Raw genomic sequence first — 72,089 nt, 5'->3', positions numbered from 1 at the left:
AAAATGTTCCAATAAACTCAATGGCCCACTGCATGGCTCATGTGCTCTTGTTTATATCTTACAAGCCCCTGCTGTATGATTGTGCATCATTTAAATGTGATGATGAGAAATGTGTGTTTATTTACCGTTTTTCCGTGTGTTACCAATAATCAGACAATTTCCAAGAAGTCTTCGGGTAGAAATACGTCTGTACATGCAGGAACAAAACGTATTTTTCACACAGAGGTAAAAATATAAAAGGACAACTGCTAGTAATTATAATTTCAGGTAGGCTGGAGAGGAAATCTGCTTTTTCCAGACAAAGAAGATGCAGTGAAGAGTTCATTCCCTTCAACAGAGCCAATAAGCTAATGTATGTCGGTGTAGGTGTGGTGGATTGATTTGCAATGAGTTTGCTAGTAAGAACTCTGAGTTCGAGAAGCCTTCCATTATACTTTTGCTAGACCGAGAACAGTAATTGTATACTACATATCAAGTAATTTAAAACCCCCTCATTAAGTTCCGCTCGGTTTATTAGCCCCTCTACCACATTTAGAGAGACTAATATTTTTGTGTAAAATTGCCAACATATAAAATTAGGGGTGCGTACCGAATTTGGTACATTTATGGGTACTGGCCAAAGCCCGTCGGGACTATCTGGTACTGATACACCTAAAATAAATATGACGATTAGGTTGCAGACTCCACAGTCGACAGAAAGCCTTCACTTTATAAAATACCTTATAAAATATTCTAGCTCAATGCTACTTTACAGTGGATTTGTCATAGACATACTTAACATTTACATGGCAATTTCAAAACCTCCAAATTTGGTAACCAAAGCTCAATACATTCAAACAACTGCTGTGTAATATATAAAATACTTACACTTTGTAGGTTTCAACAAAAGGAAAGACTGGCATAATAAACTTAATAGCAAAGACTACTTCCTGGCTATGGCAACACACCGTAGTCTATACACTGCTGCCATCTAATGTCTTGGAATTGAAACTGCATGCAAATTCTACTATATAATACTTGCAAATGAGACTCAGAATTGTTTTTATAAGACAACAAGATATAATACCTGGACAGTACAGCTCATTGTTTAATGTTGAATAAAAACAATTGAGAATATTCTGTAAACAATTCACATACACTAACACATTTGAACATTACCCATGAGCATTTCCACTGAAGAAGCAACTTTGCATGGCCTTCACAGCATCAAACAGGAGTCAGCCAAGATTAGTAATTAGCTGGAACAGCATATTGGATTATTTATAAAACATGCAACAGATGGGTGGGAAACTTACTTCATACATTGTCTTCATATAGCTGTTACAGCAGGTAATTGATCCTGAACAAGACTTAAAAAAATAGGAATTAACACGGACCAGTTGACTCATTAACACATGATTATTGAAATACATTTTGAAACAATACTACCTACTTTTTTATGTATGATCATAATTTCTCTTAAGGTTTAAATGTACATTATACTAAAGGACATAATTTTGTTAAGAGAGTGCACAGAAACAGCAGATGTTACATGTACAGGGGTTTTTTTGCTTTAATGGTGACAAAGGGAAGGGACAGAAGTAGCACTAATGGCTGACAGCTACATCAAGGCTGAGAGGACCAGAAGAAGAAGAAGATTAAGGGCAATTTGGTCAAAGGAGGTGACAAAAAACATTGAGCATTGTTCACAAACGGTTCTTCTGAAGAAAGTTGTTCCTAAGTCTCACTCGCGCACTTTTTAACAGAAAGGTGGCATTCACCAAAGCACGGTCTATGCCGATGCAAATTAGGGCTGTTCGCACAGTTTTGAGTCAGGCACAAGTGTGGAAATATTACGCAGATAAAACATTCATGATTCCTCAAGAGTTTTTCTGAACAACCCTTGTGTGGACCAAATTAAGAAAATTCATAATGACAGTATTTGTCAATTAAACAATTGATCAGTGTTCATTAACAATTTAGTGGCTTTGGCAAAATTATTCTGATGTTACTTGTCAGGTGGCCACTGTGTTGCAGGGTCTGTATTTTGTTTGTAGTTGCCCTTTTTTGGAGTTCCTGGGCAGAGCCACTGCAACACACCTGTGGCCAATTTAGGCCAGCTCTTAAGCTCTGGGCTGAGGCATGCTTTACTCAGATTCAGATTCAGAAGTACTTTATTAATCCCCGAGGGGAAATTGAGTGTTGGTGAGCTTTGGTGTGATTGCAGCCGCCCGTCAGTCCAAAGTCAACAACAGATGTGTGTCCATGAGAAGGGAGTTTGTTGTGTTTTTGCCGCACTGTCCTTCGGTAGAGTCTCGAAGCTAGGGAAACAATCCAAGTTAGAATGTTTTGTATGCGAGTGAAAATAAAATTAGCTTTTCACTCTAAATGTTCTGTTACTGATCCTCATGTTCATCCTGCAGGGCAGACAGTCCGATGTTATCCAAATCACAAAGTGTCCACAGCTTTGGGGTACTTTAACCCTTGTGTAATGTTCCTATTGTTGTTATTCAGCCAGCGTTTGTGGGTCTGATGGACTCGTTGCATTTTGTGGCTTTTAATGCCTTAAAATCAAACACTTTTATGTTAAAATACTGAACAGATGTTTACCTTATCCCAATAAACACCTGTTCAGTGTTTGATTGTGAGGCATTAAAAGCCACAAAATGCAACAGGTCCATCAGACCCACAAACGCTGGCTGAGTAACAACAATATGAACGTTGCACAGAAAATTTCTCTGCCAGTTTCTGCATCCCACAGGGATTCTTCTTTTGTGTTTCTGCACCTGCGGTTCCCACAGAGGGCTGCAACATTGTTTGTCAACACTGTCTGCTCTCATATTCTCGCACATTTGACCCTCTGATGTTCTGTGTACCTACACTCTGTCCTCCTCCTGTCTAGGGCTGCTGTGTGTGTGTGTGTGCGTGTGTGTGGTACACAGAACATCAATTTCCACACTTCTATTAGCCCCGGGTCATCTTATATGTAATAGAAATGTGTAGTGGGGGTGTATGGTGTGTGGTCATTAAAGACTGCCAGCTACTTCCAATTTGTCGACAAACCAGAGCAACGCTTACTCCAATCAGAAGATGTCCTGTTGTCATTATTCCGAATAGGTGGATATCTTCACGTCCTTGACCGAAGGGTCGCCAGGCACGCGGCACTCCTTCCCCTCCCAAGAGTACGTTGTGTGTCCAGCAACAACCGCTCCGTCAAGACAAGCAGGTTCCCCCAAATCCAAGATCTTGTCAATTTCGTTGAGGCCAGTTAAATAGTTCCAATGTTTAAATTTGGAGAGCAGTGCAAAAAGAGGAAACAAGAAAGTTAAGACAAGACAAGACAAAGAAGCAAGCAGGAGAGATAAGGGAGAGGAAAGGGGAGCGTCCGCCCTCGACGAGTGCCAGTGAGAATAAAAGAAGAAAAAAAAAAGCGCCAGATGATTCTCCTTGCCTTCCTTTATGTCGTGCATAGCTCCTTGTCTCTGCTGCCTTTTTGATTGTGAGTATTCTCTCAAGTACTTCTTGTTGAACTTTTTACCAGTAAGTCTGGCCTTTTATTTGCACCTTATTTCCTTTTTTACTTTGTTAGCTTCCCGGTGGCCTTTTGTCACTGGTAACTTTCAGTCATACGTTTTACCACTCCCTGTAGTGCGCTTTTTGTTATTTATGGAATTAATTGTTCATGGCTCATCTCGTCTACTGTGTCTCTGCTTTGGGGTCCAACTTCTGGTTTACCACCTACCACAACAGTTACTGTTGTTAATACTAACAGATAGTAAGCAATGTTTGGACAGGTGACACGCTGAGCAAACAGACTACATAGGTGGCGCTTTGCCAATCGATTTGATATACATTTCGGGCGCGGATCAGTTCTGCCGATGCATCGAACATAACAGACATGGCATGAAAGTTGAATCACAACACACTTTTATACTGTAGTCACAGTGAGTAGAACGAGTGGTTTTCAGACTTTTTCTCATTTCCACCCAGAACTGAACTTGAGACAGTGGTTATGTAAAGTTATTAACAATATATGGCACAGTATGTATTGCAGTCTCTGTGTGACTTCGAGAGGCATCTTCAGTATTTGCTCTATCAAATTGGATTAAAGGGGAACATTATCACCAGACCTATGTAAGCGTCAATATATACCTTGATGTTGCAGAAAAAAGACCATATATTTTTTTAACCGATTTCCGAACTCTAAATGGGTGAATTTTGGCGTTTTAAACGCCTTTCTATTATTCGCTCTCGGAGCGATGACGTCACGTGACGTCACATCGGGAAGCAATCCGCCATTTTCTCACTTTCTTCGGTGTGTTGTCGGAGGGTGTAACAACACGAACAGGGACGGATTCAAGTTGCACCAGTGGCCCAAAGATGCGAAAGTGGCAAGAAATTGGACGAAATTTGTTCAAAATACGAGGCTGTGGGGAAAGCCAACAAAATGGTCAGCCGTTTGTTCCGCACACTTTACCGACGAAAGCTATGCTATGACAGAGATGGCAAGAATGTGTGGATATCCTGCAACATTCAAAGCAGATGCATTTCCAACGATAAAGACCCTAGATTCCCTGGCCTACTGACATCAACTCCAAAACTGGACGGATCAGCTTTCAGGTAAAGAGAGCGGATGAGGGTATGTCTACAGAATATATTAATTGATGAAAACTTTATTCATTACTCGCAGTTTTACGTAAATTATTATACATAAACTGTGTTTAGCAATAATTTAAAAAATATGTATTTTTTTCAATCATTCGAGTAGTCTTGTGTAATGCAGTATTTTGTGTCTATTTAGGTATGGTTAACCTGAGTGCTGAAATCGTGGAAAAATATATGTTCTTAGCGCGCCTGAAATGGGCTGTCTGCACTCTCAAAGAGCATGTTGTTGCCAAATGTATTTCATATGCTGTAAACCTAGTTCATAGTTGTTAGTTTCCTTTAATGCCAAACAAACACATACCAATCGTTGGTTAGAAGGCGATCGCCGAATTCGTCCTCGCTTTCTCCCGTGTCGCTGGCTGTCGTGTCGTGTCGTTTTCGTTGGTTTCGCTTCCATACGGTTCAAACCGATATGGCTCAATAGCTTCAGTTTTTTCTTCAATTTCGTTTTCGCTACCTGCCTCCACACTACAACCATCCGTTTCAATACATGCGTAATCTGTTGAATCACTTAAGCCGCTGAAATCCGAGTCTGAATCCGAGCTAATGTCGCTATATCTTGCTGTTCTATGCGCCATGTTTGTTTGTATTGGCATCACTGTGTGACGTCACAGGAAAATGGACGGGTGTATATAACGATGGTTAAAATCAGGCACTTTGAAGCTTTTTTTAGGGATATTGCGTGATGGGTAAAATTTTGAAAAAAACTTTGAAAAATAAAATAAGCCACTGGGAACTGATTTTTAATGGTTTTAACCCTTCTGAAATTGTGATAATGTTCCCCTTTAAAAAAAAAATCCACCCTATCAGTGACATAAAACAAAGACACTAGTTGTGTATGAGTTTTGGGTCGGTAACCTTAGCAGTTTGTATTTGTTGGCAATGGAAATAATTGCGCTGTGCGAAGGATGTTTAAATCTGACTCCTTAAAATGATTTTAAAACCTTTAACATCGAAACTGTAGCGGCCAATATGATGTGCAGAGCCGTTTTCAGATTACCATAAATCTTGAACTATAGAGAGTATTCCAATGGTTGCAATCTGCGCTTTAGAGTGATACACGGGTGTGGGGGGGCCTTGCGTGTCAGGACCGGCCTCGAGATTAGCGGCAGGTGCGTAGATGACACAGCTGTGAGTGTTTGTCTGATCACCTGTCGCTCTGTTAAAGGCAGCAGTCAGGAAGGAGAAGGGAGTTGTTGTTGATGGTGGAGAGCGAAAGCAAGAGGGAGACAAGACAATGACTGAAGGAAGAACATTATTGAAAAATAAAAACGTGTTCCAAACCATGCACGCAGCTGTCACGTCCGTTCTTGGTGGTCTGAAGGACACGGAGGGAGGAAAATCTCCACTACGGGTTATAACAGTAATGTATGTCACAGCAGCACCAAGGCAGAGTGGGCAGGATCTGTTTACAGAGCAGCCAGCCTGAAATGCGGTAGTCAGGAACAGACGCGGAAGCAGATTTCTACATCAATGATCTGCAGAAAAGTGATATTATATCAGATTGTAGGTGGGGGGGGTTTTTTCACCATTTGCATTCAATTTTTGCCTAATTTGTTGCAATGTTGTTTTTTTGCTTGATTATAAAAGATGTCAGGAGGTGGTCTGAGAAGTAAAAGAGGAGCGTTGTTCATGTGTTTAGTGATATTAATATTAATGATAATAGTATTAATAATAATATTTATAATAATATTTAGTTTTACTGTTTAAAGTTAATATTGTAAATCCTACATACTTCATTTTCATGTGCATTCTGGGTGTCTCATTCAGTAAAAAAAAAATTAAAAAATCAATTTCCATTTTTAGCTGGTCTGTCATAACGTTTTTAGCATTTAATCAGACAGTGTAATTTTTTGTATTAGTGTGCCTAAAAAAGGGACCCAAGCGAATACTGTACAGCAAATGTTTATATGTATTTGTACGTATGTGTATGTGTGTATATTTGCGCATCAATATGTGTGTGTATTTATACATATATGTATGTATGTGTTTATATACATATGTGTATGTACACTATATTGCCAAAAGTATTTGGCCACCTGCCTTGACTCACATATGAAGTGCCATCACATTCCTAACCGGTTTGGTTGATGTCGGTCCACCTTTTGCAGCTATTACAACTTTAAAGGGGAACATTATCACAATTTCAGAAGGGTTGAAACCATTAAAAATCTGTTCCCAGTGGCTAATTTTATTTTTCCAAGTTTTTTCAAATTTTTACCTATCACGCATTATCCCTAAAAAAAGCTTCAAAGTGCCTGATTTTAACCATCGTTATATACACCCGTCCATTTTCCTGTGACGTCACACAGTGATGCCAATCAGGGGCGCCGAAAAGGGGGTGTAAAGGAGACGGATTCTAGGGGCCCATGATGGAGGGAGGCCCAGACAGGCCCCTAATGATGATGAAATTATAATACAGAAAAAATAATGACACTGTGTTGAGGGCCCTGTAAAGATTATTTTCATGGGGCCCAAAATCCCTAGCGGCGCCCCTGATGCCAATACAAACAAACATGGCGGATAGAACAGCAAGGTATAGCGACATTAGCTCGGATTCAGACTCGGATTTCAGCGGTTTAAGCGATTCAACAGAATATGCATGTATTGAAACGGATGGTAGTAGTGTGGAGGCAGTTAGCGAAAACGAAATTGAAGAAGAAACTGAAGCTATTGAGCCTTATCGGTTTGAACCGTATGCAAGCGAAACCGACGAAAACGACACGACAGCCAGCGACACGGGAGGAAGCGGGGACGAATTCGGCGATCGCCTTCTAACCAACGATTGGTATGTGTTTGTTTGGCATTATAGGAAACTAACAACTATGAACTAGGTTTACAGCATATGAAATACATTTGGCAACAACATGCACTTTGAGAGTGCAGACAGCCCATTTCAGGCGCGCTAAGAACATATATTTTTCCATGATTTCAGCACTCAGGTTAACCATACCTAAATAGACACAAAATACTGCATTACACAAGACTACCCGAATGTACTCGAATGACTGAAAAAAAAAAAAAAATTTAAGCTAAATTATTGGTAAACACAGTTTATGTATAATAATTAACGTAAAACCGCGAGTAATGAATACAGTTTTCATCAATTAATATATTCTGTAGACATACCCTGATCCGCTCTCTTTTCCTGAAAGCTGATCTGTCCAGTTTTGGAGTTGATGTCAGTTAATGTTTGAGTGTCGCAGGATATCCACACATTCTTGCCATCTCTGTCGTAGCATAGCTTTCGTCGGTAAAGTGTGCGGAACAAACGACTGACCATTTCGTCGGCTTTCCCCAAAGCCTCGTATTTTGAACAAATTTCGTCCAATTTCTTACCACTTTCGCATCTTTGGGCCACTGGTGCAACTTGAAACCGTCCCTGTTCGTGTTGTTACACCCTCCGACAACACACCGACGAAAGTGAGAAAACGGCGGATTGCTTCCCGATGTGACGTTACAACTCCAAGAGCGAATAATAGAAAAGCGTGTAATTCGCCAAAATTCACCCATTTAGAGTTCGGAAATCGGTTAAAAAAATATATGGTCTTTTTTCTGCAACATCAAGGTATATATTGACGCTTATATAGGTCTGGTGATAATGTTCCCCTTTAACTCTTCTGGGAAGGCTGTCCACAAGGTTGCGGAGTGCGTTTATAGGAATTTTCGACCATTCTTCCGAAAGCGCATTGGTGAGGTCACACACTGATGTTGAAAAGGCCTGGCTCTCAGTCTCAGTTCTAATTCATCCTTAATGTGTTCTATCGGGTTCAGGTCAGGACTCTGTGCAGGCCAGTCAAGTTCATCCACACCAGACTCTGTCATCCATGTCTTTATGGAACTTGCTTTGTGCACTGGTGCAGAGTCATGTTGGAAGAGGAAGGGGCCCGCTCTAAACTGTTCCCACAAGGTCCTGGAATTGTCCAAAAGGTTTTGGTATCCTGGAGCATTCAAAGTTCCTTTCACTGGAACTAAGTGGCCAAGCCCAATTCCTGTAAAACAACCCCACACCATAATTCCTCCTCCACCAAATTTCACACTCAGCACAATGGACCGTTCTCCTGGTAACCTCCAACCCTAGACTCGTCCATCAATTGCCAGATGGAAAAGTGTGATTCGTCACTCCAGAGAACGTGTCTCCACTGCTCTAGAGTCCAGTGGCGACGTGCTTTACACAACTGCATCCGACGCTTTGCATTGGACTTGGTGATGTATGGCTTAGATGCAGCTGTTCGGCCATGGAAACCAATTTCATTAATCTCTCTGCATACTGTACGTGGGCTAATTGGAAGGTCACATGAAGAAGTTTAGAGCTCTGTAGCAACTGACTGTGCAGAAAGTCGGCGACCTCTTTGCACTATGCGCTTCAGCATCTGCTGACCCCTCTCTGTCAGTTTACGTGGCCTACCACTTGGTGGCTGAGTTGCTGTTGTTCCCAAACTCTTCCATGTTCTTATAATAAAGCCAACAGTAGACTTTGGAATATTTCGGAGCGAGGACATTTCACGACTGGATTTATTGCGCAGGTGGTATCCTATGACAGTTCCACGCTGGAAATCACTGAGCTGTTGAGAGCGGCCCATTCTTTCTTTGTAGAAACAGTCTCCATGCCTAAGTGCTTGATTTTATACACCTGTGGCCGGGCCAAGTGATTAGGACACCTGATTCTGATCATTTGGATTGGTGGCCAAATACTTTTGGCAATATAGTGTATATGTATGTGTGTTTATATACATATATATGTATGTGTATACTGTATATACATATATATTAGAGGTGTCAAACGATGAAAATATGTATTTAATATTTATTTTGTTCGTCGTTAAAATGATTCCCGGGCGCTGCCACCACTGCTGCTCACTGCTCCCCTCACCTCCCAGGGGGTGATCAAGGGTGATGGGTCAAATGCAGAGAATCATTTTGCCACACCTAGTGTGTGTGTGACAATCATTGGTACTTTAACTTTAACTTTAACTCAAAATTAATCATGATTAATTGCAGATGGATACGTTTTTCATCATTAGTAAGTGTACCCAAGACAGATACATTTCAAGTTTTAATAACATGGCTGAATAATTAATTTGCTGTTATGAATTTTTTTTAAACACTATTCTGTTTCATCTAGCTTAACAAAAAAAGGACATAACTACATTTTTAATGAAAACAACAACAACAAAATTGCCTGGTGCCTTGCCATATTAAGCATTTTGTAGAAATACAGAATTTGTATTCCTCTTATAGGAGCACTTGAATTCAGAGGAGGAACTACACAATGCTTAGATACCAGTTTCACGCAATAATAACATAAAATGTCTTAATGTGGACTGTTAAAATCCTGCTTTTATTGTCGATGATGTTTGGTGATGTAATCTTTGATATTTCTGTGAAGACCGGGTCGCATCGTGATGCGGGGTTTGTTCTCCCAGGAATGCAGACGGGCTTCGGACACAGCGTGCAGGTAGGAAATGATTTATTTAAGGAATAAATCAGACGGGAACAAAGAAAAACGTGCTCATAGCATTTAAGGCAAAAACTAAATGGGCTAGCGTGGGAGCTAGCAAGCAAAATAGCCTAGCGTGGAAGCTAGCAGGTATAGAGCAGGAAACAAACGTCGTCAACTGTTGCATAAAGCAAATTAGGAAGCCAGACCGATTAGTGCCCGGACAACAGGTGAGCGTCCCAAACACTAACCAGAGGCAGGTGAGTGCAATATGCCGTCATGGCAACTGAACCAAACAAAATCAAGAGGTGCTGAAAACACAAGTGACTAGAAAACGTAAACAGACTATGATCCGGGCAGCGGATCATAACAATTTCTACCTGAATAAATGTTTCTAATATTCTGTACATTACATGTTGCACAAGTTAATGGTATGTTTTAATTTTCTCTATTTATTAATATAATGTAATATTCAGCCTGATAAACATTCTGTTATTAAGGACTCAACTGGAACATGTCGTAAAATAATTCACATAATTGTTATTCCTTAACTGATGTACAAGCATTTTTTGGGGGGGGATATCACAGAATACCACTACAAAACATATTTGACAAAGCATGATCATAATGTAAGACTTTTTTTGTTTTTTGTTAATGTAGTTAAAGAGGATGTACAGTGTTTTGTTTTATTTAAAAGCCAGAAAAGTGATTGGTTGGAGAAGGTGTCTTGACATGTTTTGATGTCAGACCCTATTGTTTGCAATAAAAAAGTCCCTTTTTGACTTTCTGCCTATCGTGTTTTATTTCTGTTGAGCTTTTATCCCATTTTACTAAAGCAGTCACAGTAACAATCTACAGTACATGTTATGTTATTAATGCAGGCTGCACAGTGGAAGAGGGGTTAGTGCTCGTGCCTCACAAGAAGAAGGTCCTGGGTTCGATTCTTTCTATGTTTGCATGTTCTCCCAGTGACAGTGTGGGTTCCCTCCGGGTACCCTGGCTTCTTCCAAAGACATGCACCTGGGGCAGTGACGTGCAGTCACGAGAGGCAGGTGAGGCATCATGGAAAGAAAAAAAATTTAAAAAGAAATTGTTTTTATTAAATTGTTATATGTATCCAGTGATTATACTATAAAGTTATTTTCCATTTAACTTCACCCGTTTTAGATTATTTTTATTTAAAATCGCTGAATTTTCACATTTGCCGTTCAAATACTGAGAAGAGACGGTGCGGTGAACAGCAGCCAGTTGAGGCACGTCACTGCGTTGTGCCTCACCATGGATTGCGGACTCGCTAACTGCTGGCCTGCTGTGCAGTGAGACCGTATTGCTATATGAATTATATTATACATTTCCATAGTTTAGTTAGCTGAGGTATATAATGTACAGTGTATTTTGTCAACAACTGTATGTGTGTAACGTATTTCTTGTGCTGAGCGATCATAAAATGGCTGCAAAAGGTGCACTGGCTGAGGCTCGCCTCCTGCACCCCCGCCGTAGAATGCACGGCAACCCCTGACGGGAGTGTTATATCAACTAAAGCCCACACTTAAACTTTCCACGTGCAAGATTGAATCTATTTAAAAAAGTTATTTCATAAGAAGCCAAAAAGTGCAAAAACAATAATGTTCGTGTTGGAGGAGTTGTGAATGACTGCAGGGCCACAACATTAGGTACACCTGCAGACTGCAGGTGTACCTAATTCATAACTCCTCCAACACGAAAATTATTGTTTTTGTACTTTTTGGCTTCTTATTAAATAACTTTTGTAACCTATTTTTATGGGCTTTCCTCTTTGTGATGTTAAGTTCCTGTTATGCGCTGTTATACAGCATATGCCTTGAGCTCTTATTTTGAAGGCGCTAAGAGCGGAAGTGATGACACGTTGGAGTTGAGCGGAAGTTTTTGAAAGAAGGTAAATAAAGTGGTCCTCGTGTAAACTGGAGCCTCCGTGTTTGTTATTTTGTAGTTTCATACAGTATAGGCGACATTTATAAACCCTTGGTTACACTTTTTTAAATAGATTAAATCTTGCACGTGGAAAGTTTAAGTGAGGGCTTTAGTTGATATAACACTCTCGTCAGGAGGTGCATTAATCCAGCACAACAGCGGCTCATGGACTTATTTTATAAGTAAAGGTAAGACCATAATAACGTTTTTTTTTATTAAATGTGCTTTTTTGTGTACTACAGTTTGTATGTGTAAAGTTAAAGTTAAGTTAAAGTACCAATGATTGTCACACACACACTAGGTGTAATGAAATTTGTCCTCTGCATTTGACCCATCCCCTTGATCACCCCCTGGGAGGTGAGGGGAGCAGTGGGCAGCAGCGGCGCCGCGCCCGGGAATAATTTTTGGTGATTTAATAACCCCCAATTACAACCCTTGATGCTGAGTGCCAAGCAGGGAAGAATGCTGGTATGAGCTTTTAAACATAACCCGTTAACTGCTGCCAATCAAATGGTGAATAAGATACTCTTTAGGGTTCATATGTTTGTAAATCTGACTGTGATGAAGTCAGTGCCTCACCAGCCATGAACCTCACCGCACGTCACTGACCTGGGGATTGGTCGATGGGCAACTCTAAATTGGCCCTAGTGTGTGAATGTCTATCTGTGTTGGCCCTGCGATGAGGTGGCGACTGGTTCATGGTGTTCGCCCGAGTGCAGCTTGGATAAGCTCCAGCACCCCCGCAACCCCGAGAGGGACAAGCGATAGAAAATGGATGGATGTTATCAATGCATCTTACCTGTAATCTAAACATGGAAGTGAAGCATCCACCCACCTCAGAATGACCGTCCCACGGCAAAAAATAATAATTTCTTGTAGAGAGAACCACTTGCCATGACTTTGGACTTGATACTTCAATATTGTATCCTTTTCTTTGTCCTATTTTGTTGTTTTCCCACTTGTGTCTCGTCAGGAACAAGTGAAAGTAACCAAGTTACCTCCGGCCACGGTAATGCCTGAGGGTCAAAAAAGAAGGGGTTGTGCGTTAATCGGCCGTTGTAAAAATGACTGCTGTTATTGAAACTTACAGTAGGTTAGGGTCGTCCCGATACCAATATTTTGGTTCAGGTACCTAAAAGTATTTTGATACTTTTCAAAATAAAGGGGACCACAAAAAAATTCATTTTGGCTTCATTTTAACACAAAATCTTATGATGCATATGTTTCTAATTGCACTCTAAGAACAATTTTAGAAGGTTAGAATTAAAATCAAAATGCATTAAATACACTGGGCTTTTCTCAAGGAACAATGTGTATATATTTCATATAGCCTGCCATAATCTAGGATTAGGTTAGAGTATAACACAAAGCTTTATTTGCATTGTATTAAATGCTTAATGATTTATGGTTCTTCCTATGTGGGGTTTGCATTTTCTCCCCGTGACTGCGTGGGTTCCCTAAGGGTGATCTGGCTTCCTCCCACCTTCAAAGACATGCACCTGGGGATAGGTTGATTGGCAACACTAAATTAGCCCTAGTGTGTGAATGTGAGGGTGAATGTTGTCTGTCTATCTGTGTTGGCCCTGTGATGAGGTGGCGACTTGTCCAGGGTGTACCCCGCCTTCTGCCCGAATGCAGCTGAGATAGGCTCCAGCACCCCCCCCCCCCCCCCCCCACTCTTGGTCTTGCTTTAAGACAAATAAAATCATGAGTAATTACTAAAAACATTACTATAGCTAAAAGTACACAGATAGAACATGTCGCAGGTAAAACCAACATTGTTAAAAATAAATCACAAATTGTAGGAATTTGTTACAAAATTCAGTCATTTCACATGCATTAGTTTATGTTACGTGGCAGTGTCGTGTCTAGGGGCTAACCTGGGTGGCATGTGCTGCCCCTAGAATCTCATAGACCACTGATTTGAAGCAGTGTTTTTCAATCTGTGCTATGCGTACCACTTGGGCTCCACATAATGGTATGCCAAAGAATTGCTTAATTCAGGAGTCCCCAAACTTGTGCCCAAGACCCAACCTCCGAGCTGATGATTTTAGGTTGTCCTGAAGAATTTGGAGGTAATCCTCCTTCTTCATTGTCCTATTTACTCTCTGTAAAACACCAGTTCCATTGGCAGCAAAACAGGCCCAGAGCGTAATACTACCACCACCTTGCTTGACGGTAGGGATGGTGTTCCTGGGATTAAAGGCCTCACCTTTTCTCCTCCAAACATATTGCTGGGTATTGTGGCCAAACAGCTCAATTGTTGTTTCATCTGACATCACGTGGACAAAGATAAGACCTTCTGGAGGAAAGTTATGTGGTCAGATGAAATGTTTGGCCACAACACCCAGCAATATGTTTGGATGAAAAAAGGTGAGGCCTTTAATCCCCGGAACACCATTCCTACCGTCAAGCAAGGTGGTGGTAGTATTAAGCTTCGGGCATCTTTTGCTGCTTTACAGAGAGTATATGGGACAATGAAAAAGGAGGATTACCTCCAAATTTTTCAGGACAACCTAAAATCTTCAGCCCGGAGGTTGGGTCTTGGGCGCAGTTGGGTGTTCCAACAGGACAATGACCCCAAACACATGTCAAAAGTGGTAAAATAATGGCTAAATCAGGCTAGAATTAAGGTTTTAGAATGACCTTCCCAAAATCCTGACTTAAACGTGTGGACAATGCTGAAGACACAAGTCCATGTCAGAAAACCAACAAATTTAGCTGAACTGCACCAATTTTGTCAAGAGGAGTTGTCAAAAATTCAACCAGAAGCTTGCCAGAAGCTTGTGGATGGCTACCAAAAGCGCCTTATTGCAGTGAAACTTGCCAAGGGACATGTAACCAAATATTAACATTGCTTTTGACCCAGCAGATTTTGTCACGTTTTCAGTAGACCCATAATAAATTCATAAAAGAACCAAACTTTATGAATGTTTTTTGTGACCAACAAGTATGTGCTCCAATCACTCTATCACCCCCGTGATAGAGTGATTGTGTGGGTGGACAATAAGCTGGACTGGACTGTTAACACGGACCACTTGTACAGGAAAGGACAGAGCAGGCTATACTTCCTGAGGAGGCTGCGCTCTTTCAACATTTGTAAAAAAAACTCTTGTGGATGTACTACCAGTCTGTGGTTGCCGGTGTTCTGTACTACATCGTAGTGTGCTGGGGGGTAAGTACATCTAAGAAGGACAGCTCCAGACTGGAGAAACTGATCAGGCGGGCCGATTCTACGATCGGAATAAAACTGGACTCATTGGTGACGGTGGCAGAGAAGAGGACTGTGGAAAAACTAGTGAGCATCCTGGATGATGCCAGTCACCCTCTGCATACCGTTGTCAATAGCCAGAGGAGCCTGTTCAGTGCTAGACTGCTTCATCCCAAGTGCAGGACTAATAGACTCAAAAACTCCTTTGTCCCACACGCCATTAGACTGTACAACTCCTCTCTGGGGGGGAGGGAGGGTACTCGGATGACAGGGGATGCAAAACAATAACAGTGCAATACTTTTTCATAACATGGTCACTACTGTCTAGTTTATCTTGTTATATTCTTATTTTACTGTTATATTTGTATTCTCATTGTTGCTTTGTATTTGTATTCTTATTGTAACATTTTTCTATTTTGTTTTCTTTTATACCCCCATTATTTACTTTTTACTTTTTAAATTCGATCTCAACTCTGTACACTGCTGCTGGAATTGTAATTTTCCTGAGGGAACTCTCCTGAAGGAATCAATAAAGTACTATCCATCTATCTATCTATCTATCTATCTATCTATCAATCTATCTATTTATCTATCACAAAAAAATAAGAGTTGTAGAAATTATTGGAAACTCAAAACTGCCATGACATTATGTTCTTTACAAGTGTATGTAAACTATATATATATATATATATATATATATATATATATATATATATATATATATATATATATATATATATATATATATATATACATATGGTCTTTACAAGTGTATGTAAACTATATATATATATATATATATATATATATATATATATATATATATGTTCTTTACAAGTGTATGTAAACTATATATATATATATATATATATATATATATATATATATATGTTCTTTACAAGTGTATGTAAACTATATATATATATATATATATATATATATATATATATATATATATATATATATATATATATATATATATATATATATATATATATATATATACACATATAGTTTACATACACTTGTAAAGAACATAATGTCATGGCGGTTTTGAGTTTCCAATAATTTCTACAACTCTTATTTTTTTGTGATATATATATATATATATATAAATATATATATATATATATATATATATATATATATATATATATATATATATATATATATATATATATATATATATATATATATATATATATATGTGTGCACATATGTATACATATTTGTTTGTGAGTGCCAAATAAATTCCTGGTAACATATGATCACTGGTGGTGTTCTTGTTGTATTGTTGAGGTTTAAAAATGTTTAAACTCTGAGCAAATTGCAAACATATCCTTTAACTTTTGTTCTAATTTTTGACGCGCTCACCTCCTGTCACTGTCGTTATTCGTTACTTGGCTGATTGTGTATTTTTGGTGGAAGCCAACTTATTCCTCGCTTTATGGTTCCAAGCACTATCCTTAAATGAAACGGATGTCAGCTGGTGCAGCTGTGCGTTGGTAAACCTTACTCCCTTACGCCTTAAGAGTCGCACCGGACAACAAGCTGGCAGTTCAGGCTTCTGACTTGCTTTCTTAGGGCTCTCGACTCTCAGTTTTTTGACGCTGGTTTGATCCAGACGTGTTAAACCAACACGTTTGAACATGTTTGCCTAAAATTTTAAGAGCGAGTGAAAAACTGGTCAAAATGCAGTTGAACCAGACTTAATTAAAACCCTTGGTAATAATCATTTGCAAACTGAATAAAAGGATAATGACCAATGGAAATGGATATTTTAAACCTTTACTCAAAGCGTTCTTTTTTTGTTCTGTCACATTATGGTGACAATGTTTTTCATTTAGACTGGCTATACGAGTTCAAAGCTTTTTACGACGCATGTTTCTCAGACCGTGTTATGATCGAGTGAAGAAAGCAGTGAAGGTTGCCATAGGGCTGTGTCAGTCAAACACCGCTTGTGTGGGTCAAGTGAAGGCTAAATTGTGCTGCTTACACTGCACCCTGCTATGGGAAGCAGGTTAAAGTCCAACATGATGTAGTAGCAAAAATGTACGGTATCATAAATTCATAATTTCAAAGTGATAATGAGTGGCATAAAAGCCAATGAGTCAAACCCTGGGTGTGACTGAACAACGAACATCCTTTACGTAATGGAATTATCCCAAATCTAAAGATATTGGAATCTGGGGAGTGGAAACTGTTGGTATAAACCAAGCCCATTCAACTGGCAGCTCGCGGGCCACAAAGCGTTTTATTTGGCCCGCCGAACATCACCCAAATCGTGATGTCTTTTGTATTTGTGGTCATGCTATTTGTCTGAGAGTAATCCTGGCGATCAAAGATGTAGAGCTAAATTTGACCAGTAGAGTGCGATAACGCTACACCTTAGGTTTAGTTGTGATGAGTCACATTCATTGTGTGCAATGTTTGATGTGGATGTTGTATAATTTCTACAAGCGTAAACATCTGTAAACAGAGACCACCAGCTGTCATCATGAGATTCACAAACAGAAAAAAGAAAATCGCACTATTAAGGCAAGGACGCAAACTCAAAGGTACAGATGTTTTCATAAATGAACATTTGACCAAGAAAAATGCTGACATCGCAAGAATCGCACGACAACTTAAAAGGCAAAGCAAGATTCAACAAACCTGGGTAACGAACTGTAAGATCTTCATCAAACTAAATGGGACGCCGGAGGAAGCAAAAGTCTTGGTGATAAGGAAAATAGAAGATCTTGATAAGTATTGACATTGATGCAGTACTTGGTATCAATGTAGCTTTGTGACTTTTACATCATCTCAATGCTACCCACACCAAGAACACAGACCACACCAAGTATTGATATGGACATGTTACAGAAGATCCTACAACGTCAACAAAAAGAACTGGACATGTGTGAGTATCAAAAGCACGCCACAACAGAGACTGATATGGACATAGACCCTGATAAAAATGTTTTCTCTGCGATTGTTAAAAACTGTAATTATTTTATCCGTGAACAATATGAAAACAGTGTAAAAACAGAAGATAGTCTCTCAATAATACATTTCAATAGTTGAAGCATGTACACTAACTTTGAGGCTATCAAGGATTACTTGAAAGAATTTAGTCATCCATTTACCATTATTTCAATTACTGAAACCTGGTTCAACAATGATAAAGGTATTGATTTAAGTCTGAATGACTATGAATTAAGATACATAAACAGAATAAGTAAAATAGGAGGAGGGGTCGCATTGTACATTCATAAATCTGTTACATTTAAAGTTTTAACAAACATGACCATAGGAGTCGATGGATTATTTGAATGTGTAACAGTGGAAATCCTAAATGACAAAAAGACAAATATCTTCATGAGCTGAGTATATCGGGCACCTGGTTCAAGCATAGAAACTTTCAATGAGTGGATGGGTAAACTATTTTCCTCTGTGAACCAAAAAAACTTATCTATCTGTGGTGATTTTAACATTGATTTGTTGAACTCAACCAAGCAAAAGCATGTTGATTACTTCATTGACACAATGTACAGCTTGTCTCTATATCCAACCATAACCAAACCAAGCAGAATAACAACACATAGTGCCACAATCATTGACAACATTTTTACTAACATTATGGGAAATCAAGTCACCAGTGATCTATTTATATGTGATATCACTGACCATTTACCTGTCTTTACTTTATATGACTGTCATCTCAAGAAAACCAAAAACTATGGCAAAAATCTCTAAACGAATAACAACTGAGGAAACAATCTGTGCCCTAAACAATAGTTTAGCAGTTCAGAACTGGACTTCAGTATACAGAGAAACAAATGTGGACAGTCCTTATTGTAGTTTTTTAGACATCTTTACTTCCCTGCATAATAAACATTGCCCCGTGAAAGAATATTGTATAAAAGGAAAAAACAATAATAGCCCTTGGATCACAAAAGGGATAATTAATGCCTGTAAAAAGAAAAACAATCTCTACAAACTTTTCATCAAAATAAAAACAAAAGAAGTCGAACAACGATACAAGAAGTACAAAAATAAATTAACTGATATTATAAGAACAAGCAAACGGTTATATTATCAAAAAAAACTATATGAAAACAAAAACAATATAAAAGGAACTTGGGATGTTTTGAATAGTCTAATCAAACAAGGATATTCAAAGTTGACATATCCAGATTACTTTATTGATGAAAACGGTGAATATTATAATATGAGTAATGTAGTAAACAAGTTCGATAGTTTTTTTGTAAGTGTAAGTCCTAAATTGGCAGTTGATATCCCAGACAATGGAGTTACAAAATCAACTATTGAACAGAATTCTTCGTCATTCTTCCTCTCAGCTACAAATGAGCAGGAAGTGACAAACATTGTGCGGAAGTGTAAAAGTAAGTGCTCCACTGACTGCCATGATATCAGCATGATATTGGTTCAAAAGTTATACTGAATATTGTCCAACCCTTGACTTATATATGCAACCTATCATTCCAGACTGGCTGCTTTCCAAGTCAAATGAAAATCGCTAAGGTAACTCCGCTCTTCAAAAGTGACAGCAAACACGCTTTCACCAATTACAGACCAATCTCTCCTTTGCCTCAGTTCTCAAAAACTTAGAGAAACTATTTAACTCTCGACTTGAATCTTTTCTTGAGAAGCATCATATAATCAATGACGGTCAGTATGGCTTTAGGTCCAAACGAACAACTTCAATGGCGATAACTGAAGCTATTGAAGAAATTACGAATGCACTGGAGCATAAAATATATGCAGTTGGTATTTTTATTGATCTAAAGAAAGCCTTTGATACCATTAATCATTCAATTCTACTAGATAAAATGGGAAGATATGGAATTAGGGGGCTGGCTGGTGACTGGTTAAAAAGTTATTTCACAGGGAGGGTACAGTTTGTTAAAATGGGTACATTTTTATCTGATTCTCTTGGTATTGCTTGTGGTGTCCCCCAAGGGTCCGTGTTGGGGCCAAAACTGTTTAATGTATATATTAATGATATGTTTAATACTTTCAAAATACTGAAATTTATACTATTTGCAGACGACACAAATATATTCTACAGTAGTGATGACTATAATGAGCTCATAAATACAGTAAACACAGAACTAAACATAGTAAAAAAAAAAATGGATGGACACAAATAACTTATCTTTGAATATAAATAAAACTAAGATAGTGAAGTTTGGAAATCGCAACATAACGTCTGAACATAAAATAAGTATTGATGGTACCCAAATTGAAATCGTAAATGAGAATACATTTTTGGGAGTAATAATTGATAGTAAACTATCATGGAAACCTCATGTCAGACACCTTAAAACAAAATCTCCAAAAGCCTCTCAATTATAAACAAAGCAAAACTATACCTCAATGAAAATGCACTCCGCACTCTATACTGCACCTTGGTGCTGCCATACCTTACATACTGTGTTGAAGTATGGGGGGATACTTTCCACAACACAATTCATCTTCTGATCATATTACAGAAAAGAGCAGTGCGGATCATTCACAACTTTTTAGAACATACTCATAATCTGTTTATGCAATCAAAGTTGCTCAAATGTGGTGACCTTGTTAAATATAATATACATTAATAATCTTATATAAAGCATTTAACAAATGATTGCCGCCTAATCTACAACGTTTTTTTAATAAGACGAGTGCAGGCTCATAACTTGAGAGGCTTTGGATATTTCTTATTGCCGAGAGCTCAAACCACTCGTAAACGTTTTTGTGTGTCAAAACAAACTGGATTTACAACACAAGCAATGCCAATCTATTAATCGATTTAAACTATTATACAAACATGGGGTCTGGTTCAAATATAGAGATGAGGGTCTTTAATTTGACCTGCTGCTATACTCTGTTTCAAAGTGTTAACATGTGCTCAATGTTTCCTTACCATTATTGTTATGTTGTCTATTATTCCTACATTGTTGATACACATTATTGTTACAGTGTAATAATTATTGTTACCTGTGGTAATGCCACTATGATACAACATCTATATTATAATCCTTGAACAAAGTAAAGAGTGAAACTCATGTGAATAATCACTGAATGGAGAACTGGGGGTGGGATTAAATAAATGATCTTCTTCCCACTCCCTTTCAGGCAAAACTGGACAATCATGCACTATATTAATTTATATTATTATGTTTTGTCAACTTGTACTTCTTTATGTCATTGCCTGAAATAAATAAATAAATGAAAAATAAAATAAAATGAATTGTGTGAATGTATTACTAAGCTTTTTACGAATCAAATTAATCAATTAATCGCTGCAGCCCTCGAGGGCATTGAGAGTTTTGCATGCCGTCTTGTAATATAGCAGTTAATTTAAAGACAAGTGACATTCCGTATTGTTAACCAATCAATAGACTGCATGCGTCAAGCTGCACCCATTTTGCTCATTTGGCACAGTCTGACTGCAGTGTTATCCTAAGAAGGGTGACATGCTTCACAACCTTTGGCAAAAAAAAAAGCATACCATATTCAGTTCCCCCAGGATTTTGCGATGTTCCGATAGCATCAATCCACGCAAATTTAACCAAAATCTGCAAATTATGTGCGCCCCATGCAATTTTGTTCAGTCCCTGCAATTTCCCCGAATGTTGTGGGCCTTGTGGCCAATCGTTGACATTTTTGTCAATCAAATTTGTCCCAGCAGCCCTCGGACACAAAGCAACTGTCTAACCATTCAAATGTCTTCCTGCATCGTCTCTCATCTTTACTTCCTTGTTTACATTGACAGATTCATTTATTCACTCATGTATTATTTTTCATTCACTCATTTACCAGCAATAAACACAACTAGAGATTGCTCTCAACAGTTACCCTATGTTACAATAAAACAATAATAATAATAATAATGGATTAGATTTTATATCGCGCTTTTGCTGTTTTTAGATACTCAAAGCGCTCACAGAGAAATGGGAACCCATCATTCATTCACACCTGGTGGTGGTAAGCTACATTTGTAGCCACAGCTGCCCTGGGGTAGACTGACGGAAGCGAGGCTGCCAGTTTGCGCCTACGGCCCCGCCGACCACCACCTACCATTCATTCATCATTCATTCACCAGTGTGAGCGGCACCAGGGGCAAGGGTGAAGTGTCCTGCCCAAGGACACAACCGCAGCGATTTGGATGTCAAGAGGCGGGGAGCGAACCTGCAACCCTCAGGTTTCTGGCACGGCCGCTCTACCAAACTACGCCAAGCCGCCCCAAATAATAATAAATAATAAATCAACAATAAACATGCCAGCAGATGGAGAACAATGTTGATTAAAGATATGTAGTAAATAAACTAAGCCTACATTTACATGATATGAATTAAAAAATATATTGGAAATAACTTATATACATATGCACTAGAGATGCGCGGTTTGCGGGCACAACCGCGGAGTCCGCGGATTATCCGCGTATCCGGCGGATGAAATTTAAAAAAATTAGATTTTATCAGCGGGTCGGGTCGGGTCGGGTCGGGCGATTGAAATTAAAAAAAATTAGATTTTAAATAGATTCAGGCGGGTGGCAGTTAAACCAATTCGGAAATATATATACATAGTTAAATGTTGTTACCCACATACGAAAAACGAGCAAGCACCTGCTGCATATGCCACAACAGAAGAAAAAAAAAAAAAGACATGGACACTTTTACGGAGCGGAGAAGGCCCCCGACGCCTCGCCGGGGTCCGGGACCGAGGCCCCTTCCCCCGAGAGGGCCCCACCGGGAGCCGTAGCTGAGGCGATCCGCGAGAAGGGCCCGACGCACGTCCAGGGTCACCACCGCGCCCACCGCACCGACACCCCGCCTCGTCCGCCTTCGCCGCGGCCGGCGTCACGCGCAGCAGGTAAGCAGCTTACCTGCCCGCCACCCCCGTGGCCGGGGGCTCGTAACAGGGGTCACTCCGCGCGCTCCGCCCGCGCAGCTTACCTGCCCGCCACCCCTGTTGCCGGGGGCGCGTAACAGGGGTCACTCCGCGCGCAGTGCGCTCACGAAAGGGGTGGGGCTCACCCTGGTTGATATAGACAGCAGCTAGGACGGTGGCCATGGAAGTTGGAACCCGCTAAGGAGTGTGTAACAACCCACCTGCCGAATCAACTAGCCCTGAAAATGGATGGCGCTGGAGCGTCGGGCCCATATACCCGGCCGTCGCCGGCAGTGAGACGCGCTTGGAGGTGCGCTCAGCGCGGCTCCCATATGATTGCGCACTGGTGTGCGTCTGGGTCGTGACAGTGTGGCACGCGAATGTCTGTGCTGCGTTGGATCAGTCTCCTTTCTTTAACAGGCAAAAGCTTTATAACCTCACTAATGCCTTGCATCGTCTATATTAGATATATAACAACGGGCGGGTGCGGGCGGATGGCGGGCGGATGCGGTTCTGATCAAATGTTAGATCGGGTGGATTGCGGATGGTTGACGACTTTCTGATGCGGTTGCGGATGAAATAATTGCCTATCCGCGCATCTCTAATATGCACATATACCCGGTACATGGTAAATTGGTGTCAATGTTCAAAAATGTTTTATCTAGAATAGAATAGAATAGAATAGATCTTTATTGTCATTGTACATTGTGCAACGAAATTGCAAGCAAACTCATTTAGTGCAAACTCATAATGACACATAAAAAAACATAAGAACATGGTACTAAGATAAATAGATAAAAAATAATACATAAAATACCAAGCACACAGTCATTCTTGCAGATGCAAATGAAGCCACATTTGTTGAAATGAAATTATTTTTAGGCTTGGGGTTAATAAAACACTTCAAACACTGATTACAAATCCATAAAATCAGAAATGTATATAATATTATCGGAATTAGATAAGCCTTAATAAAAACATTGCAACTTTTGCAGGAACGTTTTGAAAAAGCTACCACAAAATCAGGCATTTCAATCCCCAATGGCGGAATATTGGTGAATTAATATTAGTTTGATGACGGTATAACCCTGTGGCTGACCCTTTGCAATGTTCTCCACCAGTGTTATCCCAAGCAGATAAAGTCCCTTGTCAGTCAGATCGAACCCTAAGACATTGTGACATTTAGTGCAAGCAGAACAATATCACAGCTGTTTATCTGACCTTTCACAAAAGCTCCCCCAACACTGAGTGGGAAGAGTAACAGTTGTTTCCAATAGTATATGTAAACAATACAGATCTCCGTTTCAAACAGGTATAGTTTCAATATAATACATCACATCCATCCATTTTTGCCGTGTGTCACATCACATATTTTACATATTTTAAAGATGACTTTAATTTGGACTATAATTTGGAATGAAGATTTTTATAGAAGTATTATTAAAACTTCACCTGTAGTTGCACATGATTGTGCAAATATTGTATATTATTCAAAACCAACAGGGACTTGATGAACATGGTGGGAAAATGTACTTGCTAATACTGCCATCCAGTGCACATAGTTTTTACTACATGCAATCTTGTATGCACCACATCACATTCTGTGACCCCCGGTTGAAAGAATGAAGACAATGCAGTTTCACCACTAAGCCTGATGACTCAATTGTCACTGGAACTATTATCTTGAAAAGACACCAACAAATAAGCCGAATTCGATACATCTGTATAACCTACAGCGTGCTTTTTTTTAGTTTGCCTGCTTTTGTCAAGCAGTGTTGATGGACCTTGCATGTGAATGGTGTTATTGAGATGCAGAGCATGCCAGAACAGGGATGGGACTGGAGCCTTCATCTGGTTAGTGCAAAGCCCAGAAATGTATGCACACACTCTGAACTAATAGCTTGGCTTACACGACATTCACAGAAGATTTGCCTATATAATGGATTTGAATTTAGGTGCGATGGCCTCTTAAAGTTGAAAATCCTGATTCTTTTTATGTTGATTTCTCCACTCTGAATACTAATGCCTGTTTGTCATTTATTTGGTATTTATTCAATACTACAATCATCCATCCATCCATTTTCTACCGCTTATTCCCTTTTGGGGTCGCGCTGGAGCCTATCTCAGCTACAATCGGGCGGAAGGCGGGGTACACCCTGGACAAGTCGCCACCTCATCGCAGGGCCAACAGAGATAGACAGACAACATTCACACTCACATTCACACACTAGGGCCAATTTAGTGTTGCCAATCAACCTATCCCCAGGTGCATGTCTTTGGAGGTGGGAGGAAGCCGGAGTACCCGGAGGGAACCCACGCAGTCACGGGGAGAACATGCAAACTCCACACAGAAAGATCCGGAGCCTGGGATTGAACCCCAGACTACTCAGCAACTTCGTATTGTGAGACAGACGCACTAACCCCTCTTCCACCGTGCTGCCCATACTACAATCATTTAAAGTTAAAGTTAAAGTACCAATGATAGTTACACACACACTAGGTGTGGCAAAATTATTCTCTGCATTTGACCCATCACCCTTGATCACCCCCTGGGAGGTGAGGGGAGCAGTGAGCAGCAGCGGTGGCCGCACCCGGGAATCATTTTTGGTGATTTAACCCCCAATCCCAACCCTTGATGCTGAGTGTCAAGCAGGGAGGTAATGGGTCCCATTTTTACAATCATGGAGGTTGAACATGGTTCTGTAAGTCAGAGGTGTACAAAGACCCAGAGCATGCTTTAGTTTTTGATTTTATACAAGAAATGTAAGAATTTGAAAACCTAAAGGTTTCTACAGACACCTTGTAATTGAAAAGAGTAATTCTGCAAATAACGATTTTTGGAATATTATGTCACTTCATATATTATTTTCAAAACTATAACATTAGCCACAGTCTTTTGAGCACTTCATTGCCCAGCAAGCACAAGACATTACAACAGCGAGGAGAACTTGTCGAATTAGATCCTGACCTTAAGCAAGTCAAACTTAACATTGGAACAACATGCTTTTTGACGACGTTTAATCAATGTTAGGTGCTGACGTTAATTTGTTCAACGAATTTTGGTCATTTCCTAACCAAAGTTTTAAAACCCAAGTACATTGTTGAAACATGCTTTTGACGACGTTTTTTTCACTGTCAGGTTGTGACGTTGATTTGACCATTGAAATTTGGTCATTTCCCAACCAACACCGCGGATCCAACGTTTGACATCAACATTGTCTAAATTTACAAATCCAACTATTTTGCAACGTTGTTTCGAAGTCACTTTTAAAGGACATGTATGTATAATCAATGTTGTATCAATGTCTTGTGCCTGCTGGGTGGATTTTTTACAGTTTACAATAACAATGAGTTTGCTTGGGTTATTGTGTATTACCTAATCTGGAGTGTAATCACATGGAAATAGATAGGATATAAATATTTTCACCGACGTGAAGAAACCAATAAGATTGTAGACCAGGGGTGTCAAACATACGGCCCGGGGGCCGGTTCAGGCCCGCGAACAGGTTTTATCCGGCCTGCGGGATGAGTTTGCCAAGTATAAAAATGTACCTGAAATGTATGAATGAAAGAAACAGCTGTTCTAAATGTGTCCACTGGATGTCGCAATAGCAATGCTTTGTATCTTAGTAGATAATGCTACATATGTACAAAATAAACCACATGATGTTAGTATATTAGTCGAGGTAAACTACATAAATAACATACTGTAATTTGATTTTGATTAAAAAAAAAGTATCTTGATGGATTGAAAATTAACACCACTGAGTTGACTCATGAACATTTTTATATAATTCATTCAGAAAATATAAATAACGTATATATACTATACCTGTCATGTGTCTTGATCATGTTTTGTTTTAGTTATGTCCTGTATGGTTTTTGGTCACTTAGTTCCTGCTTTTTCACTCCCTTGTTTTGTTTCCATGGTTACCCATTCGTTTCACCTGTTGCACATTTTGATTCATGCACCTGTCACTAATCATGTCACTGTTATTTAAGCCTGTCTTTTTCTGTTGGTCGGCCTTGCGACATTACCTATTGATACTCTTATTTCATGCCATGCCATAAGTTCTATGCTCTTTCCATGCTTGAACAAGTAAGTTTTGTTTATTCGTGTCACAGTAAGTGTTTTCGTTTTTATGTCCATAGTCTTGCCTTTGTTCTAGTTTTTTGTTTCATTAGCCAAGTTTGTACTTCCGCCTTGAGCGCGCTTTTTGTTCCTTTTTTATAGTAAAATTAAATCATGTCCTTACCTTCAAGCCATGTCCACTCCAACTATTCTTGCATCCCGTGAAAACAAACACCCCATAGTCCACGTCATGACAATACCACAATAGTACAGTGGTACCTCAACTTAACAGTGGCCCAACTTAAGAATGTTTTGAGATAAGAGCTGTCTCTCGGCTAATTGCTATGGTTTAAGTTGCAAGTCCAAATTTAAGTTACAAGCATCCCAGCCATTAATTGGTGTAGCAAATGTAAAAGTGAACCTCGTAAAATCCGCCCAAAACCTCTAGTCTTACTCGCTAGCATTAGCTTATAGCTAGATATCGACATAACTTTGTTTTTCCAACCATGGGAAGGGAGAAAGTGAGCAGTACAGGAAAGTGCTGGGAAACAATCAAAAACTTGAACGAGCGTGTCACCGACTTGGCGAAGCAATTTGAGTGTAGCACTACTAGTCTGCACAATACTGAAGCAGAATGTGTCTAACGCCAGCCAGGAATGTTAAGATGATATCTAAACAGCGGACATTTATCCATGAAAAATATGATGCTGATGGTGTGTTTGACTGATAAGCAGCTGGAAGGAGATACTATAGAAGTCTACTCTCCAAGGTAAATGCCATACATTATTAATTCATTACTTCATAAAATTACTGTGGCTGATTGTAGTACACTATTGATTGTTTTTTATTTCTTATCTTAGCTTCATCACATAACCAATTGAGCTTGTAAGTTGAGGTAAGATTGTACATGACTGTGCGTTGAAAATAATTGTCTTTGCATTAGAGTGGGAATAAATCACAAAAGGCCAGAAAAGAAAAAAGAGACACAGAATTGATAATCACTAGGTTGGTTTATCTCAAAATCACCTTCTGACATTTTGTTTTTATGACAAAATACAACCTCAATGATGTTTTGCCCCACTGTTAATGGATTATGTTATCATTTATGATGACACTCAAATTAATATCCAGAGTGACCCCTCAAAACAAAACAGAACTCACAAATCTTTGAATAATATTTTTAATTCAAATGTTTATTCCTTTCTTTTCAGGGTATACACGTCGACTTTGTGCATGAAATATTGGAACGATAATATTTTACAACATGTCTTGAATAACCAAGGAAGAAACATTTTGCATGGAGGCGTATTCCACAAATCATACACTGTAGTCAGTGCAAGCACATTTTTGGAGAAAGTTTTCATGTGGTCATGCTCCATCATCAGAGTAGAATTTTTGACTTGCTTCAAGAGTTCAGAGTATTGACGTGCGCAAAATCTTGTGAATCTAGAAACGTGTTCGAGTAACTGACAATTTTCTGTGACGTATGCAAGTTTGCCTCCCATTTGGGGCATATTGTGAAAAGCACTTGACTTTTATATGAAGTGATAACTGAAATTTTGGGAAATGATCGTACACAGATTGATTGTTTAAGACAAGCAAATTTAAATCTGGCCCGTTATTTATTTCTCAACATTTTATGAGTTCTGTTTTTTGGGGGGGTCACCTTTGTCATGTACAAAATAAAAAATGTGCATTGATAGAAAGTAACTTAAATCTTTTTTAACCTGCTCTGCTTGACAGCTAAGCATTCAGTATGTATTAAATTGTAATGTGTTGTAAATATTTTTTTCTGGTATGTTAAAAAAAAGAAGAAAAAAAGACCCAAAACAATAACAACAATGATTGATAAATGAAAATAATAATAAAAGAAATAACAACATAATGATATCCGAACATGTATACAGTTACATAAAGAGTTTCGCATTCTAACATGTCCGAAAAGAAGAAGGAATATGCACATCTTATTTAATCCAACGTCTTTCCTGTCAGGAAATAATTTCTAACACAATAGTGCACCTACTTTTTTTATTTTAACATCCATCAATCCATTTTATACCGCTTGTCCCTCTCGGTGTCGCGGGGGCGGTCTATCCCAACTGCACTCGGGTGGAAGGAGGGGTTCACCCTGGACAAGACGAAATTAATGAATAAATAAATATCAATACATTCACATAGATAGGTAGTTAATTTACTGAATATATACAGTATGTAATAGATTATGTGTCATTCATCAATCAGGTTCAAGATTTGTATCAGTGTTCCTCTTACATGTACTTTGTAAACACATTGAGTTTGAACAACTTCCCAAACTAGACACATCAGTACATTGTTTGATTTCTTTGCTTAATCCATTTCATAATTAATGTCACGGTGCAGGCGCAAACCCGCATATCATCTGCTGCAAGCGCAGCCGGCACCTCCGCTAGAAGCGCACCGGGACACGCCCGTGCTCACTCTTTCCGCATCGCGGCCAAGCACCTACACGGCTGCAGACAATCAGCTATCTGCGCACCTGGGTCTGATGAGGGCAGACAGAATAAAGACCAGCGGACCCGTAGAGCCAGTGCCGGAACATAGTTCAGTCCTTGTAGTAAGCATCCCGTCTCTGGCTTCCCTTCGCATACTTGCTCTCTCTGTGCTTTTCCCTGTGCCCGTGTCTTATGTCCTCTGTGTTCCCCGCAGTATTCCCTCTGTTTCCCGTGATCGAGCTGTGTGCCTCAACTTCCCACTGGATTCTGGACTGCCTCTCTCGATCCTCGACCCCTGCTTCGACACGGACCTCGTTGCCTCTCTCCAGCCCCCGACCTCTCGCTAGCCCATGGACTGCCTTCTCGCCTTGCCCTTTTGGTCTGATGAAGGAGTCATCCAACACAGGTGTGGGTCTGGATGGACCGTAGTCTACCTCAGGCAGGAGACTACGGTCCATCCAGACCCACACCTCCGCCACCTGAACAGTTTTTTCCCCTCTGCCATCAGGCACATGAACAAAAACAAGATCTGATAGCTCAGTTACAGCTCATTTTATTACCTATTCTGTGTTATATGCGTATTATGTTGCACGATTGCACCAAGAAAAATTCCTAGTTTGTGAACCCGTTCTCAAACAATGGCAATAAAACTATTCTGACTATGGTAACATTTACATTGTTAATTCTACACATCGTCTGGCACTATTCACGCTTAGTAGCATACACACCCCAACACATCATCAGCATCAGTTTCAATAAACCTATTGAACTGATCCCCTGCCGTATGTAACAATGTAATTCCATATACTGGTATACTAAAGGTCTTAAGTGTTGTACGTGCATACAAATCTTTTAAGTTACATTTTTCCTCTAAGGATATATTTCTCCTCTTTTGTTGAGAAGAATTGTTGTACATTCTTGGGTATCAGATTATAGTTTGCTTTGTACACAATTTTAGCTGTTTGCAAAAGCCCCAAGTCTGAATTTCAATATTTTTTTATTCTATAAATAAAGGGTTTGAATGTTCTCTATGTTCAATATTATGTATTATTCTAACTGACCTTTTTTGTAACACCGTTAGTGAATCAATTGTACTTTTGTAGTTATTTCCCCATATTTCTACAAAATAACCCAGATATGGTAACACTAGTGAGCAGTAGAGAATATGGAGTGATTTTTGGTCCAGAACATATTTAGCTTTGTTCATTATTGAAATATTTCTCGCCACCCTGTGTTGTATATTTTTTTTACATGAGATTTTCATGTCATTTGATCATCTATTATTACACCCAAAAAATTGGTTTATTTTAGTCTTTCAATACCTACACCGTCTATTTGTATTTGTGTTTGACTTTCTCTTCTACTGTTACCAAATAGCATTATTTTTGTCATGTTTGTGTAATCATGTTTTGTTTTAAGTCATGTTTTGTTTAGTTTCTGGCTTTTCACTCCCTTGTCTTGTCACCATAGCAACCATTAGTTTTCACCTGTCACGTCACGCACCTGTTTCACGTCTTGAGTCACGCACCTGTTTTCGTTAATCATGTCTGTAGTATTTAAGTTCAGTGTTTTTCAGTTTGTTTTTCTGACGACCTCGCACCCCATACCGCACCACATTTATGCTCTGTCCATTCCTCTATGATCCTGCTTCATGTCCCTTGTCACAGTAAGTTTTGGTTCCATGTTTATAGTCTTTTTGTTTTTTCATAGTTTATTCTCCGCCACTGTGCGCGCTTTCATTTATTCCTTTTTTGATAAATATAAATAAATCATGTACCTCCATTCCCGTCTCGCCCGTGCCAACTTTCCGTTGCATCCTGGAAAAGCAAACACCCCGGACCAAGTCATGACAGTAGGTCGTCAGCAGACCCGCTTTTCCGCACCTGAGTTGGACATGTTCGACGAGGCTTCTTGGGCGGTCCTGTGCGCGATGGAGGAGGAAACGCGGCGCTACTCCTCCATGGAGTATAGAGACTTCATTTGGTCCCAGGACGACACAGCGTCACCTCAGCCGCGGAAGCGCCGCTCCCGACGAAGGACGTCAGGTAGAACTTCCGCGAGCCTGCAGGACACGCCGCTCCCACATGCCCCTCCCCCTCCGGGCGGAAGCAAGCAGCAGCCAGCCCGTCTTTGCCCGGATGACGTCAAACACCAGGATTTTTTTTTTCTGAATTCTTTTTCTTTTGATTCCCCGCTCCCCAGGACTCAAGCCACACCCAAGACACAAAACAATTTTTTTTCACCCACTCAATCCCAGGCACAAGAAAGACAATTTGGACAATTTAATGGGGAAGTTTCTGCCCTCCTCCGCCCACCCCTACAGAGAGTTCCAGACCGCAGGGAGCGCGTCTGGTATCCGCCCCTTGAGGGGGGGGCTAGGGCTGGGAATTGTTCAGGTGGGGTGGATCAGCATCACCTTGTCAAGCCACAGCCTCCCTCACGGCCGCCACCACCAGTCTTCCGACCTGTCAAGCCACAGCCTCCAGCACGACCGCCCTTACCAGTCTTTTACCATGCCAAGCCGCAACCCCCAGCAAGACCACCTCCACCTGCACTACCAGCTCCACGACGCCAAGCTCCGGTACCAGCTCCACGACGCCAAGCTCCGGTACCAGCTCCGGTACCAGCTCCACGACGTCAAGCTCCGGTACCAGCTCCACGACGTCAAGCTCCGGTACCAGCTCCACGACGCCAAGCTCCGGTACCAGCTCCACGACGCCAAGCTCCGGTACCAGCTCCACGACGCCAAGCTCCGGTACCAGCTCCACGACGCCAAGCTCCGGTACCAGCTCAACAAGTCCAAGAACAAGACCCGCTAAGCCAAGACCAAGACACGCCATGCCAAGACCAAGACCCGCCATGCCAAGACCAAGACCCGCCATGCCAAGACCAAGACCCGCCATGCCAAGACCAAGACCCGCCATGCCAAGACCAAGACCCGCCATGCCAAGACCAAGACCCGCCATGCCAAGATCAAGACCCGCCATGCCAAGACCCAAACCAAGACCAACACCCACGCCAAGACCAAGACCTATACCAAGACCCACGCCGAGCTTCGCCGCCTGACGCGCCACGCCGAGCTTCGCCGCCTGACTCACCACGCCAAGCCACGCCTGCCACGATGATGACGCGCCTGCCTCCTCGTCGGCCACGGATATGGCCGCTACCTGGTCGCCCGCCACGCCAAGTGCGCCCACCTCCCAGTCGGCCACGAATGTGGCCATTCCCTGGGCGCCCGCCTCGCCTGCTGCAGCGGCGTTCCACTCGCCGCCGCCACCTAACTCTGCCCCGGTGGATACGGGGACACGTGGTCTGGCGACCCACCGCCATGTCCCCCTCCCGCCCTCCCATGACTCTTGTTAATTTTTATGGACATCTGGTATCTGTCCTTAAGGGAGGGGCTCTGTCATGTTTGTGTAATCATGTTTTGTTTTAAGTCATGTTTTGTTTAGTTTCTGGCTTTTCACTCCCTTGTCTTGTCACCATAGCAACCATTAGTTTTCACCTGTCACGTCACGCACCTGTTTCACGTCTTGAGTCACGCACCTGTTTTCGTTAATCATGTCTGTAGTATTTAAGTTCAGTGTTTTTCAGTTTGTTTTTCTGACGACCTCGCACCCCATACCGCACCACATTTATGCTCTGTCCATTCCTCTATGATCCTGCTTCATGTCCCTTGTCACAGTAAGTTTTGGTTCCATGTTTATAGTCTTTTTGTTTTTTCATAGTTTATTCTCCGCCACTGTGCGCGCTTTCATTTATTCCTTTTTTGATATATTAAATAAATCATGTACCTCCATTCCCGTCTCGCACGAGCCAACTTTCCGTTGCATCCTGGAAAAGCAAACACCCCGGACCAAGTCGTGACAATTTTAGTTTTACTGAGATTCAAACATAATCTGTTTTTGTCAAACCTTCTTTTTAATTTGTTAATTTCTTCTGTTATTATTTGTATCAGTTTGTGTGTGGTCTCTTTTGAACAACACACAGTTGTGTTCCATCCATCCATCCATCTTCTTCCGCTTATCCGAGGTCGGGTCGCGGGGGCAGCAGCCTAAGCAGGGAAGCCCAGACTTCCCTCTCCCCAGCCACTTCGTCCAGCTCTTCCTGTGGGACCCCGAGGCGTTCCCAGGCCAGCCGGGAGACATAGTCTTCCCAACGTGTCCTGGGTCTTCCCCGCGGCCTCCTACCGGTCGGACGTGCCCTAAACACCTCCCTAGGGAGGCGTTCGGGTTGCATCCTGACCAGATGCCCGAACCACCTCATCTGGCTCCTCTCGATGTGGAGGAGCAACGGCTTTACTTTGAGCTCCCCCCGGATGGCAGAGCTTCTCACCCTATCTCTAAGGGAGAGCCCCGCCACCCGGCGGAGGAAACTCATTTCGGCCGCTTGTACCCGTGATCTTGTCCTTTCGGTCATAACCCAAAGCTCATGACCATAGGTGAGGATGGGAACGTAGATCGACCGGTAAATTGAGAGCTTTGCCTTCCGGCTCAGCTCCTTCTTCACCACAACGGATCGATACAGCGTCCGCATTACTGAAGACGCCGCACTGATCCGCCTGTCGATCTCACGATCCACTCTTCCCTCACTCGTGAACAAGACTCTGAGGTACTTGAACTCCTCCACTTGGGGCAAGATCTCCTCCCCAACCCGGAGATGGCACTCCACCCTTTTCCGGGCGAGAACCATGGACTCGGACTTGGAGGTGCTGATTCTCATCCCAGTCGCTTCACACTCGGCTGCGAACCGATCCAGCGAGAGCTGAAGATCCTGGCCAGATGAAGCCATCAGGACCACATCATCTGCAAAAAGCAGAGACCTAATCCTGCAGCCACCAAACCAGATCCCCTCAACGCCTTGACTGCACCTAGAAATTCTGTCCATAAAAGTTATGAACAGACTCGGTGACAAAGGGCAGCCTTGGCGGAGTCCAACCCTCACTGGAAACGTGTCCGACTTACTGCCGGCAATGCGTACCAAGCTCTGGCACTGAGCATACAGGGAGCGGACTGCCACAATCAGACAGTCCGATACCCCATACTCCCTGAGCACTCCCCACAGGACTTCCCGAGGGACACGGTCGAATGCCTTCTCCAAGTCCACAAAACACATGTAGACTGGTTGGGCAAACTCCCATGCACCCTCAAGGAGCCTGCCGAGAGCATAGAGCTGGTCCACAGTTCCACGACCAGGACGAAAACTGCACTGTTCCTCCTGAATCCGAGGTTCGACTATCCGGCGTAGCCTCCTCTCCAGTACACCTGAATAGACCTTACCGGGAAGGCTGAGGAGTGTGATCCCACGATAGTTGGAACACACCCTCCGGTTCCCCTTCTTAAAGAGAGGAACCACTACACCGGTTGTGTTGTCTGCAAATAATACTTTAAATTCTTTGTAACTTTACAAATGTTGTTTATATAAAGATTGAACAATTTGGTCCCAGCGCATTAAGTTAATAATTGCCACAACGTATTTTTCTGTACATCATGTGAGTCTGCTATACTCCTATGTTGAATTTCATGCAAAGGTTTGTTTATTCCAGCAATTAGATTGGCAAGGTGAAACTAACATATGACATGGGCTCATAACATCCATCTCAAGTTATTTCAAGCCTTCTTTTGATGATTATGGCTTACAGTTATAAATACCTTGAATTGAAAATCTCAGAAATTTGGTGTTTTCAAAAACTGTAAGCCATAATCATCAAAATTATACCAAAGGAAGGCTTGACATACAGTATCTAACTTTGCATGTAGTGAATTTATATCACATATTAGTTTCACATTTAAAGTTGAATTGCTGACATAAACGGACTTTTACATGATATTCACAGGTTTTGAGTTTCATCTGTGCATAATCCCCCAGTTTAAGTTGTTTATCTTCAGGCTACCAAAGCATATCGGTTTAAGAGGGGACAGACAAATAGGGAAAAAAGAAAACAACAGGACTGCACTGGGATTACATGGGGGTCCAAGTAGTCAAACTGTTTAGCACATGTTGAAAGCGTCCATTTTTATGAATGACGGGTGCAGGAGTAGCAGAGAATTGTGGAATTTTATTGGATGTTTCAGTCAAATAGCCATCTGATGCAGGAAGAGCTGGTTTCTGGTCATGGAACCTAGCTAAAAAACCTTGGAACCTAGAAAGAGAGAGAAGAGGGCTGTTACATCTTTCCTGCTCCCGGCTTCCAGACCGTAGTCGAGGAGTGCAGGGGAGACGTTCCTCCAGGGCCGATGTACTTCGGGGGCAGTGGTGTGCCGTCAGGGCCAGCAAGGCCTTCTCTGCTGGCCTAACATAACCAGAAATCATGATCATAATTAAAGATAAAAGTATTTTTTTATTTACTTTCCCTAAATATCTAAAAGTATTCATATTCTCTTCATGTCATATTATGTTCCTTCCAGCACTATTGTTTTTAGTTTATAGAGTTTTTATCCAATCAGAATTCAGCTAGTCTATGTTGCCATGCTGTACCAAATCTGTCTGAGCCTTCAGATTCAGCAATGCGGGCGTCAGTGCACTGTAAGTGAACGGGGACATACGGTGACAGACAGTTGCAATAGCCAATCAGATCACGCGTTGTTGTCAGTAAGGCCTTCTAGATGGCCTAAGGCAGATATATAGTGATGTTATGAGCCAGGTAACATAAGAACTCCATTACCCAGCATGCCACAGTAGTGAAGAGCATGTGCAGCAGAAGCCCCGTTTAGGTTGTTGAATGTAGACATGACGGCAGTGGGATGTTATTGATGAGCACGCTATGGAATAAACTTTAAGAAGTCAGCCAACACGACTCGTCTGCATCTTTTATGATTAGACAAGACAACACATATATTTGCAAGGCCATTTTCAAGACGGTTATTTAAAGAGAAACTACATCTTATGAGACCTTGTCGGCCATCCCCGGAAGCTAGCTCAGCTGTCGATGAAATGTCAGTTCAGATATTTAATTTCTTTATTTTTTCACGTTTAAATGTTTTTTTGCAATTTTAATTTTGACAGTACCACATAAGATATGTTTTAATTGCTGATGTGGGTTTATTGATTTTTAAATGCACCAGAAAAAAACCTGCTTTGTTCAACGCCCAGTAGTGCGTAAATGTGTTTCTGTATAGTATTTCTCCAGCAGTTGTCATGTGGTGACATCAATTATGGTAATCATTGAAGTCGGACATCACTGAAGGCCGAGGTGGGAAATGCACGGCCTGCCACTGTTCGGGGGTAACACCCTCCAATTTACCCGGCAGTGGGTCTTTACAGCTCCGGACTCGAGGGTGAATGACGAGGCCGGCGATTTGTTGCAACTCTGTCACTTTATTGGCGTCAGGTGTTGTCCAGTGGGTCACGGCAGCGATAAGGCGTTAGCTGATTGTGGTGAACCACCTTTACCTTAGTTCTTGGCCCTTTCTGGTTTCGATAGACCAGGTCGTCCAACTGACCCAACACATAGAATGGCCTCTCGTAAGACGGGAGGAACTTCCTCACTTTGTTCTTGGATTTCCTTGTTCCTTTGATGAGGTACCACTGTCAGGAAAAGGTGGTGACGAATCCCAAGATGCATAGATGGCAGCCTTAATGCAAGAAAACATGATTTTAATGTCCAAAATGCAGGGAAAACACGAACCAAGAACCAGGATAACAGGTTATAGAATACCAGGAAAACAGGTGACAGCACACAGAAACCAGGAAACAGGCAAACTGGAAACAGCGAACAGGAAACGAGGAACTAGGACACAGCAAACTGCAAACAGCTATCAATACTCCAGCCCTGACCGGAGGGCGAGGCAGGTATAAATAGTAGCCTGATTGGCAATTGCCACCAGGTGTGCCAGACTGCCAATCAGGTACAGGTGAGGGAAGCAAGCACTCAGGTAGACGTGCAGGAAAAGGAACCAAAATAAGAGCGCTGACAGGAAATAAAACACAAACAGAGGAACAACCAAAACATAACACAACTGTCAGTGACAAGCCTGACAACCACACAGCATCACCAACGTTGTATAGTGTGCGGTAACAGTTCTTGTCATATTGTCTCTTTGCACGTTTTACAGATTCTCAGAGAGCATCTCTGGTGATTTTGTGCACCAGCTCTAGTTGCTCTCGAAGGTGCTGGACAACGGCCGGGCCCGAGAGAGCTGGTTCAGGGTCCGGTGGCAGGCCGGATACCAGGTCCACTGGCTCGCTCACTTCCCGGCCAAACGTCATGTAGTTGGGATCAGGGCCGGCCCGTGGCATAGGCCGTATAGGCAAATGCTAAGGGCGCCGTCCATCAGGGGGCGCCACGCCATTGCCACAAATGTTGGAGAAAAAGAAAAAAGAAAAAAGTTGGTACTCCATCCATCCATTTTCTACCGCTTATTCCCTTTGGGGTCGCGGGGGGCGCTGGAGCCTATCTCAGCTACAATCGGGCAGAAGGCGGGGTACACCCTGGACAAGTCGCCAACTCATCGCAGGGCCAACACAGATAGACAGACAACATTCACACTCACATACTATTATTTCTAAATACAAAAAATAATCCCACGTTAATTAAAATGCAAAGTAAAGCCTATTTAATAGAAATATTATTTGTTACAACATTACGGCCCCCCGCACGGTGCGCCCCCTCCCTTCCCGTATCATGACTCTTTTTGGACGTGACCACATCAAAAAATCAACACAAGATGTCAAAACGGCCAAAACTGTCAGGTGCCCAGGGAAGAAAAAAGATAAAAGAAGAGGAGGAGAAACGAGAAAAGACAGAGGTAGCAGGTAGGTAACGTTAGCCTACATGAAATGATTTGTCTGTTACAGAATGTGATAGTAACCTGGCTTTTTAGCATTAATAATAATAATAATAACTAGGATTTATCTAGCGCTTTTCTAAGTACCCAAAGTCGCTTTACATGTAGAACCCATCAATCATTCACACCTGGTGATGGTAAGCTACTTTCATAGCCTCAGCTGCCCTGGGGTAGACTGACGGAAGCGTGGCTGCAATTTGCGCCAACGGCCCCTCCGACCACCACCTATCATTCATCATTCAATTCACCGGTGTGAGTGGCACCGGGGGCAAAGGGTGAAGTGTCCCGCCCAAGGACACAACGGCAGCGATTTTTTTTTTTTTTTGGATGGTAAGAGACGGGGAGCGAACCTGCAACCCTCAAGTTTCTGGCACGGTTGCTCTACCCACTAAGCTAATGTTACATGATTCGGCAATTGCTAATCAATAAATAGCTAGTTCTGTTTTAACGTCGGGTTAATATTGTGGAGGGGGCTAAATTGTTATGGAAAATAATAATGTAACGTTAGGTAATTACAGTACTCCCACCTTACATTCCTCAGGGACATTTGTATTAGATCTTTTAAGCAGGTGTTTTTGTTTACATTGTTATTGCCTTCTGGTTAGCTAATGTTTGCCCTGCAGGTAATAGTCACTTTTCCACCCCTTTGTATATTAGATATAGTTGTAAGTAAAAAAAAAAGGTCAAAGACAAAGCTATTCGGTTTCTTGTGAGTATATACACTTCACTGCCGATGTGGGGGGGCGCCACCTAAAATCTTGCCTAGGGCGCCAGATTGGTTAGGGCTGGGCCTGGTTGGGATTGAAACCAAATGAGATATGCTTTGTAGCCCTGTAGGCCATGACAGCGTAGGGAATCATTAAATCCCAGTCCCAGTGGCAACACTCGGCTGTCGTGGCCAGGATCTTTTGCAGGGTGGCATTGAACCTTTCAACCTGTCCGTCAGACTGAGGACGAAAAGAAGTTGTGTGTGTTTTGTCGATTCCATAATTATTGTCTTTAGATGGAGAATGGCATGTTGTGTACAGGCAGAGGCAAGTGGGGGCTGGGGGGCCACATGTCTGGGGGGTGCTGTGGGTATAACTCTCTCGGTGCGCCGGGGAAAAGGGATTTGAATGTGGCGTTGCAATAGCAGCAGGTGGTGGAATAAAGTTGTCGGGTTGGTGTTTATGAAAACGTGAGTTACTTTTGATGTCTGCCACGACGCATTGATGACAGCCACTGTCCTCCCCAGGATTAATGAAAGGGTTTGTGCTTGAGAACTTGGGTCGAATGAGCTCAAGTGGCACCTCGGCCGCTGCATTCCTCACTCCAACAGGCTCATCTTCACAAATGCCATAATAACTTGCATTTTCTTCGCTCACATAGTCTGTTTCCCTTTCCACATCACCGTCGTTCATCGTCACGAACGGGTTGGACTTTGAATAGCGGGCGCGGGCTACGACAGCTAGCATCCGCCATCTTGGCTAGTTTACGCAGACAAACAATTAGCTTCTCGGCTTATTCTTCTGCTTGCTTTCACCTCTGCAGTTTATTTTACCGTCTTTTGCTCACCACTGCCGTTCCGTTTACGTGAGAGGGTCCCTTCGTGGTCGCCAATGTTACACCTTTCCTGCTTCCGGCTTCCAGACCGTAGTCGAGTAGCCTAGGGGAGACGTTCCTCCAGGGCCACTTTACCCGGCAGTGGGTCTTTACAGCTCCGGACTCGAGGGTGAATGACGAGGCCGGCGATTTGTTGCAACTCTGTCACTTTATTGACGTTTTGCACACAGCCATCCACCAAGCCACTCGCTTCTGCACGCACTTTTACCGCTCCCTCACTTCTGTCGCCTACTCACTCACTGACGTCACTCACCTCACAGGCTGTCATATTTTAAAGGACCACACACACACTTACGCTACTCTCATAACAGGTCGCAACAAACAGACGAAACAGCAGCTGTGGATATAGCATTGTTATAAATATTTCTTAAATGTTAACTATCTTATTTTGTAAGGCCCTGTTATTTTAGTTTGTTTCTGGTGGGACAATTTAATTAGATGCACAGGTACATCACTTCCTGTTTTCGTCAAAACAAGGACAGAGAGGGAAGCCAACAGGTTTTGAACAGCAGCAATCTGTTCGCATCCTTAACACAAGCTTGACAAATCAATGTCCTAAGCAGTGGTGGTGCATTAATCAGTTGTTTGTGTACAGATATCAGTCATTATTTCATGCAAATACTTTATAATTTATGTTTAAAAACTATGTTAAAAAACGCTATGCTAATCGCAGATTTATACTAATTCAGACTGCAATAAGTTATGCATCGTTATGTTAAAAAGCCAACAGGCACTTATATCTTAATTTTTTCTGTCTTGTTTGACAGTTTTCACTCTGTGCCATGGTGAATGAACCCAGTATTGTTCCCGACTCTACAGCGACGGCTCATGTGTTCATTATGGATAGAGTTAAGCGTGATGTTTAGTCTCCAGTTCCCACACTGAGATGAGAACATTATAATTGTCGACCGCTAATGCTTGGAAACGAGCAACTTAAAACAACTGAGACGGCCCCCTTGCAACAGCTGTCCAGAGAAAGTAACTAATATAATGTATGCAACTTATCTACCATAATAAATTACATGATTTACAGCAAAAGGATACTAAGAAATTGTGAATGAATGTGTCTTGTATGTTTTGTCTTAATCCAAAAGAGAAAAATAGATAATATTTAATATTTCCCCAAATCTCTGTAGATACGTTTATCCTTCCCGTTTGACCATGTTTCAGCATGCCAGCAGGTACAACAGTGCAGCCTACGTCGAAGCTCACCTTGAAGTTAGAGGCTACTGCTCACAGATGGTTGTCAGATAGTATTATCTGAAAGCTGCCATGTCCACACCAGCGTTGGGCATGGTGCCTTGATAAGACACATCCATGGCAGCTGGTGTGTCCTGTGTTTTCATCTGTTCCGGTGGACCACAGAGATCAATAACTGTAAGCCAAAATGGTCAAACTGTTTAAATGGGATAAAGGGAGACGCATTAGATTTTTGTATTTGCTTTAGTCTTGCTTTGGTGCAATAAATGAAACTTTCATAGCAGGATGGAAAGCTTAGATTGTGATGTTCTGATGTGACTACGGGGCTCGGTTAAGAACTAATGCTGTCATCTTGCAGTAGGATTTGCTGAAAACAAAGCAAATGCTGATGTATTGGTTTTCAATCACATTTAAATACAATAAAATGTTAAGGTTTTTCTATTCTGGTCATATAACCAGCTGTTATTGTTCAGCTGTGAATGTTTTGCATTTCCTCATGAGGTCATACATAATGCATATGAATCCGAGCAACACAGGGAAAAAAAAGGTTCTGTCAAAAATTCTTGACGCAGTAATCTTTGACATCTGACTGCAATTGTACACAAACTGATGGGTTCTGTGCAGCAGCTGACAACAAATCTAGTTGTTGTCTATTACGTGCTCTGAAATGCTGGAGAATTTGTAGAAGGAATAAATGTGCAATTGGATTATTGTTTAGCAATAACAAAACACACCTCTTGAGTCTTATTTACGGCCTAATCTATAAAAGCATAAAAATAGAGAGCGCAATCCATTTAGTGTGTTTGTCTTCATCTATATGCAGAATTTGTGCTGATTATCAAAACACCCACAATACCGGGAGGATAAGATGCAGATATAATCATTCAGCACTTGCAATGTGATTTATCAAGACTAAAAGTGTTCTGCGGCTGCTGTTTTGTGTCTATCTTTAACATGTCTGCAAAGAATGTGCAAACTGGCACAGGTACGCACAAATGGTGTTGAGAAAGGTGGTTAACTATTAAGAAAGAGAATGTTTCATCTATGTGAGTGTCAACGTCTTTGGAATGTCAGAAATAAAAAAATATAAGAAATATCCTCTATGACATGTTATACCTTTAACGACTTAAGGGGCTGATTTAAACTAATTACTTTTTTTTTTCATGTAAGAAATATATTATTACAAAATATCTCCTATATGAAAAAACGTCCTGCAAATTGAATTTTCTTGCACCATCACAACACCGCAGAGCCTCCCAGAGCGCATCTATAGCGTGCTAAAAGTGGGTTTTGTTTTTTAAATGGGGCTTCGATAAAGCCTAGAAAATGTGGTACATATTATATTTATGTGCTGCATGTCAACAACATGACGATATTCCAAAGGTTGGACCATAGGATGCCATAAATGTGGAGAAAAATGCACGTTGTGTAAAAAACAGAATACAATGATTTTCAAATCCCTTTCAACCTATATTCAATTGAATAGACTGCAAAGACAAGATACTTAACGTTGGAGCTGGTAAACTTTGTTATTTTTGCTATTTTCTTTAGCTCATTTGGAATTTGATGACTGCAGCATGTTTCAAAAAAGGTGGCACAAGTGGCAAACAAGTTTAGGAATGCTCATCAAACACTTATTTGGAACATTCCACAGGTGAAGAGGCTAATTGGTAAAACAGGTGGGTGCCATGATTGGGTATGAAAGCAGCTTCCATGAAATGCTCAGTCATTCACAAACAAGGATGGGGTGAGAGTCACCACTTTGTCAACAAATGCGTGAGCAAACTGTCGAACAGTTTAAGAACAAGATTTCTCAACGAGCTATTGCAAGGAATTTAGGGATTTCACCATCCACAGTCTGTAATATCAAAAAGTTCAGAGAATCTGGAGAAATCACTGCACGTAAGCAGCAAGGCCGAAAAACAACATTGAATGCCCGTGACCTTCGATCCCTCATGCGGTACTGCATCACAAAGCAACATCAGTGTGTAAAGGATATCACCACATGGGCTCAGGAACACTTCAGAAAACCACTGTCAGTAACTTAAGTTGGTTGCAAAATCTGTAAGTGCAAGTTAAAACTCTACTATGCAAAGTAAAAGCCATTTGTCAACACCCTGAAAAACCGCCGGCTTCGCTGGGCCTGAGCTCATCTAAGATAAGTGTTCTGTGGTCTGACGAGTCCACATTTCAAATTGTTTTTGGAAACTGTGGACGTTGTGTCCTCAGGACCAAAGAGGAAAATAACCATCTGGACTGTTATAGGCGCAAGGTTCAAAAGCCAGCATCTGTGATGGTATGGGGGCGTATTAGTGCCCAAGACATGGGTAACAAACACATCTGTGAAGGCACCATTAATGCTGAAAGGTACATACGGGTTTTGGAGCAACATATTTTGCCATCCAAGCAACGTCTTTTTCGTGGACGCCCCTGCTTATTTCAGCAAGACAATGCCAAGCCACATTCTGCACGAGTTACAACAGCGTGGCTTTGTAGTAAAAGAGTGCGGGTACTACACTGGCCTGCCTGTAGTCCAGACCTGTCTCCTATTGAAAATGTGTGGCGCATTATGAAGCGTAAATTACGACAACGAAGACCCCCGGACTGTTGAACAACTTAAGGTGTACATCAAGCAAGAATAGAAAATAATTCCACCTGAAAAGCTTCAAAAATGTGTCTCCTCAGTTCCCAAACGTGTTGTTAAAAGGAAAGGCCACGTAACACAGTGGTACAAATGCCCCTGTGCCAACTTTTTTGCAATGTGTTGCTGCCATTAAATTCTAAATTAATGATTATTTGCAAAAAAAAAAATTAGTTTCTCAGTTCGAACATTAAATATCTTGTGTTTGCCGCCTGTTCAATGTAATATTAGTTGAAAAGGATTTGCAAATCATTGTATTCTGTTTTTATTTCACTGGTTTTGGGTTTTGTAGATTAGGCCTTAGTGTAGCTACATCCTATTTTCAGAAAAATGTATACAGTGTATTATCTCGGATATATGTCACTGAAATTCTCAACGCTGTTATTTTGAATACCAGTTACAGTGTATTGACTGTGCTGCCTGTCTACAACATTCACATCATGTTGGCAAGTCCAAAATATTCAGTGTGTCCTATTAATTGTTGCCAGAGCGGGCTTTGATACTCATTTTACGCTGTGATTGTCCCCAAATAATCGCATGCATAGTACAGTGGCCATTTTTACTTAAATGTCCAATCATTCAGTCATTTAATTGCTGCCTAAATCCTCTATTATCAATAACACACAATTTCTCTGCGACAGAAATACATTTTCTTTATTATGCCGTTTATCTGGTTCCTACCAATTTTACCTGATCTTTTCAGAGTCATTTCAGGTTCCTAATCATACTTTTGTGCCATTTCTGTTGTTTTTCATCTTTCTCCTGTTGTGGCTATGTCCACTTCCTTCAGTTTTTCTCTCAATCTTCCTACCGGTAGTTTTTAATTTATTGTTGTTTGTCTCTGCTCCAGCGTCCAAATTCAACATACCGAATTATACCAAATATGTTACTTATTTTAATAGTTTGTCGTGAATAGTAAACAGTAGGGATGTGAACGCGTGATCGTGAACCACTCATTAGTCATTAGTCTCGATTCAAACTGATTCTTGATTATTTCTTATACAAATTATAATAAAACATTTTTCAAGTTACAGGTTACACAAGCTCCTTTTGGCTGCTGATGTATGAAGTGTATGCGCAGCAAGTCAGCACAGAGATGGCCTAAAAAGGGTCTTTAAAAAAAAAAAATGTTAAAGGGAACTTATAATGTAAACCAAATGTTTGTACCTATTGGTACCTGTTTTTGTGCATTTAGGATCTGCATAAGTCCCAAAAGTTTGAAATAAAACCATGGAAGCATGGCGGAGGGATTCATAAAACAATCTTGCCTCCCTTTATACTTCCTCCAAATGAGCCGTTTGGAATTCACCCAACTTGTGACATTTTGCTATTAATGACGTCAGTGAATATACCTCCATATATGGTAGAGATTTTTGAAGAGCTTTCGTCCGCCTATGTAGTCCGACACTGTAGTCAATAAGAGCCTTATTTTTCTCTATCTTCTTGTTGTGGGGCAGACTGGCTCGTACATGCACATGCATTCTCCGCTGTTGCCATTTATAATACAAATAAGTCTATAGTTCTAACTTATATATGTCAGTATAAAGACTAAAACAGACTAAACTACAACATGGCTAACGAGGAGAAGAGACACAGTCGAAGTGGAGGCACGTAAATAAGACCGCCCATAAAACGGTGCATTCTGAAGAAACGATCAGAAAGCGGCTTGAAGATTTGCAAACCACTATTACGTTTTATGTAGACCACAAATAAATGTTTCGAATGTAGGTAATAAATCGTAATATGACCCCTTTAAAAGAAAACAAATATTATTAATTACGTAATATTTATTTAAAAAACATATTATATACAATTAAGTAATAATCACGATTCCAATGTGAATCGATTTTTGTAAGCACCCCCAGTGAACAGTATTTATAATTAGAGATGTCCGATAATATCGGCCTGCCGATATTATCTGCCGATAAATGCGTTAAAATGTAATATCGGAAATTATCGGTATCTGTTTTTTATTATCGGTATCGTTTTTTTAAAAGTTTTTATTAAATCAACATAAAAAAACACAAGATACACTTACAATTAGTGCACCAACCCAAAAAACCTCCCTCCCCCATTTACACTCATTCACACTCATTCACACAAAAGGGTTGTTTCTTTCTGTTATTAATATTCTGGTTCCTACATTATATATCAATATATATCAATACAGTCTGCAAGGGATACAGTCCGTAAGCACACATGATTGTGCGTGCTGCTGGTCCACTAATAGTACTAACCTTTAACAGTTAATTTTACTAATTTTCATTAATTACTAGTTTCTATGTAACTGTTTTTATATTGTTTTACTTTCTTTTTTATTCAAGAAAATGTTTTTAATTTATTTATCTTATTTTATTTATTTATTTATTTTTTTAAAGTACCTTATCTTCACCATACCTGGTTGTCCTAATTAGGCATAATAATGTGTTAATTCCATGACTGTATATATCGGTTGATATCGGTATCGGTTGATATCGGTATTGGTAATTAAAGAGTTGGACAATATCGGATATCGGCAAAAAGCCATTATCGGACATCCCTATTTATAATGAATGGAGTCAACCGAATTAATATGAAATGCAAGGAACATTGTTTGTTTACAGTTTACTACACTGTACAAAAAGAGGTTTGACAAACAGAAAATTAAAAAAATAACAATCATTGGTTATAAACTAATTATATACAGTGTTTTGACATACAGAAAACTGTCATAAAATCAGCGGATTCTGGAACCTGCAGTTACAGTAACAGAAAGTCTGGTAGCCCAAAATAATATCTTTATTACAAAAATATATGAAATAGGTTGTTGCTTTTAGGAATCCGCTGATCAATCAACCTCGTTTTGATCAAATTTGAGTGTGTGTGGTAGTTTTCTTTGAAAACACTCATAAATCAGGTTATGTCAGCACATGACTGCTTTTTTTGCATTTGCTTGAAATGTATAAATGTGTAGAAATGCACATTTGCTCATACAGACATTGTCCATGTGTTGTAGAACCTCAAGGTGGCTAGAAAGACTCCTCTCTTACCAGTGGTGAATCATCACTTTAAATCCTTTCTAAAACCTGTTAATCCATAATCCCAGTGGTCCACTGGTCATTGGTCCATTTAGTCCCTGTGCAAGGACTGTCCAACAACACACAAGTCCGGGTAGGATGCAGAGAGTGGAGTTGATCTGAGGCTGGACTGGCTTCCCCATGATTCCTCTTCTCTAGGTAGTTCATCATCTAGTCTATAAGAATAAAAGGAACACAATTATTTATTGCAACATAGTATACAATTTTGGATTAGAAATGTGTCTCCTGGCATTCTTCTGGTTGTGTCTTTAATGTTCATTTTGACAGTTTTGGAACAGTGCAAACACAGTTGGTCACACATCACAATGCTTGCTATAACATTTTCAAGTTGGAATTAATCTTGATATTTTGTTCGATTTACAAACCCCAAAACCAGTGAAGTTGGCAAATTGTGTAAATCGTAAATAACAACAGAATACAATGATTTGCAAATCCTTTTCAACCTATATTCAATTGAATAGACTGCAAAGACAAGATACTTAACGTTCGAACTGGTAAACTTTGTTATTTTTTGCAAATATTAGCTCATTTGGAATTTGATGCCAGCAACATGTTTAAAAAAAGATGGCACAAGTGGCAAAAAAGACTGAGAAAGTTGAGGAATGTTCATCAAACACTTTTTTGGAAAGTACCACAGGTGAACAGGCTAATTAGAAACAGGTGGTGCCATGATTGGGTATAAAAGCAGCTTCCATGAAATGCTCAGTCATTCACAAACAAGGATGGGGCGAAGGTCACCACTTTGTGAACAAATGCGTGAGCAAATTGTGGAACAGTTTAAGAAAAAAAATTCTGAACGAGCTATTGCAAGGAATTTAGGGATTTCACCATCTACTGTCCATGATATCATCAAAAGGTTCAGAGAATCTGGAGAAATCACTGCACGTAACATTAAATGCCTGCGACCTTGGATCCCTCAGGCGGTTCTGCATCAAAATGCGACATCAGTGTGTCAAGGATATCACCACATGGCCTCAGGAACACTTCAGAAGAACACTGTCAGTAACTACAGTTTGTCGCAACATCTGTAAGTGCGAGTTAAATCAATCAATCAATCAATCAATCTTTATTTATATAGCCCTAAATCACAAGTGTCTCAAAGGGCTGCACAAGCCACAACGACATCCTCGGTACAAAGCCCACATACGGGCAAGGAAAAACTCACCCCAGTGGGACGTCGATGTGAATGACTATGAGAAACCTTGGAGAGGACCGCATATGTGGGTAACCCCCCCCCCCCCTCTAGGGGAGACCGAAAGCAATGGATGTCGAGTGGGTCTGACATAATATTGTGAGAGTCCAGTCCATAGTGGATCCAACATAATAGTAAGAGTCCAGTCCATAGTGGGGCCAGCAGGACACCATCCCGAGCGGAGACGGGTCAGCAGCGCAGAGATGTTCCCAGCCGATGCACAGGCGAGCGGTCCACCCCGGGTCACGACTCTGGACAGCCAGAGAAAACTCTACTATGCAAAGTGAAAGCCATTTATCAACAACACCCAGAAACGCCGCCGGCTTCGCTGGGCCCGAGCTCATTAAAGATGGACTGATGCAAAGTGTAAAAATGTTCTGTGGTCTGACGAGTCCACATTTCAAATTGTTTTTGGAAACTGTGGACGTTGTGTCCTCCGGACCAAAGAGGAAAAGAACCATCTGGATTGTTATAGGCGCAAAGTTCAAAAGCCAGCATCTGTGATGGTATGGTAGTGTATTAGTGCCCAAGACATGGGTAACTTACACATCTGTGAAGGCACCATTAATGCTGAAAGGTACATGTGGCCATTCAAGCAATGTTATCATGGACGCCCCTGCTTATTTCAGCAAGACAATGCCAAGATCCTGTTACAACAACGTGGCTTCATAGTAAAAGAGTGCGGGTACTAGACTGGCCTGCCTGTCATCCACACATGTCTCCCATTGAAAATGTGTGGCGTATTATGAAGCGTAAAATATGACAATGGAGACCCCGGACTGTTGAACAACTTAAGCTGTACATCAAGCAAGAACCGGGAAATAATTCCACCTGAAAAGCTTCAAAAATTGGTCTCCTCAGTTCCCAAACGTTTACTGAGTGTTGTTAAAAGGAAAGGCCAAGTAACACAGTGGTAAAAATGCCCCCATGCCAACTTGTTTGCAATGTGTTGCTGCCATTGAAGTCTAAGTTAATGATTATTTGCCAAAAAAAAAAAAAAAAAAAAAAGGTTTCTCAGTTCGAAGATTAAATATCTTGTCTTGGCAGTCTATTCAATTGAATATACGTTGAAAAGGATTGGCAAATCATTGTATTGTGTTTTTATTTACAAATTACACAACGTGCCAACTTCTCTGGTTTTGGGTTTTCTATATGCAGAGGTTCTGCTGCAAAGTGCTCCAGGAGCTATAGTCTTAACATTTTGGCTTGTGTGTATTGTACTGATCATTTCATGGGTGGAAAAAAAGGTCTGTTTTGAGGGATCCATTTCGTTGAAGACGTGTACCAGCAGATATTTTCTTCTTGGCCAAGCTTGAGTATTTTTTCTCATATATTTATGCATCGTTGGCTGTAGACATACTTGCCAACCCTCCCAAATTTTCCGGGAGACTCCCGAAATTCAGCGCCTCTCCCGAAAACCTCCCGGGACAAATATTCTCCCGAAAATCTCCCGATTTTAAGCCGGAGCTGGAGGCCACGCCCCCTCCAGCTCCATGCGGACCTGAGTGAGGACAGCCTTTTTTTTTATGACAGGAGGACAACAGGGTGACAAGAACTAAATCATCCAGACTAGAGACACATTGTATTATTATGTTTATCTTACCTAAAAATAAATATATTTATTAATTACAAAAAAAAACTAAATACATTTTTACTATATTTTGCTAAAAACATCGAAATTAATTGTGTTTTTATTTGTATTTTTTCCGACTCCTTATTACATCGAGCCATAGAATTATACATTAAAATAAACATATATGAAATAATTAATTTTAAATTATCATAATAATTCATTTAAAATGACCATATTGAATTATTAAAATAATTGCTTGTTCATCAACAACTTTAGCATTTTGTTCATTACATTTTGAAGCTCTCAGAAGCCAAGTTATATTATATCCTTAAGATTTATTTATGCAAGTTTGAAGTATCAATTATCTAAACACAGTTTTGTTTGCATATTTTCAGGATGTGTATATATATATATATATATATATATATATATATATATATATATATATATATATATATATATGTATGTGTGGGGAAAAAAATCACAAGACTATTTCATCTCTACAGGCCTGTTTCATGAGGGGGGTACCCTCAATCGTCAGGAGATTGACGATTGAGGGTACCCCCCTCATGAAACAGGCCTGTAGAGATGAAATAGTCTTGTGATTTTTTTCCCCACACATACATATATTGCGCTCTACTACGGTATCGAGCACTATTTTTTGGATAACCTTATTAAGACATATATATATATATATATATATATATATATATATATATATATATATATATATATATATATATATATATATATATATATGTATGTCAATATACACCTCCCCTCTTAACCACGCCCCTGCCCACAACCACGCCCCAGTCCCACCCCGACCACGCCCCCCACCCCCACCCCCATATATATACAGGTAAAAGCCAGTAAATTAGAATATTTTGAAAAACTTGATTTATTTCAGTAATTGCATTCAAAAGGTGTAACTTGTACATTATATTTATTCATTGCACACAGACTGATGCATTCAAATGTTTATTTCATTTAATTTTGATGATTTGAAGTGGCAACAAATGAAAATCCAAAATTCCGTGTGTCACAAAATTAGAATATTACTTAAGGCTAATACAAAAAAGGGATTTTTAGAAATGTTGGCCAACTGAAAAGTATGAAAATGAAAAATATGAGCATGTACAATACTCAATACTTGGTTGGAGCTCCTTTTGCCTCAATTACCGCGTTAATGCGGCGTGGCATGGAGTCGATGAGTTTCTGGCACTGCTCAGGTGTTATGAGAGCCCAGGTTGCTCTGATAGTGGCCTTCAACTCTTCTGCGTTTTTGGGTCTGGCATTCTGCATCTTCCTTTTCACAATACCCCACAGATTTTCTATGGGGCTAAGGTCAGGGGAGTTGGCGGGCCAATTTAGAACAGAAATACCATGGTCCGTAAACCAGGCACGAGTAGATTTTGCGCTGTGTGCAGGCGCCAAGTCCTGTTGGAACTTGAAATCTCCATCTCCATAGAGCAGGTCAGCAGCAGGAAGCATGAAGTGCTCTAAAACTTGCTGGTAGACGGCTGCGTTGACCCTGGATCTCAGGAAACAGAGTGGACCGACACCAGCAGATGACATGGCACCCCAAACCATCACCCAACCATGCAAATTTTGCATTTCCTTTGGAAATCGAGGTCCCAGAGTCTGGAGGAAGACAGGAGAGGCACAGGATCCATGTTGCCTGAAGTCTAGTGTAAAGTTTCCACCATCAGTGATAATTGGGGTGCCATGTCATCTGCTGGTGTCGGTCCACTCTGTTTCCTGAGATCCAGGGTCAACGCAGCCGTCTACCAGCAAGTTTTAGAGCACTTCATGCTTCCTGCTGCTGACCTGCTCTATGGAGATGGAGATTTCAAGTTCCAACAGGACCTGGCGCCTGCACACAGCGCAAAATCTACCCGTGCCTGGTTTACGGACCATGGTATTTCTGTTCTAAATTGGCCCGCCAACTCCCCTGACCTTAGCCCCATAGAAAATCTGTGGGGTATTGTGAAAAGGAAGATGCAGAATGCCAGACCCAAAAACGCAGAAGAGTTGAAGGCCACTATCAGAGCAACCTGGGCTCTCATAACACCTGAGCAGTGCCAGAAACTCATCGACTCCATGCCACGCCGCATTAACGCAGTAATTGAGGCAAAAGGAGCTCCAACCAAGTATTGAGTATTGTACATGCTCATATTTTTCATTTTCATACTTTTCAGTTGGCCAACATTTCTAAAAATCCCTTTTTTGTATTAGCCTTAAGTAATATTCTAATTTTGTGACACACGGAATTTTGGATTTTCATTTGTTGCCACTTCAAATCATCAAAATTAAATGAAATAAACATTTGAATGCATCAGTCTGTGTGCAATGAATAAATATAATGTACAAGTTACACCTTTTGAATGCAATTACTGAAATAAATCAAGTTTTTCAAAATATTCTAATTTACTGGCTTTTACCTGCATATATATACCTGTATATATGAAATACTTGACTTGGTGAATTGTAGCTGTCAATATACACCTCCCCTCTTAACCACGCCCCCACCCACAACCACGCCCCAGTCCCACCCCCGACCACGCCCCCCAACCCCCACCTCCCGAAATCGGAGGTCTCAAGGTTGGCAAGTATGGCTGTAGAGCAGCCAGGTTTTTGGTTTGAGTGCAATATTGGCACGCTTCAAGCATTTCTTCAAATGTATGTGTCCTTTCCTTGTCAAAAAGACAATGTTAATGTTAATCATTGCTTAAATAGCATAGTGTACCCGGCTTGTTTTGAAAATGATGTGAAAAAGCTATGAAAGTTGCTGGGGAAATGGCTTTGCCTTGTTTTGCAGTACATGAGAAACAGAATCAAGGTGTCAGAGATTCAACTACTGAGAGGGGTGGAGTTGATTTCATAGTTGCAGTTACAACGGCATACATTATCATTAGCACCATCCTCCTCATCATCAACCTCAATACATAGTCCTAAAGAGCATTGAGTCAAAACCAATCCCTCAAAAGATGCTTTTGAAATACAAAACAATCATTGCATGCATACCGTTTCACAGTTTCTCTGCACACACGCTTTTACTCATACTACAAAAAACCCTCCAAAATGCCCACATTTCCCAAATACAATATGGCAATAATACAATAGCTTTGTGCATTGGCCTTCAGTGGGAAAATGGGGGAAAATAGTAAAAATATCAAAAATCATTACTTTTCTTCAAAATTAAATACACTTTCCTGTTGGACTTCATAGACCACTCTCAGCACCTGACTTCTTTGTGGAGTTTTAATTTTATCTTCATGCATTTGTGGGTTTTTCTCCCTCCACAATTAAAAACAATGTCAAGTTAATTTGCTAAAAAAAAAGATCTGGATTTGATACCAGGAGATAACCCATGCTAGCAAGGGAAGAACATGCAAACTCCATACAGCTGGACTTAAACCCAGACACACCTGAGGCTTCAGTTACGTTAAGTTCAGCCTGTGTGCTGTTTTCTGTAGCTGGAGAAAGAAGCACCTCCTACTGAGTCCTAATTGGGCAGCGCATGTCGTTCTTAGTCACATGTCTACTTTCAATATGACTTGCGTATTTATTAGGGGTGTAACGGTACCATACTTGCCAACCCTCCCGGATTTTCCGGGAGACTCCCGAAATTCAGCGCCTCTCCCGAAAACCTCCCGGGACGAATTTTCTAACGAAAATCTCCCGAAATTCAGGCGGAACTGGAGGCCACGTCCCCTCCAGCTCCATGCGGACCTGAGTGACGTGTCAACAGCCTGTTTTCACGTCCGTTTTCCCACAATGTAAACAGCGTGCCTGCCCAATCACGTTATAACTGTAGAATGATCGAGGGCGAGTTCTTGGTTTCTTATGTGGGTTTATTGTTAGGCAGTTTTATTAACGTCCTCCCAGCGTGGCAACAACACACAAAAACAGCAGTCACGTTTTCGTCTACCGTAAAGCAGTTCGTCTGCCGTAAACAGCAATGTTGTGACACTCTTAAACAGGACAATACTGACATCTACTGTACATGCATATGTGACAATAACATCTACGGCTTTTAGAGAGTGCAGTGCACAACTGCGCACACAACAAGGAGACGAAGCAGAATGCATTATCAGAGAGGGTGTTCAGCATGGTTAGAAAAATAGTGACAGAGAATAGAACAAGGATGGACAATTCAACCCTTAACTCAACAATGAGTAGATGAGTGCTATGTGTGAGTATATGTGTAAATAAATGAACACTGAAATTCAAGTATTTCTCTTTTATATATATATATATATATATATATATATATATATATATATATATATATATATATATAATAAAATGAAAAAAAATATATATAGCTAGAATTCTCTGAAAGTCAAGTATTTCTTATATACATATAAAATACTTGACTTGGTGAAATCTAGCTGTAAATATACTCCTCCCCTCTTAACCACGCCCCCCCACCAACCACGCCCCCGCCCCCAATCAACTAAGCCCCCCTCCCCCCCACCTCCCGAAATCGGAGGTCTCAAGGTTGGCATGTATGAACGGTACACAAAATTTTCGGTTCGGTACGTACCTCGGTTTAGAGGTCAGGGTTCGGTTCATTTTCGGTACAGTAAGAAAACAACAAAATATACATTTTTTGGTTATTTATTTACCAAATTTGCAAAATCTTCCACCAAAAATATTTTTCTTAATGGAATATTTGATGTGAAGTAATCGGAACCTTGGATAGGTCAATAATTCATAATAACATTGATTTTGATTCAATATTATGTTTTGAGCAATGACAGTTTGAAAGAAAAAAAAACAGCTTTGTTTTATTAGTCAACATTGCAACTTTTTCTAAATTACATTTAACCTTTAAGCTTTTTTATTTCACTTTTGTTATGTTTTTGTTTATTTTAATAGTATTTTTAGAATGTGCCGTGGGCCTTTAAAACATTAGCTGTGGGCTGCAAATGGCCTCCGGGGCACACTTTTGACACCCCTGCTATAGATAATCAAAAATTAAATCTGATAAATCTATGGATAAAAAGCATGCGCGTTTATCACAACTCTCTCGCTCGCGCTCTCTCTGTCTCTCAACCCCCCTCATGAATGCTGCTGTGCACCTTCACAATTTGTTTTATTTTTAATCTTCTTAACTCTGAACGTACATTGTTAATACACGCAACCATAGCTCGGGGTGCCGGACATTTGGGGCATTTGGGGGGCACCGCCCGGGCGGCCCCGCGGGGGAGGTCATGTCCGGTGGGGGTACGTATGGTCAGGACCTAGCCCGGTTTCGCCGGACATGTCCTCTTTTGCTAGCATGCTAGCAGCTAACGGGCTGGGTCATAAACTGGCCGTGCGTCCTCTTTTCACCGGGCGTGTCCTCTTTTGCGGAGCTGTCGGGTCGGAGTTTCTTAAATGCCTAAAATGTTCGGCATTTTGAGTATTGTTTACACAACGTGCAGTACGCTACTTAATATGTCCATGTGGAAACTCGTTCGGTACACCTCCGCACGGAACCGGAACTCCCGTACTGAAACGGTTATATAAAATACCCGTACCGTTACACCCCTAGTATTTATAAGGGGGCTTGGGCTGAGCGTGGTCTGGGCGTGCCAACCACGCAGACGTCTGCGGTCGATTTCAAGTAGATTGCAATGTAACAAACAAATGTGCTTAGATTTGTGTGTGCGAACACTTTAATACATCTGAATTTTTACTGCCGTAAGCCATTTTCTATATTTACTAGGAATGCCACGCAACTCTCTGCACATGAGGCCCCTGGTCATGAGGTACCAATTTAAACTGACAATTTTGGATTTTGGACTCAGATTTGGGATTTATATTATAAAAGCTATCAATACTTACCCCTGTGTGCAAATAGCTGGTTCACTTCCACAAGTCTCAGCAACTGAGAAGCCTGGGGATTGAGGTGGAAAGTTTAAACTTGATCTTCTCTCTGAATGGCTTCGTTGGATAAAAGGTCGGGGGCCTGGGACATACATAGGAAACCTGCCACGATTCCCACAAGTATGTGATAGAGAAGAGCCTCCGGCAGACGTCCAGGCTTGAGTCGTTTGAGGAGCTGTACAAGGCTTGGCCTCAAACAAGGATGAAGAAATTGGGCAAAAGACAGACCGTGCATTACTGATCAACCGAGTAGAGTCTTCGGTGCTGTTTTCTCTTGACCATCTTTGAACTTTTGGTGAAGCAGGCGGTGATGGTGCTTTGAATGGGTATTCGGAGGAAACATTTGAATTCAAAGTCTTCATAACAGGCCAGCTGGTAAGTCTCTTGTGACCTTCTGGTGTAGTGGTAGGTCTTCTGGTAACCGGGGGACTGGCTGAAGAGGGCGGTGTTGGTGTCTTTTTGAAACTGTGGGGACTAGGAAGTCTTCGATGAGTAGTCCTTTTAGTCAAAGGCGTGGATGGCAACACTCGACCCTTTGACTGCGCTGGAGTGGCAAGTGACTGACTACTGGCGGCCGATGAGGGAGGCACTTCAGACAATGTTGAGTTTATTTCCGCCATCAAGAGGTTGTCATCCTCCTGTATAGTTGTTGAATCTTTTTGACTGATAGATTGACTTGTTACTTCATAATTTTTTAAAGATTTTTCCGACTGTGAGTGGGAAGAGTGTTTAAGGTACCTATTTTTTCTAATTTGCAGCAACAAAGTAGAATTTATTTCCTTCACTGGGTCAAGTTCACCTTGAACATCTGGTTGACTGACATTTGTCTGGAATGTTATGACTTGATCTACTTTAGCTGGGGAAATTTCCTTTGTACATTGTGGCACACCACCTTTGCTTGGTAGCACTATTACAGATCGACCTGAGGCCCGTAGTCGCTGTGACAGTCCAGTCCTTTTTGCCATAGGTGATTTTACAGGTTTGATTGTTCCAGCATCTGTTACACCAGCACTTTCAAATGAATTGTCCATTAACACTTCGAGTGGGGGTGGAGGAAGACTATCCAAATCTAAATAATCAGTGTTCTCACATTGTGGTCTATCAGGTCTACAACTGGTTTTCCCCGGGCTCAGAAAAGCTGTGACATTTCCTAAACCTGGCAACACTGGAACACCACACTTCCGTACACCTCTAAGTGGTCCAATAACATCAGAGCTGTCCATATCTTCTATTCCTTGACTGAAAGTATCTATGAGTTTTCTGACAGAATTCCTGCCTTTATACAGACTTGAAGAGGGTCTTGGTGATACAGGGGGACTCGGAGGTGGCGTAGCTTTAACAGGACCCTTAAATGTTGTCTGATCTTTCGGCTTATCGTCTTCCTCTATACTGGTGGCAGCTTCCTGACATTTGGTGATGTGCTTTGTAAGTGTTGCCTTGTCTCGTAGATTGCCATCCTTTTCCAAAGATGGGTGCTTACGATTTATTCTCGGAGACTCTGCTGGTGATGTTCTATGACTTTGTTTGGATTTTGTTGCTTTTGAGTTTTGCTTTACGCTGTCCTTGCTTTTGGCTATTTTTTGCAACCTCTGACTTATTTTGTTCTGAGACTTTTCCAGTTCAAGCAAAGTGGGATTGTCACATTTGCTGCGCAAAGATTCAACAGAACGGGAACGTCTCTCTTCCACCACTGGGGTTGCTTTGACTACTGCTCTTCGAACTGTTGTTTGAGATCTTTTTAGAGTTGGCCCCGCCTCATCAGTCACTTGTCCTCTCACCGCTTTTGGACTACCTGCTACCTTTGATTTGGCAACAATGCTTGTTGATTGGAGAAACTGTAATTTACCACTCAAAGCATTTTTCATTTTTAAGGTCATTTCTATGTTTTTAGGATTCTCTATACGTTTGGAGGGTAAGCGTAATGGTTTTCGTTGTTCACAATTTAACGGTGGAGAAGTCATTTGCTTTCTCATCCCTTCGTGTCTATTTCCAATGTCTCCATCCATTTTATTTCCATCATCATCTTCCTCACCATCATCTAAGGAGACGGATCCTTGTAATGATTCACCTTGCATATTAGCCATCATTGTGCACATAGAAGCTAATGAGGTCAGTGAAGTAAGGGAAGCACTTGGACTTATTTGACACGCCTGTTTTTTCCTTGCCACTCCTGCTGAGGTGTATGCCAAATGACTTATTGGAGTAGTTCTGTTGGTTCCACTAGATTCACAACTCACACGCCTATGATGCCCTTCTGATCCAGCAAGGGATTCACTCTCAGCCCCAATACCACTGTCCTCGCTAAAGAGAGCAGAGTCCTCTGGCCCAAGTTTGCGAAGAGATGCCAATTCAATGCGGGATGACAGTCGCATTATCCTAGTCTCAACTTCACGTTTGACTTTCAGTTTCTCCTCTAAAAGTTCTGAGACAGAATAGAAGTATTCCACCGCCTCCTGCAGGGCAGAGTCCCCAATTCCTCCAACAGTCTGGCTCACATTCTGCATTCTCTGTGTGGTGTATTGAAGCAGCTGCTGCAACAAATCCGGTGGGGTCTCTATAGCAGAGCGTGATTTTAGAGGTGCAGAAGATGACAGGTTTTTCAATTGACTTGGCCAAGCAAGATGTTCGCCATTTTCTTTAAGCATTTTTTCTCCTTCATCAACAATTTCTTCCAGAACCTGAATTATTTCTTCATAGCGCAATGCCAGAAAAGAAACCATTGGCTGTAGAAAGGCTTGAGTTTGCATTGCTTTTTCCAGCAGTTCAAGTACATCATCATATTTGTTTATGCTAGGGTTTAAAAAGGCATAAGCAGCTTGGTGAGCTTTTACCAGAAGTTCTGGGAAATCAATTTTCTGCATCTCTTTATCTTTCCTTTTCAGCACTTTCATACCTCTTGAAATCCTCTTTGTTTTTTTGCCTGCCTTTTTCTCAATGACTTCCTGCTTGTCCCCATTGTTTACGTTTTTCTGCATCATGTTGCTGTTATCTATTCTTTGACTTGTCAATGTATTCGGGTTTAATACCTCTGTGGCAGGAATAGTCACACGTGTACCTTCTTGTGATAATGGCAGTTCATCCTCTTGAAATAACTGTTTTTGTCCAATAGACTTCCTGTCTTTAATAGATCCAGCAGAAATATGATTGGCATTGACTTCTCTAGGCTGCTCTGGAGGTACAGCGGGCAGCATTCTTCCCCTCTTCAAAGAGCCCGCAGTCCCAAATGTATTACCTTTGGATGGTGAACATCCCATTTTCCAAACGGTAAGCTTACAAGTTTTTCACCCCGATACCATCAAAACGGTAAACGGTGGAGTAAGTGATGCAGAGAATATCCAAGGTCCTTTAGCCACCCCCTGTAGCTGTTACCTTCAAATGGCAGAGACAGCTGAATCTGATGACTTCTCTTTCGATGAAGAAAAAACCATACCAGAGTATTGATAAATCCATTTGTGTTAACATTTCATAGATTGTAAAAGTAAATCCAGAGTTTGCTGGCCATGTTTATTGAAATGTTTTGTAGTGTGGCTGTCCTCAGAAAGACATCACTGAGTACCTGACAAAGGACACGCAGCTGAAGGGATTAGTGAGGCTTTCTGTGAACCCCTCGGCATGTACATATGTCACGTTAAAGCATATAAAACTCACCTACTTGTAAGCTCATAAGCTCATTTGGGTAATGAGGGCTGGCCTCAGCTGGCTTTTTATAGTCTGGCACCAAAATATCTATCACAGGGCAGCATTACCACAGCAAAACAAACTAAATCAAGTCATCTTAATGAATTACAGTAAACTAACTTTAATCACAATTAGCTTTAGCAGCCAAGTATGTCAAACACACAAAGAGGAATATTGGTGTATCTCCTATTACTCATCAATGCATACATACATAGTGAGGGAATGAGTATGGTTCTGTTGTGCTAAGCTTTGTAGGGTCAGTCAGAGAAAAGGCGTTAAATGCAGTTGTGGTTAAGATGCTATAATTGTTTTTCCTGTTTAGTTCATGGTTCTCTCTTCACTTAAATGAAAGTCTTACACTTAACTTCAATATATTATTTTGGATCAATCATTATTAAAATGTAATATCGGAAATTATCGGTATCAGTTTCAAAAAGTAACATTTATGACTTTTTAAAACGCCGCTGTACGGAGTGGTACACGGACGTAGGGAGAAGTACAGAGCGCCAATAAATCTTAAAGGCACTGCCTTTGCGTGCCGACCCAATCACATCATATATCTACAGCTTTTCACACACACAAGTGAATGCAATTCATACTTGGTCGACAGCCATACAGGTCACACTGAGGGTGGCCGTATAAACAACTTTAACACTGTTACAAATATGCGCCACACTGTGAACCCACACCAAACAAGAATGACAAACACATTTCGGGAGAACATCCGCACCGTAACACAACATAAACACAACAGAACGAATACCCAGAACCCCTTGCAGCACTAACTCTTCCGGGACGCTATTAAAAATTAAAACAATAACATGATTTTGGGGCTGTAAATGTAATTTTGAAATGAGCATATCCCGGCTGAACTACCGTTATCAGTTATAGAGGTATTCGAAAAGAAAATGATTTATTATTGCCTTTTGACATTTCGGAACCATTTATCGATGCATTGACATTAAATTATTACATATGGCACCTTTAAATGTTTTAAATGAATAAACACGAGTGATTTCCTCATTTCATCGCCGGGACAGCTGAGCTCGCTTCTGGGGTTGGCCGACATCGTCTCACAAGATGTAGTTTATTTTTAAATATCCTTCTTGTAAATTGCCTAGCAAATATATATCTGCCACCTAATCAACATGTTTTTCTCCTTCTTTGTGGGTTAAAAAAGTGAGTATCAAGGATTTCTCTGCTAGCCCGGCTACGGCGCAATACTTCCTGCTTTTAGTAAATTGCAACTTGTGATTGGATACTCACTTTGGAATGACAAGTGAGTATCCAATTACGGTCTTGTTAAATCAGGCTACCTAGATAATCTACTGTCAACAACTTGTGATCTGATTGGCTATCTCAGCTGTCTATCAAATGTATGTGTTCTCAAATTCATCCGCTAACGATCCCGGGTGTGGCTCTGCTGATCTGCATAGCACCGCTGTGGCTCAAACCAGTGAGTGTCCAATCACAGGATGTGTAAATGTCACGTTCAACGTGAGGCCAGCTAGAAGGCCTTACTGACAAAAACTTGTGATCTGATTGGCTATCGCAATTATCTATCAACTGTATGTGCCCGTTCGCTTACAGTGCAGAGACGCCTGCATTGTTGATTCTGAAGGCCTTAGGCAGATTTCGTACAGCATGGCAACAGAAGCTAGCGGAATTCTGATTGGATAAAAACTCTAACCTAAAAACAAAAGCACTGAAAGGAGCATAATATGACATGAAGAGAATATGAATAATTTTAGATATTTAGGGAAAGTAAATTAAAAAATATGGATGGATGGAAATTTAAAAAGAATTTTATCTTTAATTATGATCATGATTTCTGGTTATGTTAGGCCAGCAGAGAAGGCCTCGCTGGCCCTGACGGCACACCACTATCAGAACTTGGGTTGCACAATGCTTCGCACACCTACCTTTTATTCCAAAAGACGTGGGTTAAATTCTCAGCAACATCAGTTCTCAAATGTATTTATCACTGTAAACATTACATTTATTAAAGTAAAGCATTCTGTATTTATTATTTTAGCCAGCTACCAGAAATCAACAGCTGGATGATGGAGAGGTTTTGTCAAAAACATACAAATAAAAAAGAATCGCCTGAAACCAAAAAACAAAATGCAGTAAATCTCCTCTGTTCTGTGCATCATTGTCCAAGAAAGTTACATTATATTGTCATCTTCCTCTTCATGCCATTTCCTCAAGGTGACAGAAAAACATCAAACAACCTGCCCATTCCACCAATTCTACCATGTTAGCAAAATACAAACACACAATAGATATACATATTTAACACATAAAACATATTGTATTATTCTTTGTTCATTTACATAGCAAAACCATTTAGTCAAACCTTTATTGTGATTCATTGTGTTTTCCAAGAGCCATTAAAGACGCAACAATTCAACAGGTTAAGATACAGCTGTTTGTAATTATACATATGACCAGCAGGGGAAGTCTTGTGCCGAAGCATGCATTGAAGCTAATTGGCCTAATGAATTTCATGAACTGGCAAAGTATAACATCCTAAAAATCATGTTCAAAGTGCATGCAACAATTCTACCAAACAACATTCAAAACAGATTTGTACAAAGAGAAAGTAATTATAATCTGAAAGGAACTGAGATCTTTAATAAATCTACATTTAGAACAGTGATAATGGCAATAAGTATTTCAATCAGAGATGTTAGTTTATGGAACAAACTTGACAGTGGAATAAAACAATATACATCTCTTTCTGTATTAAAAAATAAGTAAAAATCATGATGATGAAAAGACTGAGTAGAACAATTTTTTTAATTATTGGTTTAAATCTTGTAAAATGAAAATGTGGCTTTAGTCACCAACATTGAAAGGCAAGTGATGCATTTTGGAAAGAGGAGGCGGATACAAGTATTCAACTTAATTCTGCTCTTATACATTTAGTTCAGTTCAGTTCAGTTTTAGTTTATGTAGAACATGCATACGATACATTGTAATGCATCACACAATTCCAGTTGTTTCATTACAGCACGTCCAAAAAGAAGTAGGAAGAAGCAGAGCTTATTTAATCCTACCCATTTTCATACCATAGCAATTTTATCCAATGTCCTTGTTCTCTGTAACAGAACAGTGAACAAATAAATAATAAATAAATAACATACCATAGTAGGCATACAAATATTAAATACATAAATAATCTTTGTCTCAATAAAAATTAAAAAGAAAAAGAAATAGAAAAAAGGGTTCAATATGTTCACCATAATTCTTGTTCTGTGTACTTTGTGAACACTTGTAGTTTAAACAGTCTCTTAACCTGAATCATATTGGTGCTTTGTTCGATTTCTTTTCTTAATCCGTTCCATAATTTAATTCCACATACTGATATGCTAAATGTTTTAAGTGTTGTACGAGCATAGAAATGTTGGCGTGTGGTTGCTGGTCGCAGTTTTTTTTTGATCGCTTTGATTTGATTGGCTGGTGCTGGCAGTCTGGGGTTATTGCGGCTGCTGTTTCTGCTGCCGTTTGTTTGTGGTGTGGGCGCCCGTGGCTGCGGGGTCTGGTGCAGGGGTGTGGCTGATGTTGTGACTGGTGGCAGCGCGCGCGCGTGATGGCTGTCGGGGCGGACGAACTGTGTATATGTATGTATATGTGTGTGTATGTATGTATGTATATATATGTGTATGTGTACATATGTGTATGTATATGTATATATGTGTATGTGTGGGTATGTATACATGTATGTGTGTATGTGTATGTATATATGTATGTATGTATGTATATTTCTGGGGGTACGCTCTGGGCCTGCCTGTCAGACGGGGGTCGACGCCTCAGGCTACTGCATCCGAACTGCGTGTCTGGAGCTCCTGGGTCCCGCTGTCCATCCCTTCCGGGTGCCCGTCTTGGTTGGGGCCTGTTGGGCCTAGTCCCTGCGTCTATTGTGGTAGCTTGGTGCTGCAAGGTATTCCGAGGTGCTGCGAGTCGGCCAGTTGCTGGGGTAGTGACCTTGTTTGTCAGCATGTCTGTGATCTTCTTTTAATTCTTTTTTTTAATTAATTAATTTATTTATTTATTTATTTATTTATTTTTTAATATATTTTATTAATATTATTTTTTAATTTTTCCCCTCCTTCAGGGGGGGGGCTCGGCGGGGCGGTTGCTGGTTGTTCCATCTCCATCGTTGGGGTCCCTGCGGGTGGGGTGGGTGGTTCCCGTGGCCCTGTGCCTGGGTGGTCCTGCGGCGGCCGATTTGGGTGGGGTGGCCGGGGGCTGGCCGGGGGCTGGCCTCGCCGCGCTCTCCGGGGGTGGGGGGTGGGCTCGTGGGGGCCCGGTTGCCGGTGGGGCGGGGGCGGTCTTCCCGTCCGGTTGCGGGGAGTCTCTGGGTCCCTCGGGCGGGGCGTCTCGCCTTTCTGCCCGTGTGGGGTGTGGTCTCTCGCTGGCTTGGGGTCTGGCTTTCCCCTGCTTTTCTCGTGCCCTGTCCTCTGCCGGGTGCGTCTGTCTGCGGCCTGCTGCTGGCCCTTGTGGGCGGTACGGTGGGTCGGGCTCTGGGGTTCCTGTCGCTGGCCGGCTTGGCTGCGTGGGGGCGGTGGTCCCTGGTTCCCTAGGCACCACGCCTCCTGTTTGTGGGTTGGACTCTCGGGGGTGATGGGGCCGTGCTCTGGCTCCCATGCACTCTGGGAGTCGAATGTATTGTACATGCAAATTCACATATGTTCACATACGTACATAGGTACCTACGCTCCCACATACATACACAAATACAGTACATATTTACCTACCTAATGCTCGTACATCCACACGCACATTCAATATACAAACATACACATACACGTACTGTACATATACATTCACTGTACAAACACATATACACATTCTGTACATATACATTCATTGTACAAACACATATACACATTCTGTACATATACAAGTACATATGCATACTTACACTCATGCACATAATCACGTTTCATCAAACATATATTAACGTTGTTGCCCTAGGGTAAACTGGGTGTAACACATGGCACACTGACAAAGCTTAACCCAGTGGTTCTCAAACTTTTTTTGTCATCCCCCACTTTGGACAAGGGGGAGTTTTCAAGCCCCACCTGCCCCCATCGCCCCAAAAGAGCGCTAATGCCAAGCTTTAACATTTTCAAATTTATTGAACATCAAGTTGTATACATTCAAACTCAATAACATAAAATAACATCAAGTTCAATAATAAATAAAATAACTGTGCAGCTGTGGTATAACTTGCATCAAGTTCAATAATAAATAAAATAACTTCCATCAAGTTCAATAATAAATAAAACAAGTGTTATAACTTGCATCAAGTTCAATAATAAATCAAAAAAAGTGTTATAACTTGCATCAAGTTCAATAATAAATCAAAAAAAGTGTTATAACTTGCATCACGTTCAATAATAAATCAAAAAAAGTGTTATAACTTGCATCAAGTTCAATAATAAATCAAACAAAAGTGTTATAACTTGCATCACGTTCAATAATAAATCAAAAAAAGTGTTATAACTTGCATCAAGTTCAATAATAAATCAAATAAAAGTGTTATAACTTGCATCAAGTTCAATAATAAATCAAATAACTTGCATCAAGCTCAATAATAAATCAAAAAAAGTGTTATAACTTGCATCAAGTTCAATAATAAAAAATAAAAAAAGTGTTATAACTTGCATCAAGTTCAATAATAAATCAAATAACTTGCATCAAGTTCAATAATAAATAAAATAAAAGTGCCACTTTGCAATCTTTGCAAAAAAAAAGGAGGAGCTATATGCATTTGGCAAGACAGGGCAAGTGACAGCACTTTTCCCCGGGAGAGCCACCTTGCTTCACTGTGAAACAGCACGGCTGTATGATCAGCTCCCATTTCCTCACACAGTGCAGAGAACAGTCGCACTTTCAGTGCGACTGTGTACCGCGCTCACAACATCTGTTAAAACCTCATTGAGTTCGGGGCTGAGCTGCCTTGACGCGAGTGCTTCCCGGTGAAGCACTCGTCAGATTTTTGTTTCTCTGCAGGCACTGGCTCTGGCTCGACGACCTTTGAGGTGCGAGTCACAAATGTATATATTTGTGTAATTGTGGTCCACACATTAGCCTGCTACCCATCCGCGCGAAAGTTTGTTCCGCTTAGCCCCGCCCCCATTAGTTACTGTTGCTATGTCTGTCAAACTTTCGCTCCTACCGAGAAATTTAAAGCCTACAGTAAAAATAAGTACCGGTAATTTCCATTTATTTATATAGCGGATTTCACAGACAGAATCACAAAGTGATTTACAGTGTGTATAGAAAATGAAAGCATAGTAAAAAAAAAAAATCTAAGAATATAATGATAAAAAAAAAATTTAAAGTGAAATTTCCTCCCGTTCCTCGCGCCCCACCTGTCATGTCTCTATTCCCCACCAGTGGGGCGCGCCCCACACTTTGAGAAACGCTGGCTTAACCTATTGTGACTACAACAATCTACAAGGTTAATGTAGGTTGCTTCTCTTTTTCCCCCTCCATTTTTCTGCATTCTTTCATATCTCAAGTTATCATTACGTATATGTATTGTTGCATTTAAACAACTGTATTGTTGATAATAAAGGTAAATTATTGGTATTGTTCATTATCAATAGCGCTATTTCTATTGGTATTTGTATTGATCCATTTGTAGTGTAATAATGCTCATTGTCATTTCTGTATTATTTTTTATTTTTCGCTAACTGCTTATTTGCTATTACTTTTACCATCATATTTGTACATGTCATATTTGCTGATGTTGCTCTATTGTTGTTGTTGTTGTTGTTTGCTGTTGTTGTTTTTGTCTCTCTGTCTAATCCCCCTCTTGTCCCCACAATTTCCCCCTCTGTCTTCTTTTTTTTTCTCTTTCTATCCCCTCCTGCTCCGGCCCGGCTGCACTAAATGATAATATAAATACATTTAATAAAGTCAAATACAAATAAGGCAACAAGAGAAGTATCCTACACTTCTCTTTTGTAAAGTAAATCTGAACAGCCGACATGGGCATCTACATCAACTATATGATTTGCCTGAGAAGCTGGACAGGACAAAAAAAAAAAAAAGAAAAAAAAAAAAGAAATGTTTTAAATTAGATTTTCCTCTAAGGTTTTATTTCTCCCCTTTTGTTGAGAAGAATTGTTGTACATTCTTGGGTAGCAGGTTATAGTTTGCTTTATACATAATTTTAGCTATTTGCAAATGCACCAAATCGTTAAATTTCAATAATTGTGATTCAATAAATAAAGGGTTTGTATGTTCTCTATATCCAACATTATGTATTATTCTAATTGATCTTTCAACACAGTTAGTGAATGAAGCGCACATTTGTAGTTATTTCCCCATATTTCTGCACAATAACTCAGATATGCTGACGAGGTGCTTAAAAGATTTTATTCATTATTAAAGTAAATGATAAATAAATGGGTTGTACTTGTATAGCGCTTTTCTACCTTCAAGGTACTCAAAGCGCTTTGACACTACTTCCACATTTACCCATTCACACACACATTCACACACTGATGGAGGGAGCTGCCATGCAAGGCGCTACCAGCACCCATCAGGAGCAAGGGTGAAGTGTCTTGCTCAGGACACAACGGACATGACGAGGTTGGTACTAGGTGGGGATTGAACCAGGGACCCTCGGGTCGCGCACGGCCACTCTACCACTGCGCCACGCCGTCCCCAGTACAGTGTTTTAGTTTCCTAAATTCAAAGACAGTGTTACTGTTCAAACTGTGTGTAATGTTACAGTGTCGAAAATATGAGATATACATAAATAAAAAATGGGCCTTGTTTTTTAATGAACACTTAGGCTTATTATATTATGGGCAGCACGGTGGTACAGGGGTTAGTGCATGTGCCTCACAATACGAAGGTCCTGACTGAGTAGTCCTGAGGGATCTTTCTGTGTGGAGTTTGCATGTTTTCCCCGTGACTGCGTGGGTTCCCTCCGGGTACTCCGGCTTCCTCCCACCTCCAAAGACATGCACCTGGGGATAGGTTGATTGGCAACACAAAAAAATTGGCCCTAGTGTGTGGATGTGAGTGTGAATGTTGTCTGTCTATCTGTATTGGCCCTGCGATGAGGTGGTGACTTGTCTTGTCCGGGGTGTACCCCGCCTTCCGCCCGAATGCAGCTGAGATAGGCTCCAGCACCCCCCGCGACCGCAACAGGGACAAGCGGTAGAAAATGGATGGATGGACTTAGGCTTATTATGATACTTATTTTAAAGGGGCTGTTTGCAACATTAACACAGATGCCTAGAGGGCGCTAAGTTTTCAATGTATTTTAAGCGTTATATCCCGCCCTCTTTCAGCTTCTATGACGTAACTTTGTACGTATGTAACACATGCACGCACATTAGCTCTAGGTGTTGTAAGCTAAAAATACCGATTTGGAGAGTTAGCATTTGCAATCATTAAATGTATATTCTATCATAACAACAATATTACTGCAATTGTTCGTTGCTTCTTTTGGACTGCTTTTTGATGTGTGCACGCGCTCTCTGCGCGTACGTGTTGATGAGACAGGGTGAGTGACCGCCGTAAACACCAATCATTTCATTCGGGCGGGTAAAAAAAATGTTAAAAAAATATAGACAGTTTTCTTCACCAAATGATTCCCGAGCGCGGCCACCGCTGCTGCTCCTCTCACCTCCCAGGGGGTGAACATGGGGATGGGTCAAAAGCAGAGGATAATTTCACCACATCTAGTGTGTGTGTGACTATCATTGGGACTTTAACTCTAAAGCAGGGGTTCCCAAACTTTTTGACTCGGGGGCCCGCATTGGGTTAAAAAAAATTTGGCCGGGGGCCGGGCTGTATATGTGTATATATATATATATATATATAAATATATATATATATATATATATATATATATACAGTATATATATATATATATATATATATATATATATATATATATATATATATATATATATATATATATATATATATATATATATATATATGTATGTATATATATATATATATATATATATATATATATATATATATATATATATATATATATATATATATATATATATATATATATATATATATATACACATATGCATTGTCTTTATAATTCGTTTTGTCATTTAACATCAATCATACTTGCCAACCCTCCCGGATTTTCCGGGAGACTCCCGAAATTCAGCGCCTCTCCCGAAAACCTCCGGGGACAAATTTTCTCCCGAAAATCTCCCGAAATTCAGGCGGACCTGAGTGACGTGTCGACAGCCTGTTTTCACGTCCGCTTTCCCACAATATAAACACCGTGCCTGCCCAATCACGTTATAACTGTAGAATGATCGAAGGCGAGTTCTTGGTTTCTTATGTGGGTTTATTGTTAGGCAGTTTCATTAACGTCCTCCCAGCGCGGCACCAACACACAACAACAGCAGTCATGTTTTCGTCTACAGTAAAGCAGTTCGTCTGCCGTAAACAGCAATGTTGTGACACTCTTAAACAGGGCAATACTGCCATGTAGTGCATTTGATGAAAGCACTTTTGTGAGTGCCACACATCAATGCATCATCAGAGAGGGTGTTCAGCATGGTTAGAAAAATAGTGACAGAAAATAGAACAAGGATGGACAATTCAACCCTTAACTCAACAATGAGTAGATGAGTGTTATGTGTGTGTATATGTGTAAATAAATGAACACTGAAATTCAAGTATTTATTATATATATATATATATATATATATATATATATATATATATATATATAGCTAGAATTCACTGAAAGTCAAGTATTTCTTATATATATATATATATATATATATATATATATATATATATATATATGAAATACTTGACTTGGTGAATTCTAGCTGTAAATATACTCCTCCCCTCTTAACCATGCCCCCCCCCCCCCCCCGCCCCCCAACTATTCCCCCGCCCCACCCCCGACCCCCCCCCCCCCCCGAAATCGGAGGTCTCAAGGTTGGCAAGTATGCATCAATTAACATTGATGTTCATCAACATTTAACATTGTCACGTTATCGATGGGAAAATTCATTTTTAGACAATATGATTTGCCTGAGCAGCTAGGAGACACCAAGAGTAACAAGCGGTAGAAAAATGGATTAGAAAGGAAAGATTAAAAATAAATAAACACTTTTTTTTTAACTTGGGACTTTCTGTGGGCCGGATTTTGAATGCTGGGGGGCCGGGTCCGTGCCCACGGGCCGTAGTTTTGGTGCTCCTGCTCTAAAAACTTAGTGGCCACATGCGTGGACAGCACCTTTTAGCTCTTATTTCCAAAATTGTGTACACTACTGAATAGGGGTCTTATGGCCCTTATTAAAGTACCAATGATTGTCACACACACACTTGGTGTGGCGAAATTATTCTCTGCATTTGACCCATCACCCTTTATCACCCCCTGGGAGGTGATGTGGACACTTATACTGATGTCTGGTGGTGTCAGAATGGAATTGGGGGAAAAAAGTGTAATAATAAGAATTAGCATGTCACTAAACATGAAGTGCACGTTTGTTACTTATGGACTAAGTACATCATATAAAAAGATGATTCTTAGTTTTTATTCTAATTAGGGTCCAATAAGCCCAAATAGCAAAGAGAAATACAATTAAAAAACACAAATAAACAAACAGCTTGGGCCTTAAGATGTTAACTTAACACATGTTTTGTTAAACCACTAATGGTAACATAAGCTAGGCAGTGGTGTTCTTGTTATATTGTTTTGCTTTGTAAAGTACTTGGAGAGCCAAGTGTTTTCTGAGGTGATACTTGGTGATAACAGTTTAAGAACCACTGTTGTAGAAAATGTGACTGGCACAATGTAAAAAAAACTAAACTAAAAAGCATTTTCCTCAACCTTACAAAATAAAAAAAATGTGGGACATGCGCATTGCCATACTTGCCAACCCTCCCGGATTTTCCGGGAGACTCCCGAAATTCAGCGCCTCTCCCGAAAACCTCCCGGGACAAATTTTCTCCCGAAAGTCTCCCGAAATTCAGGCGGACCTGAGTGACGTGTCGACAGCCTGTTTTCAAGTCCGCTTTCCCACAATATAAACAGCATGCTTGCCCAATCACGTTATAACTGTAGAATGATCGAGGGCGAGTTCTTAGTTTCTTATGTGGGTTTATTGTTAGGCAGTTTCATTAACATCCTCCCAGCGGGGCAACAACACACAACAGCAGTCACGTTTTCGTTTACCGTAAAGCAGTTCGTCTGCCGTAAACAGCAATGTTGTGACACTCTTAAACAGGACAATACTGCCATCTACTGTACATGCATATGTGACAATAACATCTATGGCTTTTAGAGAGTGCAGTGCACAACTGCGCACACAACAAGGAGACGAAGCAGAATGCATCATCAGAGAGGGTGTTCAGCATGGTTAGAAAAATAGTGACAGAGAATAGAACAAGGATGGACAATTCAACCCTTAACTCAACAATGAGTAGATGAGTGTTATGTGTGTGTATATGTGTAAATAAATGAACACTGAAATTCAAGTATTTCTCTTATTTACATATATATACAGGTAAAAGCCAGTAAATTAGAATATTTTGAAAAACTTGATTTATTTCAGTAATTGCATTCAAAAGGTGTAACTTGTACATTATATTTATTCATTGCACACAGACTGATGCATTCAAATGTTTATTTCATTTAATTTTGATGATTTGAAGTGGCAACAAATGAAAATCCAAAATTCCGTGTGTCACAAAAGTAGAATATTGTGTAAGGCTAATACAAAAAAGGGATTTTTAGAAATGTTGGCCAACTGAAAAGTATGAAAATGAAAAATATGAGCATGTACAATACTCAATACTTGGTTGGAGCTCCTTTTGCCTCAATTACTGCATTAATGCGGCGTGGCATGGAGTCGATGAGTTTCTGGCACTGCTCAGGTGTTATGAGAGCCCAGGTTGCTCTGATAGTGGCTTTCAACTCTTCTGCGTTTTTGGGTCTGGCATTCTGCATCTTCCTTTTCACAATACCCCACAGATTTTCTATGGGGCTAAGGTCAGGGGAGTTGGCAGGCCAATTTAGAACAGAAATACCATGGTCCGTAAACCAGGCACGGGTAGATTTTGCGCTGTGTGCAGGCGCCAAGTCCTGTTGGAACTTGAAATCTCCATCTCCATAGAGCAGGTCAGCAGCAGGAAGCATGAAGTGCTCTAAAACTTGCTGGTAGACGGCACTGCCTTTGCGTGCCGACCCAATCACATCATATATCTACAGCTTTTCACACACACAAGTGAATGCAATTCATACTTGGTCGACAGCCATACAGGTCACACTGAGGGTGGCCGTATAAACAACTTTAACACTGTTACAAATATGCGCCACACTGTGAACCCACACCAAACAAGAATGACAAACACATTTCGGGAGAACATCCGCACCGTAACACAACATAAACACAACAGAACGAATACCCAGAACCCCTTGCAGCACTAACTCTTCCGGGACGCTATTAAAAATTAAAACAATAACATGATTTTGGGGCTGTAAATGTAATTTTGAAATGAGCATATCCCGGCTGAACTACCGTTATCAGTTATAGAGGTATTCGAAAAGAAAATGATTTATTATTGCCTTTTGACATTTCGGAACCATTTATCGATGCATTGACATTAAATTATTACATATGGCACCTTTAAATGTTTTAAATGAATAAACACGAGTGATTTCCTCATTTCATCGCCGGGACAGCTGAGCTCGCTTCTGGGGTTGGCCGACATCGTCTCACAAGATGTAGTTTATTTTTAAATATCCTTCTTGTAAA

The 72,089-nt window shown here is 40.7% G+C and overlaps 1 protein-coding gene across 1 annotated transcript; it reads right to left on the bottom strand.

Moving 5' to 3' along the window:
- Positions 1–46,408: 46,408 nt before the first annotated feature.
- Positions 46,409–59,181, bottom strand: pcare1 (photoreceptor cilium actin regulator 1). The gene is made up of 2 exons (XM_061968458.1): positions 55,582–59,181; positions 46,409–47,133 (listed from the first exon to the last, which is right to left on the bottom strand). The coding sequence occupies exons 1-2, from the start codon at positions 58,875–58,877 to the stop codon at positions 47,010–47,012; spliced, it is 3,420 nt and encodes a 1,139-aa protein (XP_061824442.1). The 5' UTR covers positions 58,878–59,181; the 3' UTR covers positions 46,409–47,009.
- Positions 59,182–72,089: the final 12,908 nt, after the last annotated feature.

This window comes from Nerophis lumbriciformis, linkage group LG08, assembly GCF_033978685.3.
Source record: "Nerophis lumbriciformis linkage group LG08, RoL_Nlum_v2.1, whole genome shotgun sequence".
Taxonomy (NCBI): Eukaryota; Metazoa; Chordata; class Actinopteri; order Syngnathiformes; family Syngnathidae; genus Nerophis; species Nerophis lumbriciformis.
The sequence above is the reverse complement of the archived record's forward strand: the minus strand, read 5'-3'. Positions and strand labels throughout refer to the sequence as shown.

Bases quoted from the DNA above. Each gene is read 5' to 3' on its own strand.
- pcare1 (XM_061968458.1), bottom strand. From the start codon at position 58,877: ATGGGATGTTCACCATCCAAAGGTAATACATTTGGGACTGCGGGCTCT. The intron at 47,134-55,581 runs GTAAGTATTGAT...TTATTCTTATAG, and splicing joins CCAGCTATTTGCACACAGGG to ACTAGATGATGAACTACCTA.